At 35.6% G+C, this 64165-nt stretch overlaps 4 protein-coding genes across 4 annotated transcripts; 2 read left to right on the forward strand and 2 right to left on the reverse strand.

Moving 5' to 3' along the window:
- The first annotated feature begins 14803 nt into the window (after positions 1-14803).
- LOC138890311 (uncharacterized) lies at positions 14804-18106 on the forward strand. The gene is made up of 5 exons (XM_070173686.1): positions 14804-15747; positions 16365-16712; positions 16838-17261; positions 17391-17446; positions 17761-18106. Exons 1-5 carry the CDS (start codon positions 14804-14806, stop codon positions 18104-18106), a joined length of 2118 nt encoding a protein of 705 aa, XP_070029787.1.
- A 12028-nt stretch (positions 18107-30134) lies between these two features.
- LOC104211860 (1-aminocyclopropane-1-carboxylate synthase 3) lies at positions 30135-33081 on the reverse strand. Its single transcript, XM_009760998.2, has 4 exons — positions 32941-33081; positions 31953-32084; positions 31395-31555; positions 30135-31104 (listed from the first exon to the last, which is right to left on the reverse strand). Exons 1-4 carry the CDS (start codon positions 33079-33081, stop codon positions 30135-30137), a joined length of 1404 nt encoding a protein of 467 aa, XP_009759300.2.
- Positions 33082-38130: 5049 nt separating this feature from the next.
- LOC138890312 (uncharacterized) lies at positions 38131-38835 on the reverse strand. The gene has a single exon (XM_070173687.1). The coding sequence runs from the start codon at positions 38833-38835 to the stop codon at positions 38131-38133; it is 705 nt and encodes a 234-aa protein (XP_070029788.1).
- Positions 38836-51204: 12369 nt separating this feature from the next.
- LOC138890313 (uncharacterized) lies at positions 51205-51888 on the forward strand. Its single transcript, XM_070173688.1, has one exon. The coding sequence runs from the start codon at positions 51205-51207 to the stop codon at positions 51886-51888; it is 684 nt and encodes a 227-aa protein (XP_070029789.1).
- The last annotated feature ends 12277 nt before the right edge of the window (positions 51889-64165 follow it).

Consider the following 64165-nt stretch of genomic DNA (forward strand, 5'->3'; position numbering starts at 1 on the left):
AAAATCATCAATTTCATTCAATGACACAGGTAACCCACCAAACTTCTCTTCTTCGTCCCATATTACATTGAAATCACCTCCTACAAGCCATGGTGCTTCCATATCCCTTGCCATTGCATATAATGAATCCCATAATTCTATCCTCTCAATTGCATCACATTTTGTGTATATCAATGTTAGGACAAACTCCACATGCGATTCAGTATGAAACAATCTTAGTGTTAATTGTTGCACCATATTGTACATAACAGTTACCTCAAATACCTCATCTATAAGAGCCCAGATCTTGTTGGAAACATTTGAAATGGCCTGTGCAAGTCCTATCTTGTTTTTGTACCTTTCCAATTTTTTTGCTTGTTGCTTTGGCTCCATTAATCCTACAAAATCATAGTGATTTTGCCTATTCATTTTTGTCAAACTTTCAAAGGCCTGTTGTGTGTTGACTGACCTTATATTCCAAATGAGAGCATTCATCACTGATTGTTGGATTTAGTTAGCGTTCTCCTTGTGTGCACCCCAGCTTTTGGTGCTGCAAAATTATCTTTTTGTTGCTTCTTCTTTCCTTTTGCTGCTGATTTTGCCTTTTCCACTTGCGTAGGTGATAAGTCACCTTTCCTTGCAGCATTCATAAGGTGTTGGGTAGTTGATTCTTGATCCATGTCATATCCTGATTTACCAGGTTCTTCTCCTTCTTCATTGTCTTCCTTCCCTCCTGATGTAGCTCCAAATGCATTCTTTTTAGGGACCAAGGCTTTTCCTCTTTTTAACATCTACAACTGGTTTTTCTCCAATGTAACAGTAATATTTACTATTTCTGTTTTTTGTTTTGGTTGTTTCTCCTTCTCTGTTGTGTTGTGTCCTTGTGGGTCTTCTTGTGATTTCTGAAGTTGATCATCTTCTGTTCCTCTAGGATCATTTACCTCTGGGCCTCTTCCTTCATAGTTACTAATTTCTGTGACTTCTGCTGTCTTAAAATTATTGATGTGCTCAACATTTTCTGATCCTTCCTTTATTAAATAATTACCAGTTGTATTGTTGTCATTGGCATGGATCTCTCCGTTTACACTTTGCTTATCTTCTTCTTTGTCATTCTCATTTGGTTCCTCATCAGCTTGTGCTCCTAGTGGTACTTCGTTCTCCTCTGAATCGTATTCCCTTTGTGCCTCCCATAGCCTGCCTCCACATTCTTGCACTCTTTCTTTAAATGTAGACGATTTTTGACCTTTTGCTTGAGAATTTGGATTTTTATTAAGTACCTTGTTCACTAATGTATCTTGTGATGGGATTTTCTTGCATGGTTTATTGATCTTCACTATTCCTTCTCCTGTTTTATCCTTGAAGCTTATTTCTACCCATTGTGCGGTATCGTTTTTTGCTTTTGATGCCTCCTTTCCATTGACTAGACCATTAGGCGAACTAATCCCCGATGAGTTAAGATGAAAAGCTTGTGCTGCGGGATTTAACTTTCCCTCATTATTGACCATATTTTTTGGTTTTTGCTTTGTAAATGCTTGGTTATGAAGTGATGAACTATTTGTTGCTACATTAGCTGCCACCATTGCCAATTGATTAACAGGTTCTTCCTCTTCATCCATCCATTGTAATATTGCAAACTTGTTAGCTACTTGAACATGATCATAATCTTCATTGTCTACTGCCACCAAATCCTTACCACTGTTGTTATGTGCTTCTACTTGTCTCTCTACAGTGCTTGTACCCTCCTTGTTCTTATTGTTTTCAAACTTCTTAGCTGGTGTCATTTCCATTCCATTATTAGTGAGACTAGTATTTTGATTTACTACATTTCTAACTCTGTTGTCCTTCACTTCCTTCCATTGCTCTTTTGCTGTAACATTCACATTACCCACGACCTTTCCACTAGATAACATCATTATAGGCTGTGAGTTCCCTATGTCCTGTTTCTTAGTTGTATCTGCTTGGTTATCATTCTCCTTCTCCACATATAGTTCAGGGTGTATCCTCCAGCATTCAAATTGATCATGCCCTTGAAGTTTACAATGTCTGCAATATTTAGGCAGCATGTCATATTGAATTCTCACCCATTCAGTTCTTGTTGTTCCTTTAGCTTCGTTGACTATGTCCATCCTCACCTTTTTAGGCAGATCTGCAAGTAAGTCAACTAGAACCTTCACCCTAGCACAACTAGGTCTAGTTTTATTAATTGTTGCCATGTCTAGATGCATAGGTTTACCTACTGCTGAAGCTATAGAAAATAGACATTCCTTTACAAAAAAGGTTGGCAATAGACCTGGGAATGAAATCCAAGTCATTGCCTTGGGTGTTTCTTCATCTGCTCTAAACTTTGAGTCATAAATCAATGGCCTAAGTTAATATTGATAGCCATCCCTGTCCTTTATGTAATGAGTTTTTGATGAGAAATGAAGATAGTCCTGCCTTAATGTCATTCTAATTAAAATATGTCTATCCCTTAGAAAACCAATGTTACATTCACCTTTAATTCCGCATTAAATTGGTATTAACTTACACAATTGTTGAATTTCTGGGCTTCCATAAGAACATTTACCAACTATTGCATATTGTAATCCTTCGATGATATCCATCCTTTCTACTTCTGCTTCTGTGAAATGAATAACATGTTCTCCATTCAATGTTGTAGGTGGACGAATAGGAATTGGCTCAACTTCCTGTTGCTCCTGCATTGCAGCATTTAAAGTGCAAGGTTTCAGAAATTTGGAGTAATCCATCGGCTGTTTGTTGTTATTTGTGTTCCTTGATGTTTGTGCAAAGTATGGAGGAGGTTGTTTAGGCAGCGCAGCCTCCAAATGTGGCTGGCCACCTGCCTGTGTGTCCATTACAGTTGTAATTCTTTAGCACTTTACTTACATGACGCAACATCTTTGCAAGAAAACGATGCTACTGTAATTTGAACTAACTTCACTTTACTTACTGCGTATGGCTGTGAATCCAATTTCACAGTCCGAAATGAAGCTTAGAAATCAAACCAATCTTAGAAGGGAAGAGAACACTTTCACGTAATCAAAACAAGCTATTGTGCTCAACAGTAGCGCTAGAATTAGCTGAATTGCTAAAATTGAATGAAGAACACTGTTTGCTACAGTAACTCGTGAAAATGAAATTATGATCTACAAAAATTAACTATAGATCTGAAGTTAAAACCAAATGGGTATTATTCGTAAGGAAATTATGTATCTTTTAACACCAAGTTTGGTTAGTTCCACCACCGGATTCCGGAGTTATGACCGGAAAATAATGACGAAATTACTATTCCTTCTCTTCCTAGAGAGAAGGTAGAGAAAAATTTTTTGTGCCAGTAATGCTGCAAAGCTCGTCTTTCTCTTTTCATTGATATTCCATGATAGTATTTTAGTTTTATGTATTTACGTTATTTCTGGTAGTTAATTTCTCTTTGTTACCAACATATCATAATCCATTACTCAGATCGTTGAAATTTCCTACCGTACATGTGTTTTGTAAAAGATGTGCCTTTTATTTATAAACCGCTTTTATCATTATTATTTTTTTTTAGAAAAAAAACTTGCAACGTCATGAAAATGCGTCTCGAACCACGTCGGACTCAATGCACTCGTGGTTGTTAATACATTTTGACTCCGTTGAAATTTGGATTTGGGTCGCATCAATGTGCACCCGAGTTTAAGAGGGTAATTTATTAAGAACGCTCTTAAAGTGTCTAACGCGTTATTGTCTTTAGGGAAGGTCGTGAAATTCGCTAAACGGCTCATCCCGAGTTCTAAGAAATTAAGACAGTATTTATTGAGGGCCCCGCAATTTGTAGTTTTATTTGGCGAGGCTCGTCTTATTTATTTTAAAAGGGCAAACCTAAAAGAAACTATATCTTTCTATATTTGTTTGGTCTCTAAAAGATAAAAAGAAATCCTAATTAATTAATATTATAAAAATCGGGCTTCAAGCTCAAGTCCAGGTTCAAACAAAAGGGATCACCTTTTAGCTTGAACCCGCTGCTTAAATCAAAGCCCATAGCTAGCCATTTAATTACTAACGAAACCATCATCAATTCACTCTTGGGCCCAAAGGCCCAAACCATAATATGCACATCAACCACGAATTTTCAACAACATGGGTCAGGTTCGACATTAGCCCAAACCGGATTACCAACCTAGGGATTGAAGGATCGAATCCCCTGGCGTGGATAGGCCGTAGTTCAAATTTAAATTAATTAAGCAATTTGACAGCTAAACCTTAAATAGTTTCTAACTAATGAAATTTATGAAGCAAATTGAAATGAGTGGAGAATTTTGAAGCAGTTGTATCTAAATGGTTTTGATTTCTAACTAAGAGTACATTAGGATCAAATACAAATGACTGACTTCACGTGTGTTTCAATTATGAATTCAAACTTTATTATCTCAACAACATAAATCTAATCAAATTAGAAAATGACTACTAACAGAAGAGTTCATACGTTTGTAAGCTAATCAGTTAACAGTCCTTAAATATTACAGAATCGGAGCAGTCTCAGTTCGAGTCCAATAGCCCAATGTTTATCCAGTTCGCACATTGTAAAAAAACCAAATCAAATCGGCCCAATTTCGTTTAACACATAAACTGGAGACGAGTTTCACGATCTAATCAGCACAATCATAAACAGAAATTAAGCACGTAACAGAACTATTTAAACTACAATTCCGCAACAGAAACTTGGCTCATTTTATTTCGTGTTTCCTAGTAGGATGTGCTACATTGAGTCAAGCTTGAAATGTGTACTTGGATTCGAAAGTACAGTGAAGAATGAGAAATCAGCAGATGAAACAACTCGCAGCAACAACAGAAATTCAACAGGATTACAACCATCAGCAAATGGAGTGAGTTTTGACCCAAAATAGTTCCACAAAGACCAAAGATGATTTATAGGACTTAGCACACAATCAGATGACCAAAGCAGTGCAGTGAACCCACAATTTAACCCAAAACTAGTTCAAATGAGCTCAAATGACTTCCAAATGGACTCAGATTCAAATCAGACCAACACAGCACCCAAATCGATCCTAAATGCCTCCAATTGAAACCAAAACTTACTCGAACACCAACCAGAAACACCCTTGCAGTTCAATTACCAAAGATTAAGCTATGAAAATTCAATCAATTAGCTAACAGTTGTTATTCACCCAGAATCTTAATGAAACAGTAATATTTTTTGGGTTTTTTATTGTTTGTTTTTTTTTTTTTTTTGAATTTCAGATTTCTTCTTCAGATCTGGAAAAATGGAAAGAGTTTTTGGGGAGCTCAAAATGGCTGAGAAGAAGCCCCATCTCTAAGGCATGAGAATGCCAAATTTATAGGCAACCCAAGAGTGAATAATCAGATTTTTTGGTTTTTTCCTTTTAGATCTTCTTTATTTTCAGTTTAGTCCTCTTATTTCTAACTTGTTACTCAAGTAAGTACCTCTATTGTGATGAAATGTACACTAAAATCCTATTCTAGAAGTCCCTAGGGTGCTCTACCCATGCAATACTTATACTATCATTTTTTTACTTTGAAATTACTATTCTTATCAGAATTACCCTTTTTCATGCCTAAACTACCCCTGAAAGCTTCTCAAAATTACTGATTCTACCTAAATTTTCAACAGCTGTAACCAATCCTCTAAATTAATTCAAAACTAACTAAGACTGATTAATTAGAACTCAAAAATTAACTAATTGGACTAACCAATCCCAATTATTCAATCACACAAACTCAAGCAATTTAGAAAATCAGGAGACCAGGATCAATCAAAGCAAAGCTTAAGCTAATAATCGAAATTAAATGAAATTAAACTAACTTTTAACCAATAAGCTAACAATTGACCATTTGAACATCAAACTCAGAACTAAAAAGAAGTTGAAAATAACCTAAACATCTAGCTAACAATTAATGGACAAAATTGTATCGAATCCAAACTAATCAATTATGACGATTCTAAAATTAAAACTATGATTAACTAACAAATGACACATGCATCAAACTAAAACAAAACTAACAATGAGAAGATGTTTCACTGATTAAAACTGATGGAACAAGGAATCAAAAGAAAATTTAAACTATACTAATAAACAAAATAAAACATAAAATTAACAGAACACTTACTGTAGAACTTGCTCGACCCTAAATTATTCCCAAAATAGCCAAACTGCCTGAACCCTAGATCCGACAATTCCTGGGCTCTAATGAGATTCGAGAGACTCTGGCATGGAAATCGTCATGAGGGTGGTTAAGGTCTTGTGGGGTACACATTTGGAGCCATTTGGGCAAAGTGTCGTTTTGGGCCTGAACTTCAAACGATCATTCGAGCAGATGGGCCCCGATTCGAGGGAAATTGAGATGAGATACAGAGAGAGGACAACGGGAGGAACCTACGGTGTTGTTTTGGCGGTCATTGGCGTCAACGCCGCCGTGGGCGGCGGAGATGTCAGTCACAAGATCGATTATTCGAGGAGTTTGGGCGGGATACGAGTTATGAAAATAGGGGGCTTGGAAAGAGGGTCTCACGAGGAATCTAGGGTGTAAATTTGGGAGTGTTTGGAGCTTTACCGCCGTCGTGGGCGATTTCCGGCGGCTGTCGGTGGCGGTGTAACACTAGTCTCATTAGATCGTATTGAAGAAGGGGATACGAGGGTGGGGGGCATTCGGACATATAAGTATTAAAGGATGGGGACTTCCTGGCCGTTAGATCATGAGATCTCGACGGCTCAGATCTAACTATGGCCAAACGAAGTCGTTTCAGGGAGAAAGAGGACAGGTCGGGTGGGGCGGATTAGGGTGTGAGCCTGGCGAGGGTGAATTGGATTGGGCTGGGAAATTTATTTAAATGGCCCAATTCGTCCACTTATATGGACAGCCCCCATCCCTTTGTAGTTTGATTTTCTTTTCAATTTATTTTCCTTTTTCATTTTGCATTTATATATATATTTTTTGTTTTGTTAAAATGACAAATATATATATATATATATATTGTTAAAATGACAAATAGAAATCATAGACCAAATTAACACTAAAATTATTATTTAGTTTTCTAAAATCAACTAATTTCTATATTTAAACAAATTCCACAAATTAAAATAAAGGTGCACAAAGTCATTTTTTGTCATTTTCTTTATATGAAAACAATTCTAAACTACCAATTAACACTAAAAATATGAAATTAAATCCTACACAAACGCCACATGTATTTTTGTATTTTTTGTATGAGTTAAAAAGCACAAACAAAAATGCAACAATTACCAGAAATTTGACACAAAATTCACAAAATCCTGAAATGATAAGAAAATTTTTTTATTTGAATTTTGGGAATAATTTGCTTAGGGCAAAAATCACGTGCTCACACCAACCTCATAAGAAGTCAGTACGAAGCTCTCACTGGATTGTGTATGCACCAGAGGTGTAAGAATTATAATAGAACTTCAAGTTATGGATGTGAATTATACCTATGTGGAAGGGAGGTCATGAAAGAGATAGAAGATACGATACGAGATTTTAAGGTAAGTAAGGTAATGGTGAACAGCGTACGAGATACTCAAAGGTAGAATATATGAATAGTCCATACTTCGAATAAAAGGCTAGAAGTGCTGGGATTCAATATCCAGGAATGATAGCGGTATAGGCAGTGGCATATCTCATAGCCTATGGTTTCTAGGTATCGAGGAGGCTAATTAAGATAGTAAAGAAGCATTAGAGACGATGTGATGTCTCGCTTGAAGTCCCATAATGACATAAGGAAATCTATGATGCAAGTTGAAAGGTTGCAAATAATATAAACAGAGTTGTGTAGGTCGCAAGCCATTGTATGGTGAAGCGACAAGGTTTTAGAAGATAAGAGTAAGGATAAAAAGGATGAGTGAGAAGGTAACGAAAAGGGATAAGTCCTCAGGATTAAGCCCATGAAAACAAGAAGAGCAAATGGTTTCTCTAAATTATACAAAGCTCACTATAGCCTGAATGAACTCAAAGGAGTCTAAGACTAATAGCATTTAGAATACCACCCTGGTAATAGAATGAAGGTGTAATTGTGTTAGATAAAAGATGATGTTTGGGCCTTCGATTGAGTAATGATTCAACGAAGAAAAGAAACGAATCTTATGAATTGGACAGGATTAAAGTACCCACGCAAGGTGAATCGCATTGGGATGTTGTGAGGTACGGCTATGAAAGTAGGGTATCACCCCAGGTGGATCAATCTAATTATTTCAGACGTACCCCAATAAAACGTGAATCCTACCAGCAATATTACATAAAAGGTTAAGTTATCAGTGGTATATTATAGATCAATATTGAGGTGAATCAACAATGGATGGACATAAGTTACAAAGTATGAGATAAGATTAGGTCATTCTAAAGATGAACAATAATGAGGAATCATTAAAGGACTTAAATTTATACATATGTAAGGAGCAATTAGAGTAAGCTGGGATTTGGTAGCAGACCTCAACAATGATAAATTAAAGTAAGAGTTATGGCAGTAAATTCATACAGATGGTTAAACGGACCTATGCGATGAGATATAACAATATTCGTGAATTCAACCAAGTACCGAGCAAAGAAATTTAGTATACTCATAAATCCCCAAGGGGAAATCTTACCAAGCTCAACGTATGAAGCCTAGATATTGGGCACACTTACAAGATCAAAACTATACAAGCTGCATGATGAAAGGTAGCAACAGTTACAAGATTGGAAGGATTCCGGCTACAAATTGTGGTGTGAGAAGGAGGCCTAAGGGGGGATGCCCTAGACTTTGGACCTATTCACAAAACAATCGCCTAGATGGCAAGGGAAGTTCTAAAGTATTCGCAAGATATAAGTTAAGAAAATGATAAGAGCATTAGTCAACATTCGAGGACGAATGTTCCAAAGGGGGAATGATGTTACACCCTGCAATATTACGTCCTGCAGTATTATATTACGACAATGTTACCCTCTGCAGTAATATATTAAAATGATGTTACGTCCAGAAGTATTAAGTTATGATAGTGTTCTACCCACCAATATTACATTATGGTGATGTTACGCTTCGCAGTAATAAGTTACGACAATATTGCACAATGCAGTATTGTATGTTGAATTTGTCGTAAGGTAATTGGCATAAGTCCAAGGAAAAGATTATTTGGAGATTATAAAGATTGTAAGTGATGAATAAATTCATGAACGTGGGAGGGGAAGCAAGTCTAAGAGAATGAATTTCGTTGAAATTTGGTATTTTGGGATAAAATACGACTCAAGCTAAAATACTCGGTATTTATGGACTAGTACCATACAAGGTACCACATGACCATAATAGTAAGGCGTATAAGGTATGTGAGAAGTGAGTAATATTTTAAGCAAGTGGGAATAATTCTCAAATTTTTGAGTAATTGGTTAATTACCGGATAACGGGACATTACCCGATTAACTAATAAGTGGATAAAGTTTAATTAACTAACCACCACACCCACGTGGCATAAGGCCACTAATCAAAGAGAATGACTCATAACAATGGTACATAGGTGTTTACGCCAAGAAATAAATAAAGTTTAATTATCAAGATAAGACTTCAAAGTCTTATCTCCATTGTAGGAATCTGGACAACCTTGAAATATGATACAACAATTTGGTATCAGTCTATTTTAAAAAGCTACGAACACTAACAACTCCAACAAGACATCAAATGTTGGAATGAACAAAGCTAAGAATTAGATTACATCTCATTATATTTTTGGTATTAAAGCCAAAAGATGCTAGAAGCAAAAGGAAATTTTCGTTCTGATTTCAAAATCCAAGTATAAATTATGTTCAAGAATTTTGCAGAAGCAGATTCGTTCAAATAGTTCAAGAAACAGGTATGTTAAGGTGAAGCTCTTCCTTCATTTTACATGATCTCGTCATTACACAAGTTTGGTAACAAGCCATAAAGAAAAATTCATATTCCGGAATTTGCGTATATTTTGATGTCACACAAGTTACGCATATTTTTCTAGTTTTGTAAGTTACAATATTCTCCTTATCAGGACTTTATATCCAATTGAGTATTTCCCTCTTCCAGTCAAGAGTGTAGAGAGTTTATATATACAGTATTAAAAGTATTTTTATTACCATCGAGCTATAATCGATGGGCAGGCCCCTATTGGACAACCTCTAATTAGATGGTAAGTTATATAACGATTCTACTGTGGCCGAGCGCATATGAGCGAGCCCAGTTGGTCGAGATACAGAGCCTAGTATGGCCGAGCGCTTATGAGTGATCCTACTACGGCAGAGCAGATATATATGTATACCGAGCCTTATAGGGCCAGACAACGATTTTACTTACTATATTGAGAGAATTGAGTCAGTATCAGCAGGTAAGCATATCTTCAAATTATCTTTTACTTCCACCTACTTGCAGTTATTATATTATCAGTTCAGTTTCAGCTTTCAGTATATTGCCTTATATGCTCAGTACATTATTTCGTACTGATGTCCCTTTTTTGGGGGCGCTGCATTTCATGCATGCAGGTCAGACAGACAGACGAGTATGCCTCTTCAATAAGTGTTGCTCGAGTTCAGCTTGATCGGTAAGCTCCATGCCTTTCGGAGTTTTCGGGTCTCGAGCCTTATGTATATCTTGTATATATACGTATATATGTCATGAGTAGGTCGGAGAGCCATTCCGATCACAGTATATCCATTAGTAGAGGCTTGTAGACATATCTTGTCAGTTACTGCAGTATGTTGGGCTTTCAGGCCTTGTATGTATATTTGGTTGGTTTGTCAGCTGTAATAATATGACGGCCTTATCGGCCAAGTTTTATATTGATATTTAGTCAGCATTCGCTGTCATCTTACAATATGGCCTATGGCCAAAGGTATGACATCATATGTTCAGAGTCCCTTAGTTGCAAGTTGGCACGCAAGGATAGGTGAGGCACTAGGTGCCAGTGTCCCCCCCTCCAAGTTCGGGGCGTGACAGTTTGGAAATTACTCTTTATTCATTTCTTATCATGCAGTGGATGGTACACTAAATTTCTCCCTTCTATTCTCTCACAGAGTGTGAGGACATGCACGGCGGATGTTCTAGACCCGAGAAGGGCTGCTCCCCCCGTTACTAGAGGCCGAGGCAGAGGCTGGGGGAAGGAACCGGCTAGAGGAAGGGGACAAGGGCGTCCTAGAGCTGTTCTAGTAGCACCACCAGTAGATCCTGTGGGAGATTCTATTGTTGTGGAGCAGGGCAAGGTTCCCGTAGCTGAGCCTACCCTAGCGGACTTTATGACAGCACCGGGATTCTAGGAGGTCATGGGTTATATGCTATGATTCATGGACACCATGACTCAGGCTGGTTTATTTCCAGCAGATCCAGCTACATCACAGGCAGGAGGGGAGCACAGACCCCTACTGCTCAGGCTTATGGTCATGTAGCTGCAGTGTATCAAACTTCGGGTGCACTACTCGCGGATTGAGCTCAGCCAGTTGCTGTAGTGATACCCGAGCCTAGACCAGCTGCGGATGGTGACTCGCAGAAGCTGTTGGATAGATGGACTAGACTTCACCCTCCTGTCTTCGGGGGTGAGCGTCATGAGGATGCTCAGGACTTCATTGATAGGTGCAGGGACAAACTGCACAACATGAGGATATTGGAGTCGCATGGGGTTGACTTCACCACTTTTCAACTAGAGGGCAGGGCCCGTAGATGGTGGCAGTCCTATGTTTTTGGCAGGCCAGCAGGTTCTCCTCCCATCATTTGGAGTCAGTTCACATGGTTATTCCTGGACAGGTATATTCCACCCTCTGAGAGGGAAGAGCTACGGTATCAGTTCGAGCAGCTGGAGTAGGGTCAGATGTTAGTGACCGACTATGAGGCGAGGCTTTTTGAGTTATTGATCATAGGCTAAAAACTCGTGTTTTAGTCATTGTAACAACACTTTAATTATTGCATTTTACAAAGGTTTGAGCTTAAATGATAATGAATTATACTAAATTCATGCTTTATGCCTTGCAGGAAGCTAATCTGACTTAAGAACTAACTTTGGGATGAATTTGATTGATTTGGGGCTTTAAAGTCTGAGTAAAAGCTAAATAAATCAAGTCGAGATCGTGTTCGGGGGTCTCAAAGCAAGCCCGGATAACAAAACAAATGAAAAAATAAAGCAACACAAAATATTGCACTGCCGTGCCGCGGGGGCGCCGCGGTAGTGCAAATATTTTCGCTGCATTGTTTTGCTCCGTTAAAATGCATTCTGCCTCTGTCCAATCTATGTACGCATCGCACGAGGCGCACTGCGGGTGTGTAAAATCACAAAATTATTCTATTTTGGACTAAAAAGGGCATACTTGTCAAAACCCCTTCCTACACGATTAAAAAGGCAAATGTAGTGCCATTATGAGGGAGACCTGTTTTTGGAGAAGAAAAATAGGAAGGAGATTCATCTTGAAGAAGAGAATCAAGGAGGAACATCAACTTGGAGCAAGGATTAAAAGAGTTTTTCTAAACCTTCACCTAGTATTTACTCATATTATATTTAAGATTTTTATTGTTGATGTTTGTATAATTATGAGTGGCTACAAACCCAAATATTCTGGGGTTATGGTTGTTAGATGATTATGTTGTAACATTGCGTTGTATTATTATTTGTCTACTAGTTAAATTATAAATTGGTTATTTATGTATTTTGTGATGAACTAGATTGAATCGATAATTGTTTGAGTTTGCATCAGTCGTTAAGTTAATAACAAGTCCTCGTGGGAACGATACTCTACTTATTACTATATTACTTGAAAATCGCATACACTTGCGTGAGTGTTTTGGTCGCAACAAGTTTTTGGCACCGTTGTCGGGGACTTGGAAATTAGCTACTTGACTAAGTTAAGCTTTTATCATCTATTGGTTTAAGTATTAATTTTCAGTTTACTTTGTTTGTGTCACGCAGGCACTTCTCTTGAATGCGGAGGAGTAGAAGCACAAGCAATCTCTTCCCTCTTGATCCTGAAATTGAAAGAACACTTCATAGAGCGAGGAAGGAGTTGGAAGATATATACAAAATATAAAGAGAGTTGGACATTTTAGTTCAACCACAGCCAACAGTGATGGTAGGTAATGGAGGGCGTCCGGTGATAGAAGCTACAAGGCCAAATCTTGCTAATATGACCTAGGCTATTTTCAAGCCTGATATCACTAGTCAATTTGAGCTTAAACAGTACATGGTACAGCTGATTCAGTCCACTGGGCACTACGTATGTCTATCTCATGAAGACCCGCAGAGGCACATTCAGAATTTTTCGGAAATCACGGATACTTACAACTATCCAAATGCTTCCAAGGACTATGTCAGGCTAACCTTGTTTCTTTTTTCATTGTTAGGGGAAGCTAAAGAATGGTTGCAAAAGGAGCCTGCTAATTCAATCCATATTTGGGATGATTTAGCAAAGAAATTCTTAATCAAGTTTTTCCCCACTAAAAAGACAAAGTCTTTGCGGAGCCAGATTCTTGGGTTTCAACAACGGGATGGTGAGACTCTTCGCCAAGCTTTGGAAAGATACAAGAAACTACTCTAAGATTGTCCACATCATTGTCAAACTGATGAGGTATTGGGTCATACTTTTGTTGATGGATTAGATGAGACTTCAAAGATGAATCTTGATTCAGCTTGTGGAGGTAGTTGCATGGCGAGACCATATAATGAAATACAACTTCTACTAAACAACTTCACTGCTAATGATCATAATTGGCAAGGTGAGGGAGAACCAAGAAAAGCAATGAAACAGAAAGCAGCAGGGGTACTTGAACTGGATGATTTTTCAGCCATAAGAGCAGATATAGCAAAATTGGCAAATCAAATGAATAGAATGACAATGAACCAGACACAACAATTGCAACATGTTCAACAAATGTCGATTTGTTGTTAAATGTGTGGTGGCAATCATACAAGTGACATGTGCCCAACGAATCCTGAATCTATTTATTATGTGGGACAACAAAGCATATGTCCGATGAACCAACAGGCACAATATGGGAACACTTACAATGAAAATTGGAGAAATCATCCTAATTTCTCTTGGGGTGGAAATCTATCAAATCAGAATCAATATAGACCCCAAGGAAATTTTAATCAACCTCAAAGGCCACCCTAGCAGGTAGAAGAAAGTACAAATGATTTGTTGAAGAAATTGTTGCATGACAATCAACAACTCAGAACTGATTTCAGAAATCTGGAAAGGCAAATGGGGCAGCTAGCCACAAATCAAAACACTAGACCTGCAGGTGCTCTACCAAGTGATACAGAAAAAATCCGCAAGTTAGTGCCATTACACTTAGAACTGGAAGGGAATTAGAAGAAGTTCCAAAGAAGAGAAAAGACAAACCTATACCTGAGGGTGAATTGATTCCCAAAGCAACACAGGAAGCAAAGAAAGATGATACAGTTTTAGCACCTGTGAATGTTCCAAGGCCACCACCACCTTTTCCACAAAGATTGCAGAAAAAGAATGATGATCGCATGTTCAACAAATTTATCTCTATGTTGAGTCAGATTCAATTGAATATTCCGTTAGTAGATGCGATTCGTGATATTCCAAAGTATGCCAAGTACATAAAAGATATTGTGGCTAACAAGAGGAGATTGACTGAATTTGAAACAGTTGCACTTACTGAGGAGTGCACTTCAAGGGTCCAAAATAAGCTTCCTCAAAAGCTTAAGGATCCTGGCAGCTTTACTATCCCTGTGAGAATAGGCAATGTTGATGTAGGCCGTGCACTTTGTGATTTGGGAGCAAGCATAAATTTGATGCCATTGTCCTTGTACAAAAATTGCGTTTGGGAGCTCCAAAACCCACCACTATGATGTTGCAACTAGCAGATAGGTCCATAGCTTACCTGGAAGGGGTGATTGAAGATGTGCTGTTGAAAATTGGGAAATTCATTTTCCCGGCTGATTTCATTATCTTAGATTTTGAAGCAGATGAAAAAGTTCCAATTATATTGGGAAGACCTCTCTTGGCTACAGGTGATGCTATAATTAAAGTAAGAGAGGGAAAAATAATCATGAGAGTTGACAACGAGGAAGTTGCTTTTAATGTATACAAAGCAATTCAACTTCCTCGCCATTATGAAGAATTGTCTATGATATCTGTCATGGAGATGGATGACCAACTTATTGCCCCAAGTGTATATTTGAAGGATTCTTTAGAGAAAGCAATTGTGTTGTTCGAGAGTTTGGATATTAATGATGAGTTTGAAGAGATGAAGCATATTTTGAATGCATCATGTGAATATATGAAAGGTTTAAATCCCTTTGAACCTTTGAACAGACCAAATGGTCCTCCTCCGAAGCCATCAATTGAAGAAGCTCCAAAATTGGAACTAAAGCCTTTACCTTCTCAGCTTCATTATGCTTATTTGGGTAGTTCTGATACGTTACCTGTTATTATTTCTTTTGAATTGTCTGAATTGCAGGAGGAAAAATTGCTGAGAGTACTACGTGAGCATAAAATAGCAATTGGGTGGACAATGTCTGACATAAGAGGTATTAGTCCAGCTTTTTGCATGCATAAAATTCTCATGGAGGAAGGACACAAGCCGAGCATAGAACAACAATGCCGCCTAAATCCCAACATGAAAGAGGTGGTAAGAAAAGAAGTGATTAAATGGCTTGATACAGGTATTGTATTTCCAATCTCTGATAGCAAATGGGTAATTCCAGTCCAATGTATTCCAAAGAAAGGAGGAATGACCGTAGTGACAAATGAAAACAATGATCTGATTCACATTCAAACTGTTACTGGGTGGAGGATTTGTATAGATTATAGAAAATTGAATAATGCCACCTGAAAAGACCATTTTCCTCTCCCTTTTATTGACCAAATGCTTGATAGATTAGCTGGGCAAAAATACTACTATTTTTTGGATGGTTACTCGGTATATAATCAGATTGTTATAGCCCCAGAGGACCAACAGAAGACCAAATTTACATGTCCCTATGGGACATATGCATTTAAAAGAATGTCATTTGGTCTTTGCAATGCACCTGCGACTTTTCAAAGGTGTATGATGGCTATTTTTACTGATATGGTTGAAAGATTTGTGGAAGTATTTATGGATGATTTTTCTGTATTTGGATGTTCTTTTGATGAATGTTTAATGAATCTTGACAAGGTACTAGGTGCGAAGAAACAAATTTGGTACTAAATTGGGAAAAATGTCATTTCATGGTAAGAGAAGGCATAGTCCTAGGGCATAAAGTGTCCAAGAATGGATTGCAGGTGGACAAGGCAAAGGTGGAAGCAATTGAAAAATTACCTCCACCGACATCAGTTAGAGGCATTCGCAGTTTCTTGGGCCATGCAGGTTTTTATCATCGTTTCATTAAAGATTTTTCAAAAATTTCGTCTCCTTTGTGCAGGCTTCTTAAGAAAGATACATCCTTCAAGTTTGATGATGCTTGTCTGAAAGGATTTGATGAGATGAAAAGAAGATTAGTTACTGCACCAATTATCATTGCTCCAGATTGGAAACTTCCATTTGAGTTGATGTGTGATGCAAGTGATATAGCCGTTGGAGCTGTTTTGGGGAAGCGGAAGGAGAAAATCTTTTACTCCATTCATTATGCGAGAAGAACTCTTAATCCAGCTCAAATGAATTACACTATTAGTGAAAAAGAGTTGCTCGCAGTAGTATGGACATTTGATAAGTTCAGGTCTTATCTAGTGGGAACCAAAGTCATAGTTTACACAGATCACTCAGCTATCAGGTATTTATTTGCAAAGAAAGATGCCAAGCCAAGGTTAATCTGATGGGTTCTTCTTTTGCAGGAATTTGATTTGAGATTCGAGATCGAAAAGGGACAGAGAATCAGGTTGCAGATCACTTATCCAGGCTGGAAAATCGAGGTCATGTCACTGAAGGAGAATCAACCAAAGAAACATTTCCTGACGAACATTTGCTAGCCATCACTTCAGATGAAACCCCGTGGTATACTGATTATGTGAATTTTATTGCAAGTGGGGTGACTCCACCAGAATTCACAGCTGATCATAGAAGAAGATTCTTACATGACGTGAGGTTCTACATGTGGGACGAGCCTTTTCTATACAAGCAATGCGCAGATCAATTGGTAAGAAGGTGTGTCCCTGAGGAGGAGATGAATGCAATATTACATGACTGTCATTCTTCTCTGTATGGAGGTCATCATGGTGGAGACAAAACTGTACAAAAGGTTTTGCAATCAGGTTTTTACTGGCCAAAATTGTTTAAAGATGCACATGTTTTTGTTAAAATTGTGACAGGTGTCAAAGAACAGGTACAATCACGAAGAGGAACGAAATGCCTTTGCAAAATATTTTGGTAGTAGAGCTCTTTGATGTCTGGGGAATTGATTTCATGGGACCATTTTCATATTCTAATGGGCACAGATACATTTTGGTTGCAGTTGATTATGTGTCTAAGTGGGTGTAGGCCATTTCTCTTCCTATTAATGATGCAAAGGTAGTGGTAAGCTTTGTAAAGAAGCACATTTACACACGCTTTGGAACTCCAAGGGTGTTGATAAGTGATGGAGGAACACACTTTTGCAATAAATTGTTGAAAAATGTTCTAGCAAAATATGGGGTAAGACACAAGGTTGCTACTGCATACCACCCTCAAACGAGTGGTCAAGTTGAAGTGTCAAACAGGGAGGTAAAACAGATTTTGGAGAAAACAGTGAGTGCAAAGAGGAAAGATTGGTCCGGTAAGTTAGAATATGCATTGTGGGCTTACCAAACTGCATACAAGACTCCAATAGGTACTTTTCCGTACAGGTTGGTTTATGGAAAGGCATGTCATTTACCCGTTGATCTAGAACACAAAGCTTATTGGGCAATCAAAAAGCTAAATATGGATATGGACTTAGCCGGTGAAAAAAGACTGTTACAACTCAATGAACTTGATGAGTTTCGGTTGCATGCTTATGAAAATGCCAAGTTATATAAAGAAAAGACCAAGAGGTGGCATGACAAACACATCCAACATCGTAAGTTTGAGCCGGGTCAAGAAGTTCTCTTGTTTAGTTCAAGGCTAAAGTTTTTTCCTGGAAAGCTAAAGTCTCGTTGGGCAGGCCCTTTCGTTGTGGTAAATGTGACTCCTCATGGAACAGTTGAATTGTAGGACATAAATTCAAGTGGTACATTATTGGTGAATGGGCAGCGAGTAAAACACTATTGGGGTGGTGATATTAAACGTCACAAGACCTCGATAGATTTGGTTGATGCATAATGACGTGTTGAGTCGTGTCGCGACGTTAAATTAGGCGCTTGTTGGGAGGCAACCCAATGACTAACATCACTAACGTTTAATTGTAGTTTAGAATTATTAGATTTTATATGTATAATATTTTTAGTCAGGTGCAAGCATGAATTTGGTATAAAATCAGTATACAATGATGTAGGGGTGAATGGTGAGCTAAACAATCAAAATATATGCTAACTCTGTGAAAACTTGGCCTACCGCATCACATGGGGCATCGTGCCACAGACCGCGCCAGGAAAAATTGCACAGATGAGGCAAAATACAAAATTTTCGGAGTAGCTAAAAAAATGGCCTACCGCGCCGTGGGGTGCGCCGCGTAGGGCGCCGCACCAAGCTAATTTTATAAAAAAAAAATTCTTAAATCCGAAACCCCCACCCTCTATTTCATTATTTCACTCCCCAAACTTTCTTCTTCTCTATCACCAAACTCAAGCACCCCAACCAAACAATTTCATTCAAGGATTCATCCACAAATCCTTCTCCTTCTTTCAAGGTAAGTATTCTCTTCTCTCTTTTCCTTCAAACTAGTAGTATTTCATTTTGTATTTCTTTCTTATTTTCAAGTATATTTGTATAAACCCTAGCAAGAATTGTGTTCATAATCTTCTTTTAGTTTCTTTTGTTAATATTGTTAAAAATAGTATTAGAAACTTAGCTTGTATATTCTTTTTGGGGTTATGGAGGATTTGAAGGTGTGTTGAGGTGAAATGAGTTGAGTTTCTTGTTGAAGATTGTTAAGGAGTGTACTAATCCAAAAATGCATTAAAAAAAGTGAAAAATTGTGTATTGAATATTATTGTGAAAATGTGGTGATGTTATAGCTGTGATGAGAGGCATATTGGTGTTGTTGATATGGTGATTAGGCCTCTTTTGAAGTTGAAATTTTAACAAAAAAAAGACATGCTTACAATGTGTTTGCTAAAATGTCTAAGTGACATAAAAGTGAGTAATGTTGGAAATTGAGAAACAAATTGCATTGTGAGATGTTATTCTTGATAACAACTATAACATTAGGCCAAGCCGTGATTTTTTCGCTTTCTTTATGTAAAAATGAGATGTAAGATTCGTGCTAATGTGCCTATGTAGTATATTTTGTATATAAATTTTGAATTTTGTAAAATAGACAAATTTCTTTTTATGTTTATGTTTAATATCAATTTAGCTTGTAAAATCTAGCTTAGTTTTTTATTTTTATTTTATTTTTAATTGTTGCAAGTCTCTTTAATAATTCGGGTAGGCCAATAAGCATTATATCATTTTAATTGATGAACAGAGTAGTCTGAATCCCTGTTATACATCCTAAGTGTCAACATGATATAACATAAGTGTGGGGTATTTACTCCACTTGCTCTTAAAATAATTTTGTGTATCTTTAACTAATATATCATTTTGTGTAGGTAAAATGTCTCGGCGCCCAAACAAAAGATCAAACGCTGGCCTAACTGAGGCTGCATCTACTAGCCGACGTGGAGGTAGAAGGGCACCACCTCCGGCACCAGTGGAGGAGGAAGAGGAACATTTTGACCCTGATGCAGATGAGGTGCCAGAGTGTAAATATGGCATCAGGGCTATTCCATCCCATACAATACAATGGTTCCAATCTTTCGTCCATGTTGTGCCACCAACCCCAGAAGTTGCCATAGATGAAGCAAAGCTTGCCCGTAAGTATAATGCCATATATACTAACATTCGAGCTTTAGGTTTTGAAGGGTTGTTTCGCCAAGGTGATAGTGTGAACATCAACTTGGTAAAAGAATTTTATGCCAATTGGCAATCGGGCGGTGATTTAGATACCAGATATCAAGTCAGGGTCAGAAATAGAGTGATCCCATTTTCGTCAAAGGTCATAAATCAAATAATGGGTTTCACTGAACATTCACATAAGTTGTTCCAGACGTTCGTGCGTAGACCAGATTACCCAGACATCCGCAGACAGCTATGTGGTGAAGATTCCTATGTCATGTGGACTAGAGATACAAATGAGTGTCACAAGGAAATGAAAAAAGGAACATTCCAGCAGCCTGCACCAGTTATTTTGAAGATAATAAATGCCAAAATCATGCCAACACAAAGTGATACAGACGTATCAAAACTAAAGGTTTGCTTGATTTATGCATTTTTAACAAGAATGCAGGTGGATCTTGGGAAAATCATGCTGGAACACATGTCAAAGGTGAGACCTTTTCGAGGACGCCGCCTACACTATCCGAGTATGATTACTCGGTTATTGCGGACGCACTTTATTGAAGAAGAGTATCACTATGATCGGCAGATAGAAGTAACATATCCTATCAGGGCACTTGATGTCACGACTGTGATAGATCCGCCTACAGCTGCACTTAACCCCGATCAAAGGATTGTCCGAGTGGAAGAGACTTTGCAGATATTATTTGCTGACCTGCGCCTTCGCGCTTCTAGAGGGGAAGTGAACTTGGAAGAGTTGCAACAAAATCACCCTTTATCTTCTTTCACACAACAGTGGTTAGGAATGGCTCAGCATGGACAAATCCCACCGGATGAAGATGTGAACTCTATTCCCTCAGATGACGAAGAATATTTGTGCACTTTTGAGGATGACGATGCTTAGGCTAATGGCCTCAGGGAGCCTTTTCTGATCTACTTTTGATCTTTTCGCATTAGGTACAATGAATTTTTTAAGTGTGGGGTGGTTGTCCCCTATTGTAATGTACTTACTTTTATATTTTTTGTATTTTGTTTGATTGAGTTTAGTTATTTAGTTTGATTTTGTTTAGTTTGTTAAAATTGATTTTAGTTTGTTTTGTTAGAATATAGTGCTGATAGATAGTAAGTAATCCTAATTTCAGTATAGATCCCTCCTAGATCTTCTTATTGAAAAAAAATCTCAAGTCGAAAAAAAAATCCATCAGAAAAATTCGAAATTATTGAGTTTGCAATTTTGTTTTATTTTCAGTTTAGTGTATGCTAGTTTTTGTTTAAATTAAAACTTTCCCCTTGGTTTTTCTTTACACCACGGTTCTTTCCCAAGGGTGTATTTGAACCGGGTATAGTTTAATTTTTTTTTATTTCAATTGAATAAAAAGTTCCTAACTTACAAAGTTGATCTCCTCAAATGCACATGCATTAGAAGTTATATGTACCTTATTTATGATGTTCAAATCTCAGTTCTTGATTCTAAAGTAAGTGCATTAAATTGTGTATTTATAACTATGCTTAACTGCTTTGACTAGAGAGTCAAGAAAGATCCAAGCTTGAATGAGTTGTGTGTCAATGTGTGAGTGAGGTTGTTGAAATATTCTGTGCGTAACAGTTGATATCTAGAACTTGCCCTCAAGTGTTTTGCAAAGCGAAATAGTAGCATTATTCAGTTTAGGAGATGATATAGGCATTTTCTTTGTTGAACCAGTTTGATAATTATCTCTACCTAATTGTATATATCTTAGTCAAACCTTTTGAGTTGTTAATCCTATTTCTTTGGCATCCGCATTATAAACCTTACCTATTTATGTAAATATATCAGTTGTTTGAACCTCTATCTCTTATGAGCACTTGGTCTTGTTTTAATATTGGTAAAGTTGAGAAGAGATTTGTTGGTTTATTGAAGGAGTTTTATTTTAAAAAAAAAGAGTGAAGAATAATTCATATATGTGTATATATGTATATATATATAGGGGTGAAGTTTCAGTAGTAACATTCCCTAACTTATGGTGCTTAAAGAAAAAAGGATTTGTTGTTAGTATGAAAAATCTCAAAAAGGTTGGAGATGGTTTAACATGAGAGTAATGCTGAAATTGTGAAATGAAATGGTGTTTAGATGAAGTGCTCAAAGAGATGTATCTACTACATTCTATATTTATCACACCCTTCCTCAGCCTGCATTACAACTAATTAAAGTCCTATTTGATCCTTGGTTGAATAAGCTCAATTAGTAGAGTATTACACTAGGGGCAAGCATATGGTATGTCATCTATTGCACATGAATTTCAATTCTGAGAGTGAGTTAATTCTTCCTATTTTGAGTTCCTAAATATTTGTGAATACTATGTTGAGAGGAACTAGTTTATATTAGTTGTGGGAGGGCACATGATTTGTGAAAGCAAGGAAACGTTTTGACCTTTGTGTTAGAGTAAGTGAGCAAGTTATGAAAATGTGTGGCACTTGTGAGTCGTGTCTTGAGGATTGAACTATTATGAATTGGTACTTAAGTGTTGGCATGTGTTGTTAGAGAAATTGTTTGATAAAAAAGGTCGTCCTTATTTGAAATGTATGTTAATTGCTCGAGGACGAGCAATGGTCTAAGTGTGGGGTGTTGATCATAGGCTAAAAACTCATGTTTTAGTCATTGTAACAACACTTTAATTATTGCATTTTACAAAGGTTTGAGCTTAAATGATAATGAATTGTACTAAATTCATGCTTTATGCCTTGCAGGAAGCAAATCCGACTTAAGAACTAACTTTGGAATGAATTTGATTGATTTGGGGCTTTGAAGTCTGAGTAAAAGCTAAATAAATCAAGTCGGGATCGTGTTCGGGAGTCACAAAGCAATCCCGGATAGCAAAACAAATGAAAAAATGAAGCAGCACAAAATATTGCACTGTCGCGCCGCGGGGGGCGCCGCAGCAGTGCAAATATTTTCGCTGCATTGTTTTGCTCCGTTAAAATGCATTCTGCCTCTGTCCAATCCATGTACGCGTCGCACAGGGCGTCGCGGGGCGCGCCACGGGTGTGTAAAAATCACAAAATTATTCTATTTTGGACTAAAAAGGGCATACTTGTCAAAACCCCTTCCTACACGATTAAAAAGGCAAAAGCAGTGCCATTATGAGGGAGACCTGTTTTTGGAGAAGAAAAAGAGGAAGGAGATTCATCTTGAAGAAAAGAATCAAGGAGGAACATCAACTTGGAGCAAGGATTAAAAGAGTTTTTCTAAACCTTCTCCTAGTATTTACTCATATTATGTTTAAGATTTTTATTGTTGATGTTTGTATAATTATGAGTGGCTAAAACCCCAAATTTTCTGGGGTTATGGGTGTTAGATGATTATGTTATTTGAAGCTTAGATTGATGATCTTGAATTTATCGTTAAGGGTTGTTTATTTGATTCTGCTGTTAATTATTTTACTGCATAGCTAACAGTGAAATACTATTTACGAATCTTGAGTTAAACTTGAAACAGGAAATTCTTGATTGCATATAGAATCAAATAGAGCAAGATCTGGATCCTGGGCATCGGGTGAAAGATTCGCGACTAAGATAGAACTATACTTAATTGTTTTGTTTGGTTGAGAAATAGGATTTGTAAATGCATTTGAGTTAATATTAATACCATAGAAATATAGGCATTAATTTAACTTGAATAGGTGCATAAGAAATCGACAGATTTTTATGGGTATTATTAACCCTATAATCAATAACCCAGATAATTCAATAAATCATTTTTAAGCTAAAAACGTATTATGATCTCTAGCAAGCCCATAACCCCGGGATATCTCCTTTATTAATTATTAAAAGAAAAATTTATAAGTGGCGTAGTAACTTTGCGTTGTATTATTGTTTGTCTACTAGTTAAATTGTAAATTGGTTATTTATGTATTTTGTGATGAATTAGCTTGAATCGATAATTGTTTGAGTTTGCATCAGTCGTTAAGTTAATAACAAATCCTAGGAAGGAGAAGCACTGGGCTGTGAATGTCGAGCAGCTACATAGTAAACTCCGAACAGTCTGCTGGAAGCAATCAACCCTCGCTAGCAGGACCCAAGGCTCTTGAATCTGCACACAGGGTATAGGAAGTAATGTGAGTACGCCAACTCAGTGAGTAATAAAAGTAAAAACAGCTGAGAGACAAGAAAGCACGTAAAACACGGCAAAATGCTACAAAGAGGCAGTATATAAATCAACCAAGGCAATAATCAGTAAAGGCTCGTAGAAAACACCTTAGTTCAGTATAAACATCTTTAAAACATCTTTTAATAGTTAAACGAGTGAATAAAAAGCAGTGAGAAAAGATAGACACATAAAATCAGCCCCTCGGGCAAAATACCAACAGAATCAGCCCCTCGGGCTATCTCACCATCACTCGTATCAGCCCCTCGGGCAATAACATGGAACAGCATCAGCCCCTCGGGCTAAATCACATCATACATTAGGTACCTGTGCTCACTAGGGGTGTACAAACTCCGGGATGGGCCCCTTACGGCCCAAGCGCAATAACAAGTCATCTCGTGGCATAATCAAATAAACTCTCAGACTCATATCAAGCCACCTTGTGGCATACAACTCATGCCCCCGGCCTCATAAAAATCATCAATCAATATCAACATGTTGCAGCGCGTAGCCCGATCCTATATTAACCTTGTAACACAAGCCCTCGACCCTACTCAGTCAGAAATCTCTAAAAGTCACTCGTGCACAGTAAAATATGATGTTCAGCCCAAAATATCATTTAAAATGTCAACATAGAGTAAACATGGAAGAGTTATGAAAATAGTAGAAAATGGCGTGACTGAGTACAAGTATAAAGTCAAAACAATGAGGAATAGTAGTAAAAATCCCCTAAGGGTCCCAAACAGTTGGCACGAGGCCCAAATTTGGTATTCAGCCCAAAACATGATGATAGCAAATAGTTTTCAATCAAATACGCGACTTAACAGTCATACATGACGAACTAAATCACAATCCCCAATGGTGCATGACCCACGCTCGTCATCTAGCGTGTATGTCACCTCAAAGTAGCACTACGATATGAAATTCGGGGTTTGATACCCTCAAGACAATATTTACAATCATTACTCACCTCTATCCGGCCCAAACTCTAGTCTGCGATGGCCTTGCCTCTCGAATCGGCCTCCGGATGCTCCAAATCAAGCCAAAATCAGAACACACCCATCAAAATATGCTAGGGAAACAAAGCCCACTCTAAAGAAATCAAATTACAACCCAAATCCCGAAATTAACCAAACCCGACCCCCGGGCCCACGTCTCAGAATCTGATAAAAATTACATTAATAAACTCTTTATCTTCCCACGAGTTCATCCATATCAAAAGTACCAAAATCCAACCACAAAGGACCCCTCAAATCCTTAATCAAAGGTCTCCAATCTCAAGCCCTAGTTTCTTCAATATTTACCCACAAATTTACATAAATTTCAAGCCTAATCCATGAAATAACATCATAGGGATGACTTTTAAGGTCAAAAATCTTACCTCAATGAAGTTCCCTCTGATTCCCTCTTCAAAATCTCCCAAAAAGCTCCAAAGTCGATTTAAAATGGTGAAGAAAGGCTGAAAATCACGAAGGATGAAATATATACCTTCTGACCCAGGGATTCAGCTTCTGCGGTCTAATCAACCGCATCTGCGGTTTTCACTTAAGAGCCTAATTCTACATCCGTGAAAAAATGCCTGCATTTGCGCTATCGCAGGTGCGCTCCAGTGATCGCTTCTGCGGTTCCAGCTGACTTACCCCTTGGCCGCATCTGCGGCTCCATCCCCGTTTTTGCGAGCCCACACCTGCGGTCCCCTAACTGCAGGTGCGGTTATGACAGCAGTAGAAAATCTTTAGCTGCCAAAACCCAACTCAAAACCTTCTGCCAACTATCCAAAATCACCCCGAGGCCCCCGGGACCTAAACCAAAAGCACCAACAAGTCATATACCACCATCCAAACTTATATCAATCTTCAAAACACCTCAAACAACATCGAATCAACCAAAACGTATCGGACTCAAGCCTAAGGTTCCGAAAATCTTCCGAATTCCGCCTTTTGATCAAAAAGTCTATCAAACCACGTCCGAATGACCTAAATTTTTGCACACACATCCCAAATAACACAACAGACCTACTGCAACTCCCGGAATTCCATTCCGACCCCTATATCAAAATCTCACCTATCAATCGGAAAATGCCAAAATTCTAATTTCGCCAATTCAAGCCTAAACCTACTACGGACCTCCAAAACATTTTCCGATCACACTCCTAAGTCCCAAATCACCTCCCGATGCTATCGGAACCGTCGGAGCTCACATCCGAGCCCTTTGTTACATAAGTCAATATCCGGTTGACTTTTCCAATTTAAGCTTACTCAAAAGAGACTAAGTATCTCAAACCTTACCCAAACCTCTCTGAACCCAAGCCAACCAACCCGATAACACATAATACAGCTGAACAAGGTAATAAGAAGCAGAAATGGGGAAAACGGAGCGGTAACACATGAAACGACCGACCGGGTCGTTACAGCCTGGGGTTTATTTGGACCTTAATGGTCCGGAATTAATCCTAATTTTGTGCCAAATTTAAAAATAGAAAATTAAGGGAAAAATAATTTAATAAATCAATTAAATAAATTATAAAAAATGCCCTTTATGCAAAGTAATATTTTAAAATAATATTTTGACCCTGAATAAAATGACAAATACAAAACAATTGTAAAATACAGGCTATTATTGCAAGATTGTGCAAATAGCCCTAAAAAAACTAGTGTAATTATAAAAATGAGGTAAAAATATTTGAAACATATATTATAGATGCAAATAATAATTTTAGGTAATTGAGTCATCCAAAAAAATAATTTGAAGGAAGAATTAATAATTATTCAAATAATTTAAATGTAGGAAAATCAATTTAAAAGCTCCAAAAATTATGAAAAATTATAGAAATGCTTGTATAGATTTGTAAACTAAATAATTATGCAAAATGATGTTTTGAAAGTATATATATATATATATATATATATATATATATATATATATATATATATATATATATATATATATATATATATATATACAAAATTGGGTATCAACAACTGGTCCAAAGCTTCCAAAGGTAACATCGAGGAAGCTTTCTACATCAATGTAGAACCTAGAATTAGCAGCCTTGGTAGAAGTTGATCTGGAGTTGGTTTTCTTTGAAGCCATTTCGATGTTCTTGAACTTTGGTGATTGAAAAGTTGAGATGAGAGGTATAGATTGTCCTACTGGGCATGCCAGAATTTATAGACAATAAATTAGCATCGAGAAAATAAAATCAAGACCAAAATATTACAACAATCATAGTATTTTATTTCAAATAATATGAGTGTACAATCTCTATGAATCCTTTGATTTTTCTGTTCAACAGTAAATAAATTCAAGGGCCTTCGAGGAAAGAATTATGATAAGAACAAACTCTTTCCGGCAAATAAAATTAAAGGGTGACAAGGCCGCATTTGATTGGCCCGAACATGTCATTCACATACGTGACGCGGTTTCATTGACCTTTTAATTTGACTTGGCATGCCTTGTCATTTTGACATGTGGCATGATCGTATTGGCTCTTCCGTTTGACTTGGGGGGCTACGTCATTTGGCACGTGGCACCAAACTGGGCCTTTAGGAAGATGATATCTTGGGCTTAACGAAGTGGGCTCATCACTTTAGCCCAATTAAATGGACTAAGACTTATTTATTTAAGGAAATTTTACCTTCTATAGCAAAGGTATACACCCTATTAATTATAAACCGAAATTATTTTAAAATATCATTTTCTATAGCTACCTTTTATATTTTATAAAAAATAGGTATTTATGGTATATACTACCATTGAGGCATGGAATACGTTATTTATGTTTTTCCTTTTTCTTTCTTTCAATTAACACACGATTCTCTCTCAGAATTTTTCTTCTTTCTCTCTCTCTCTCCCTTCTCTCTCTCTCTCTCTCTCTTCGAGCAAAATACGTGCTTCTAATCGTGAATTCTCTGGCCCAATCCTCTAGGGTACTGTAATTGAAAATACTTCTAAACTATTGGGAGAAAAGGGGAAAAGACGAATCTTCTCTTCAAAATCAGATTCCTCCATAGCAAGGAAAGGCTCGTCGCTTTGAGGCTAGAGCCACTGCGCGAGGAGCAAAAACAATGTCGGAATAATCCGAGTAGAGCATGGGTACTGTAACATGAACGACGGATACTGTATTCTGTACGGATCCGAAAAACTTTCTTCTCTTCTTGGTTGGAAAATGCCACATCCGACGAACTTTCTTTTCTTCTTTGCTATTTAGTCATATATAATGATACAAATATATTATATTCTGTAAAAATTCACTCAAACACATTATATTTTTATAAAAATACATTTTTTTCCTATATTTCAAAGGTCTGTATTTTTTAATACAGCTGAATACACCTGTATTCACGCATACTGCACATATAATATGCATGAATACAAGATATAAATATTGAAATATACTAAATACAAACATTTAAATAGAACAGAATATAAATAGTAAATATATTTAATTTTAAAATATATTGAAATACAGTAAAATACACTAAATACAAATAGAAATACAATGAATACAACCAATGAAATATACTGAATACAGCAGTAATAACATGTACTAGAAATAACTAAAATACTATTAATACAAATACATTTGAATACACTGAATACAAAATAGCGAATACAGTAAATACAAACACTGAAACTAATGCATGGAACAGTAAAAAACAAATATTGAAACACACTAAATATAAAAGTTAAATACAACAGTTATATACAACTGAAAAATCATTCTAATTAATTGGGTTGATAATGAGGCATGTTAGAATTGATTTTGTTGAGTTATATATGGAGTGTATCATGCTAATTGATATTATTTCCGTTATTAAACAGCTGGACATACTTACTTTTAAGGTGATTGTCGTTACTGTATTCATGGATACATGGCGCGAATACATGTGAATACATGCGCGTGCAGCTGGACTGCCCTGATTTTACGCGATTTTTGCTACTGTATTCATGAATATAGCAGTGCGGATACACTACCGTAACAATTGAATAGTAGCTATATGAAGTAACTATGTATACGGTAGCTATAGGAAGTTAATAGTCACTAAACATTAGTGGTTTCTGAAAATTCCTCTTTATTTAATCCATATATGTTGGACTTATATAATTAATCCAATTATATTAGCCTAATAAATTTATTTGAACTAATATATCTTGAATTTAAAATATAGTCCAAATTACCACCAAAGGATGTGGTGCAGTGGATGGGGCTGCTTCTCCCTTAACTAGAGGTCTCGAGTTCGAGCCCTGAGTATGGAAAAATTCTTAGTAGGGAGCGCTACCCCCCGAATGGGGCCTTACCCTGCGCAAATCCGGATATAGTCGGCTCCAATATGGATACCGAACACCAGATGGGAAACAAAAAAAAATATAGTTCAAATTATTTTACGGAATTAATTCCAATAAAATTATATGCCTACCACTACTTTTAAAATAAGTGCGTAGTTAGTTGAATAACAATATGCTACATACAATGTTTAGTTAATTTCTACAACAAATTAACTTTGTGTCTACTAACATAATGATTACTCATAAAGTAAGTGATAGTTTATATCTAAGATATTTGTCTTGCATTCTTTTACTTGAATGCAAACCGGAGAAGAATAAATATTTTTCCTCCTTATAGTTATATCAATGTCTCAATCTCAACAACTCTCTGATTTGTTCCTCTTTTTCTAGTAGGCTCGGAAATGTCCGAGATAATCAAACGAGTTTTTCTTACACCGCAATCTTTTTATACGTCCTTTTGAATATTTGAATTGTTTATTATTGTAATTTATAATACTTTTTTATGCAGTTTTCAAAAATATAAATTTTATTTTAAAAAACATAAAGAAACTATATCTAAATTTATAATCAAAATTAAAAAGTTCGAAGACAATATATTATTATAGTATTTGAAAACGGACATAAAACATGAAAGCTACCAAGTGAGCTGACCATCTCTGAAACATCACCATATATAAATCTACAGAACAATAATAAGAAAGAACTCTACAGAAGAGTATATATGCTCCCTAGCTATACTACAACTCTCAAATTACCAAATACTAGAATAATAGAGCATATTTAATACATCCTTCAACGATATGTTTTTCCTTCACCTGAAGATAACTTAACAACCCAGTTCGCAAGTGTCCTCCTCCTTGAGCTAGACGCCGACGCCGCCGCGATCAGCTGTCGCCGTTGAAGATTCATAGAACTGACAAAATCATTAATCCTCTGCATCGCGAGATCAAGAGTTTCTTCGGCAATATTTGCAAAACAAATTCTAAACCAACCAGGTTCACTACAGTGACAAGAAGATCCAGGAGACACATTTAAACCAACATCACTTAGTAGTATTTTTCTCCACAGTTCCATTTCTGCTTCAAATGTGTTTGAATTTAGCAAATGCCTCATGTCCACAAAACAAAATAATCCAGCATTACTTTTCAAACACTCAATCCCACTATTCTCTAACCCGGAAACAAGCATTTCCCTCCTCTTTTTCAATCCTTTCTTGTTTTCTTTAATGTAACGTTTTATAAATTTTTTATCTCCAAGAATTTTAGATAGTAGATACTGAGTTTGAGATGAAATGAGTCCAAAACTTGACATTTTTGTAGCAGCAGCTATAAGAGTTTCATTGTTTGAATAAATCATCCCAATTCTGAAACCTGGTAGACCTAGATCTTTTGATAGACTTGACACAATGTGAACTTGACTCCACATTTTGGATTTTTCATGTTTTCTGTCAATTAAAGCTTCCATTATGCTTATGAATTTTGGCGAATCGAAAACTGTTCCAGCGTATATTTCGTCGCTAACTATATGAATATTTTTGGCCATGGCAAAGGTGATAAGATTGTTTAATTCGTCTCGTGACATGGTTGTCCCTAGTGGATTTGAAGGATTTGTGATAAATACACCCTTGACTCTTAAATTAAGTCGTTGGGCTTCTTCATATGCATCTTCAAGGGCAGACTCAGTTATTCTGAAGTTATTTGAACTGTAGCAGTGTATGGGTACAATTTCAGCCCCTGTTCTCCATTTTAGATCTCTATCAAACCTGTCATCATATATAGCAAAGAGAAATGCAAATCAGAATAATGGTTTAATATAGAATTTGTAAAGAGTCATTAGTTTTAAGTTTTATTTACATCATCTGATCATTTAAAAGATACTGTAGTTAATTTCTATGACTACGGAATAATAATAATTCATTGATAGATAATATAATCTTGGATAAATGGTGAAAAACTTATTATAACATGTTAAATTACACTGATGGTTAAATTAGTTGTTTATTAATTTATTTCAAACTAATGGATTAATTAGTACTAATTAATTTCATGTTACCCTGGATAATAAGGAGTTGGAAGAAGGAGAGCTTCTCCAGGTTCAGCTAAGCAAAATATGAGGGTTTCGTTTGCTGAAGTTGAACCAGCTGTGAGTACTAGCTTCTCTGGATCAAATTTTACTTTCCTTCTTCTGATCTCACCCATGAATGACACTAGTACCTGAAAAATGTAGTAGCTTATTAAGATAAGTATTTTTCTCATTTTACACTGCAGGAAATTTATAGACCATTAATTTATATATAGAGTACTAATCCGGAGCACGTGAAAATAACTTCAGATTACGTAAAATAGTAAAGACAATATCCTGACTCTTAAAACGTCCAAGCGTAATTTAAAAAGAGAGTATTTATAGTCAGACTTCTCTATAACAATAATCCTTTATAACAGTGTTTCTCCTATAACAGCCAAATTTCTTTAGAACTAGTTTCTCATGTTATGTTATTATTATATGTTATCTATATATAACATCACTTCACTATAGCAACCAAAAAATATCGGAATAAATGCGGTGTTATAGAGAAGTTTCATGACCGTATAATAAAAGGAAGAAAATTACGTTCTTGAAAGCCTGCAATCCATGATAATCTTGGAAAAGAGCCAAGTCTCTGAACATAGATCCTCCATTTTCTCTAAACTGGATTACATCTTGGTTTCTTGTGAGCCATGATTCAAGAAGATCGAATGAGAGCTGTGTTTGATTAGGGGAAAAAAGGAAAAATATGAGGTTACGTATGAGAGATTCAAAAGATATATACTCACGTTTCCTAATTGAAAATAAAACTATAAACAACAAAAAGGTTATGCATGTTATTCCAGACATGAGGTCCGCCTACTGTTTCAATCGAACACTTTTTTGTTGGTATTTGTCAATGCCACATGAAGCAAAAGCCAGCCTTTTAAAACAAGCGTCAAGAGATATAGGATATTAGCAAAAGTAGCACATTATTCCTTAACTTTATCTTTTGGGGCGATCATACAAAATTTGTCATGATACTAAAGTAACTAATCTATATAGAATATTGTACGCCATTGTAAATATTTCAATCATCGAACAATTACTCTACAATTATTCATGCATTTGTATTCTCGATCACCACCATTTTTGTGTGTAGAATAATATCTCTTTATGAAGGAAATTAGAAATTACATGACCGCACGTGTGAGATTTTCAACTCATACATCTCAAGGTCATAGATAAATCTAAGGATCCTTTTTTATTTTTTATCTTGATATATTTGTCAAATAAAGTAAAAATCTATCCAAAGGTCCCAAATTAGACCAATGGAATTCTGCATGCTATATTTAAAACTAATAAATAAGGGCTTCTAAATTAATCTCATCTTTTAAGAATTTTCATTTTTTTGTTGATTAATAATGTTATCATTAAATAAAATCCACTTTATAGCAATATCACATATACATTTCAACCTTGAATTTTTAATTAAGAAAAATATTAGAAAGTAAAAAAAAAAAAAAAAAGTAGAGTTTAGTGTATGTAGATAATAAGGATATATATGTCGTATATACTAAATTAATGTACGTACCTGATTCTCAGCAAGACCCATCTGAATAATACCAGAAGGATTTTGAATGGGATGATAAGGGTTCTTCTCATATTCTTGCCATCCTATGAAATAGGAAGAGTCTTGCCCGTGTGATTTGCACATAGCCATTTTGGACAACATGTTCAAGTGGCAATCCCTCCTATCACTATCCATATAACAATAAATGCCTAAGTAAGTTAATTTAGAGGAATTTTGTTGTTATATATGAGTGGAAGATGAAGGGAGATCTAGAGAGAGAAGAAGCTACTTTGAGTAGGTATTGCAATGTCGATCTCATATATTTATAAGCCTAAGTTTGCAAATGGAAAAAATATCCCGACAGTAGTCTTCTATTGGTGGATGGTTCTCATTATTACTTTGACTAACGTGATCAATTCCTTTTTACTTTTTCTTTCTTAGCTCCCATACAAAACTTCTACTGTTTTCAGTCTCTATGAATAAAAAATGAATTTGTTAATCAAAATTTAGTTTCACCACTCAACCGACTTTTCCTACATTAAATACAACTTCCTAGCTTGCTTTCTATTTTAAGTTTGAGCTTCTCCCATTATTGTTTTAACTTTTATGTGTGTATGAATACGTATATATACACGCACATGAAATCAAGGATTTAATTGAAATACACGCATATATATAAAGTTTTACATTGATAGTGAAATCTCACATGTTGTAGCAGACTATCTATCTTATTTTTGTATTTTCCTGATAATTACTAGATCTATCTATTATGAATAATTACTTACAATTATCTATTAACTAGGTGATCTGATAGTATGAAATTAAATTTAAATTATTAGCATGTATATAAAAATTAAACTCTAAATTCTCAATTGTTTCACATAATGCCATATTCATATATATTCTCTTCTTGTATTCAGACAACATATTTCGAGGTGGTGTTACTATATGTATTCAATAACGCTTTTATTAGTATACAACTGTCTACTGGTTTGGATTACCATCTTCTATCAAAATATGATCACGTACGTCAGGTGTATATGAGTGTCAATTGAAATACCAAGGTTTATAACGAGCAAAAATAAAGGAGAAGTTCTTTTCATTGCAACACCTTTTACGGTAACATTTATTCAAGGAAAGCTAAGAAAAACCAAAGAAATAAAATTTATTTCCCTTTGTCAGGGTTCTTTAGCGACCAATTAGCCCCACCATGTCTTCTTTCCCAAATAGTGCTCCCCGAAATAAAGAATTTCTATGTTACCATGGTCCCTATGTTACAATTATGCAATCTACTTTACACTGAAATTCTTCTAAACAAACAAAAATGTGGAAAATGTAGGAAGCTTTAGGGTGTGTTTGGCATAAAGGCAAATATTTTTTAATTTTCTCATATTTATTGGTTTAAATATAAAGGAAAATATTTTCAAAAGAAAAATATTCTCCTTTTTTGGTATAAAGGAAAATATTTCCAAAACTCTTTTTTAACCTCCACCATCCTATTCCCCAACCACACCCCACACCCACGCTCACCCCACCCTCCAGGCTCCAACTCCCTATCCCCACACCACGGCCCGTAGACCCTGACCTACCATCCTTCCCGTCATTCGTCTCGCCTAGTATTTTCCTAAATTATATATTTTTCAAAAAATATTTTCTGCTACCTAATAAGTAAGAAAATCACTTATTTTTTCAGAAATATATTTTCGATGGTACCAAACACACCCTTGATTCCTTGTCTATTTACTAGGTCGATTATAGTACAAGATAGGAGGACTGAGGTCAAATCTTTTTAAGCGCATTATTTACCTTCGTATAGTGCAGACCAAACACAAAAGCCAGTGTTGATGAAGTATATGAAATTAGTAACGCTCTTTTTAAAAGGAAAACTTTTCTACATTCTCTACTTTTCATTGAACCAGCAGGCAGGCACTTCTTTTGTATGTCCAATCCAACGGTCCAACTTTTAATCGTGTCTCACTTGTCTATTGTTTTGATACTCGAAAAAATGAGACCTTTCACGTTGTCACGTCCTTAGTTGTTAACTAAGTACACGTGCGACACTTGATAACTCGCTCACGATCTTGCACAACTTGCTCACGTTCTTGTTATGCCAAGTCAGCTATACTAGATTCAAGATCGCTAAGAGAATGGAAGAAAGAGCACAGGAGAATTGTTAAACGAAGCTTTGTATTAGAGAGAACTTGAATTATTTGCTTGGTGAATTACAAATGAGTGCCTTTATATACTAGTCTCCTAGGGGCTAGTGTGTAAATATTAATTATTATACAAGTCCTTGATATTTACAAGATAAGGGCTTTCTCTTGAATTCTCTACAAGCCTAGAAGATTCCAAGGACTTTCTTAGCAAATCCATAAGGATCTAGGTTCTTCCTAAGGAAACGTCCATACATCTCTAGAATCTTCTCACAAATGCTAGCCTTCTTCTTATGTAAGCTTCCACATGGCATTAATATATGCCAAATGGCGCTCATGTGGCATGATGACATGGCGGGTCATCACACTCTCCCCCACCCAATATTGCGACGACCACGGGGCAATGCTGCTGCATAAACTCTCGGATCTTATCTTTGAATTGCCATAAGTCTTCATATCGTTCCCACGTAGCCTCCTCCGGTGATTGCCCTTTCCAATGGATGAGGAACATAACAGTGGCTTTTTGCCCTTGTTTTCGCCTAGCCTGGTAATCTATGATAGCCTCAATCTCCTGATCATGCGAGGCGGTGATAGTCATTGGCGCTCGACTTGATTGGCCCCTACTCGGATCATCCTTATATTCATGATATGGCTTAAGCATGTTGGCATAGAAGACAGGGTAGATCTTAAGATACGATGGCATGTCAAGCTTGTATGAGATCTTTCCTACCTTGGCGACGATCTTAAATGGCCTCTCATACTTGCGAATCAGATTCTGATGCATGCCACATAGTGCCTTGAACTGTCTTAGGTTAAACTTTACCATGACCATGTCCCCAACTCTATAGTATGTGGGACGCCGCTTACAGTCCGCAAACTTCTTCATCTTCTTAACTGCCTTATCCAAGTAGGACTTAGTAGTATCGAGCTGCTCCTCCCATACTTTGGCCATATGATAAGCCCCCAAACTCTTTCCCTCGAAGGCGGCTGGTAATGAATGTGGAGTTTGTGGTTGGCTTGTGGTTAGCTCAAATGGTTTCCACTCAGTAGACTCACTCCGCTGCAAGTTATAAGAGAATTGGGCGATGTCTAGGAGCTTTGCGCAATCTTTCTGATGCGCGCTTACATAATGCCTCAAGTAGCATTCTAGTAAAACATTAACCCGTTCCGTTTGTCCATCCGTCTGTGGGTGGAAACTAGTAGAAAAGTGCAGTTCCATGCCAAGTATGTCGAACAACTCTCTCTAAAAGTTCCCAGTAAAGTGGGGGTCTCGATCACTGATGATATGCCTTGGTAAGCCCCAACACTTTACCACGTTCTTAAAGAATAGCTTGGCGGCTTCCTTAGCTGTGCAACCCGGTGAGGCGGGCATGAAGATGGCATATTTAGAAAATCTATCCACAACCACCATAATAGTACCATAACCATCAGACTTCGGTAGGCAAGTGATAAAGTCCATAGTCACGCTCTCCCATGGACGCTCTGCAACTGGTAGTGGCTCCAAAAGTCCTCCGGGTTGTTGTTGTTCAACCTTGTCCTGTTGCCAGACAAGACAAGTCTGCACATAGCACTCTATGTCATCTTGTATGCATGGCCAATAGTAGACTGACTCAACCAAGGCCCTAGTATGACGTTGACCTGGATGACCAGCCTACATTGTGTCATGACTCTCCCTTATGATCCATCGTCTAATGTCTCCAAACTTAGGAACATAGACCCGCCGACCTATGGTAAGTAGTAGGCCGCCTTTTATCCAAAACCGTCTTGTCTTGCCTTTGTTAGCTAACTCGATAAGTTGTCCGACTGCTAGATCATGCTGCATGCCTTCTTTTATAGCCTACCGAATGTCCTATCTCGCTGAAGTGATTGCAGCAAGCTCGGCTTTCCGGCTCAAGGCATCGGCTACAACATTACCTTTTCCCAGCTTATACTCCAGCGCATAATCAAACTCGGCTAAGAAATCCTGCCACCTAGCCTGCTTTGGTGTGATCTTCTTCTATGTCTGAAAGTAGCTAGTAGCCACATTATCAGTCTTGACCACGAACCTCGACCCGAGCAAATAATGTCTCCATGTACGAGGGCAATGCATAATGGCAGTCATTTCCTTCTCTTGCACTGTGTACCACCGCTCCATCTCATTTAACTTGAGGCTCTCAAATGTTGTGGGATGCTTATCCTGCATCAGGACACCCCCAATGGCGAAGTCTGAGGCATCTGTGTGCACCTCAAATGTCTTGGCAAAGTCAGGTAATGCCAAGACTGGCTCCTTTGTTACAGCTGCCTTAAGGCATTCAAACGCTTTTTGACAATGCTCCATCCAAACCCATGGCTTGTTCTTCTTTAGCAACTCAGTCAATGGTGCGGCCTTTGCTGAGTATCCACTGATGAACCGACGATAGTAGTTAACAAGGCCAAGGAAGGATCTCAACTCAGTTACCTTAATGGGTGCCTCCCACTCCTGGATAGTATGTACCTTAGCCTCGTCCATGCGTAGCTCGCCATTGCTAATGACATGGCCCAAGAAGTGCACCTTTGATTGTGCAAACTCGCACTTCTCTCTCTTGATGTATAGCTCGTTCTCCCGCAAGACTTGGAAAACCTTCCTTAAGTGTTCCATGTGTTCCTCCAAGGTGTTGATGTAGATGACTATGTCATCTAGGTAGACTACCACGAACTGATCAAGTTAGGGATGAAAAATCTTATTCTTAAGGGTGCAAAATGTGGCCGGTGCATTGGTTAAGCCGAAGGGCATCACCAACTACTCAAAGGCTCCATATCTCGTCACATATGTTGTCTTTGGCTCATCTTCTTCCGCAATGCGAACCTGGTAGTAGCCCTTTCGAAGATCCACCTTGGTAAAGTACTTGGCTTGCCCAAGTCTATCGAACAAATCAGCAATGAGCGGGATCGGGTAATTATCCTTTACTGTAACCTTATTAAGTGCTCGGGAGTCTATGCACAAGTGCAGTGATCCATTCTTCTTCTTCTGGAACAATACTGGTGCGCCGAAAGGTGCCTTTGATGGGTGAATGTGACCAACATCCAGCAACTCTTTCAATTATTTCTTGAGCTCCTCCAGCTCGGGCGGTACCATACGACATGGGCCAAATGCGGGTGGCTTAGTCCCTGGCTCCAACTCATTCTTGTGATCCACCTCTCGCCTAGGCGGCAAGTGCTTAGGTAACTCCTCGGGCATGACATATTTGTTCTCCTCAAGCAACTTCTCTATGCAAGGCGGCATTGTCTTTTGAAAATTCTTGTATTCCTCTAGACTTGCAATGGTTGCCACGAACATCAGCTCCCCCATCTTGATCCCTTTGACAACCTGCATAGCTGAGAGTTGTGCTTGGATCTGTCCGTATGGCATAGTCACTGTAGGTACCATGCAAGCTCCTTCTCGCTCTATAACCAAGAGACGTTGGAGGTAGGGGTCGATTAAAGTATGACAATGTCTAAAGAATTCTTGCCCCAGTATGATGTCAAAGATATCCATCGCGGTTACGGTAAAGCTTTTCATACCTTTACAAGTTCCTAATTTGACACCAACTCCATTAGCTACCCCATGAGCATTCTGTATCTCGGTATTCACGGTCTTGACGCGAGAGTTGGTTAGAGAAAGCTTCAATTCTAGTCTCTTTGCGGCAGCCTCAATCACGAAATTATGATTTTCTCCAGTATCCACCATTGCACGAGCGGGCTTGTTATTGATGGTGATATCCACGTACTGATTGCCATTCTCGATAGGTTGGATAGTTTGCTTCATGACAGCACTACATAATCTGATCATACTCAACTGTGCGGTTCCCAGACTCTCTCCTTGTGGTTGTTCCTCACGTTCCATGGCACTGAGGCTCTTGAGGTCAGGACAATTCCTGAAGCCATGTAGCCCTCCGCATATATAGCATCCCGTCTTCTCAACCTGTGCCTTATTCTCGGTGTAGCCCTGACGGCCACTCGACTTTTTGAAATCTTGAGTTTTGGAGTATCGTTGTTGTATCTCCTAGCCTTTGCCACGGTCTCCCCCTCCTTGACATTGTTAACCTTTGACTCTTTGTCATTGCCTTTGTCGTGCTTGTCATACCTGAAATCTATCAATGATTCGGCCTCCACTATGGCTTGGTCTATATCAGTGACTTGTCGGCATTGCAACTCCTGCTTAGCCCAATTTTGCAACCCGTCCATGAAATGTAACAACGAGTCATCATTGATCGGGTTGGGGTTTTGAAGCATAAAGGTAGTGAACTCCTTGACATAGTTACGTATGCTCCCTGTTTGCTTTAATTCCCTAAGCTTGCGCCTTGCCTCATACAAGACATTGTTTGGAAAGAACTGTCGGTTGAACTCCGCTTTGAACTGATCCCATGTGCTAATAGTACATAGACCTTTATCCACGTCGGCCATCTTCCTTCTCCACCATAGCATGGCAGTCTCTGAGAGGTACAATACCGTAGTGTTGATCTTAGCCTCGTCGTCCCTCACTTTGCCGTGCCTGAAGTAGTTCTCCAAGTGCCAAAAGGAAGTTTTCCACTTGTGCATCACGAACACCTTTGAACACTGGGGGTTTGGGAGCCTCGATCTTGGCCTCCCTCGTCACCACAACATTGTTGGCTACCTCGGTCACGCCAGCATTGACATGTTCTTCGAGTGACTCTATCTTTGCCTTCATAGCATCGATAGTACTCAAAGCCTCCATGAGTCTGCACTATAAGGCGGTGATGGTTTGCCTTAGTTCCATCTCAGTCTGTGTACGTCCCTATAAGTCATTTCGGATACTCTCAATCTCTTCAAGAGTGTTCCCCTCAAGAACGTTAAGGGTGTCTTCCACCTTCCCCAAGTGTTGGCCAAAGATCTCCACGGTGTCCATCCCCGCGTTCATCTTCATCACCCACTCTTTACCGAGCGAGACGTCCTCTGGAAGGACCTCCATTTCATCCTCGCTCGTCTCAGTGGCAGATGGTTCTTGGGATGTAAGCCCTTCGTTTGACACAACCTCAGGTGGCATCTCCTGGCTCTTGTTGGTGGCATTCCTCTTTTTGCTACGGCCGCTCTTGCCAGCAGCATCCTGGATGACGTTGGCTTGGGTGTTGGCAACGTTAATTTCTCCATCGTTCGCCATTCCCTTAGTTGAAACCTTCGCTCTGATACCACGTTGTCACGTCCTTAGTTGTTAACTAAGTACACGTGCGGCACTTGACAACTCGCTCACGATCTTGCACAACTTACTCACGTTCTTGCTATGCCAAGTCAGTCTTACTACACTCAAGATCGCTAAGAGAATGGAAGAAAGAGTACAAGAGAATTGTTAAAAAAAGCTTTGTATTAAAGAGAACTTGAATTATTTGCTTGGTGAATTACAAATGAGTGACCCCCTTTATATACTAGTCTCCTAGGGGCTAGTGTGTAAATATTAATTAATACAAGTCCTTGATATTTACAAGATAAGGGTTTTCTCTAGAATTCTCTACAAGCCTAAAAGATTCCAAGGACTTTTTTAGCAAATCCATAAGGATCTAGGTTCTTCCTAAGGAAATGTCCATACCTCTGTAGAATCTTCTCACAAATGCTAGCCTTCTTCTTATGTAAGCCTCCACATAACATTAATATATGCCAAATGGTACCTATGTGGCATGATAACAAGGCGGGTCATCACACTTCACCAAAATAAATTCTTCTTTCTCAAGTCCTTAGCCTATTGTTACCAATTAAAATAATTTTATCTTCAAACACCTTCCTATTGGGCTTATACTTGAAGTTTTTAATTGGTGATAATATGATATCTTAGTTTGGAATCATAAATATATGATCTATTGGGGCATATACTATTAACCATGCATTTGGATATAGTATATTCTAATAATTGTCATGGTTAAAAGTCTAAGTGGGAGATTGTTGGGATATATACTATTAACTATGGGTTTGGTTTAGATATAGTATTTATTATGAAATAATTATTTATTCAGTTTTAATAAAGTTTTAAATAGATCATATATTAGTCTGTGTCTTTTATTTATATAGTAGATGATTTAGTGTGTAAAGTTTAGCTTATACACGAAAGATTAAATCATCGGTTCTTATAAGTATAAAGTTTGAGTTCACAATCTAATGATGGAATTGGACAAACCATCAGGAATGATTGTAGCACAAGATTAAATATAATTTATCTTGATTATGGGAATGGTTTAATTCTAACTTCTTGCGCTAGTATATTTTGTATGTATTGAACGGACCAAGTAGAGATAAGTATTTTATACTGACTTAATAAAATAAACTCTCTAGCCATTAAATGTACTTATACTCTTAATCTTGATATAATTATTGTTAGCTGTTACATTATTATTATTTTGATTATTAAAAGGCGAGATTCTTTCGTGAGTCAATATGCCTGGTAAATTAGATAATAATAATGTACATTGGCGAAATAATAGTTAGTTGATGGAATCCATATCTCGGTTTAGAGATTGATGATACACATTTATGAAAGCTTATAAATTTTGTATCCAACACATGAAATAAGTTAAGCGAAAGTCTAAAGGAAATAATCAATAAATTAAATCGTCAGTAATTTAATTTAGTTGATTAGTATCTAAATCTTAACATGTGGAGTTAAATAAGATTTAATGGATGAATTTCGAAATTGAATAAGGAGTGTAATTACGGATTTTTAGTGGAATAATTCGTAATTAATTATGATGGATATTGATTTCGAAAATTATAAATTAATTCCATAATTGGAAGCCTTGTTAATTAAATTATGTGGTCCCTACTGTGCCTAAATAATAGAAAATAAAGGATTCCTTTTTCTGGTGGAAAAGAAAACCCAATAGGTTTTGAAAAGGGTTTTTAACCCTTAAAATTTGTGCTATAAATACTTAAGGTTTTCCACCTAGGGGGAGTACTAGAGAGTAACCGAATTTTTCAGCCTTTTTCCTAGAAAATTTCGCCCACACGAAATTACTATTTTCGGATATTATTTGGGTAACACAGCAGAAGACCGTGGAACGTTCGGAGATCGTGATCGTGCGGGTGGTGGAGATTTCAACGAGACGATGTGAAACTGAAGGCTCGCATGACTAAAGAGCCATGTTCACGCTTCAAGAGCTAATCCGTGAAATCCTATTTGTACTAGTTGTCTAGATTATATGTGATTTTGATATTGAAATTGCTTCCGCTGCTTATAATAATCTATCATAATCAGCACGTGGCTAACACGGTTTATATTAAATTTACATCGATCTAGAAAGCAGGAGCCAAATACAACACGGTCAATTTTTTATTATGTGTTTGTTTTCTATTTTTCAATGAGTATAACTTTTATATGTTAATAGTATATTGTCATTATATGGTTAACTAAAAAATAACTATTGAAAATATTGTGTTCGTATCCTGAAAAATACGATAAGTAACATGTTACAGTGTGTTAAATTAAATAGGGATAATACCTCGGACCTCCCTCCTCTGACAAAAGTTTTAGCCTAAATATTAATAGAGCTCTAGACATGTCTTTTTTACAATTTTAGTCCGATAAAAGATGATCGGAAAAATTGATGAATTAAAAAAGTAATAAAATATTTTATTTTAAAAGATTCACGTGGACAAAAAGTTCACATGACAGGGCATGGCTCTATATACCTTCATCAGGTAAGTTTGGTCAGATAAGATTGATCAGAAGGATCGAAGTTACCAAATAATCAAGTATAAAGAATAAATGAGAGAAAAAAATAGCTCAGATATGTATGGAATAAGCCAAATTTAAAGGTTGCGAGGTACATTTGTCTATGTATATCAATTAAATCATTTTCTAAAATAATTGTATCTCAAGCAGTACCAAACACCTAGGACCCACATGTCATTTTCTCTGTAGAAGTCTTTTAAAGAACATATAACATTTTTCTGAGTTTGGAATACAATTTAATGCGTACAACTTCTTCCTATAGAAATTGAGCGTAAGATGCAAATTTCATACCAATCTCACCTTATTCATTATTTCATCCTCAGTATTCATAAATCATAAACCCGTTATATTCTCACCTTAAAAAACAATTTAGTTTCGGAGAAAAATTTTAATTCCATCATAACAGATTTTCATTGTAACTTAGGAAAGTAATAAGAAGATATGACTAAAATAGGCAAATTATATACTTTACTCATCGATCTTGTACTCAAATCCCTCTTACACACCTATTAAATACGGAAATAATATTACACACCAAAACTTTTAAAAGTGTGTCAATTACACACCGCTTCAGTGTTTGACCTGATATGCTTAAATATTGTTATTACACGCGCCAATCAACATCTGACATGTGTTATAAATCGGAAAAAAAAAAGAAGAAGAAAAACTTTCGCCGATGCTTTGGCTACCCTGAAATCAATGTTGCACCATCCGGACAAAGCTTATGTCGATCCTTTGCATATTCAAGTTCGAGATCAGCATGCTTACTGTAACATGAGGGGAAAAAATCTCTGCCCCCCACCCCACCCCCTCTCCTCATCTTTCCTAAGAAAAAAATACAGAAAAGAAAACCCCTCCTCATCTTCCCAACCCCACCATCTTCTCCACCACCACAATACTACCACCAACCCTTCCACCACAAGCACCTTCTTCCCTAACTACAGATTCAACTCTTTGACAATTTTTAAAAAATTTTAACAATATTCATCACAAATCCTTATACAAATTTCAAATTCAAGTTCAAACCGAAAGCTTCAAACTTGTTAATGGTGTTTTTTTAATTTTATCAAAATTAATCACCAAATTTTCAGCATATTTTTAGTAAATTTTTACTCAACAATAATCACGAATTCAAACTAATTTTCTAGGTCATGGAACACCAAAATCAACAAGCTCCGATTAAATTTCAAGCTTTTTCGAAATGTCAATAATGATGATTTTTACAAGACCCAATTGCTCCTCTTTTCTTCTTCATTTTCTTTTTCTTCTTACTTTTTAGTCATGGGGGTTGGAAAGGCGAAATATGAGGGAGTAGACAAAATTAGGACGGGGTTAGGGAAGAAGACGAAATGGGAGGGGGAGGGAGGGGGGGGAGGAAACGCTCAGGTTTGGGATTGGGGAAGAAGACATGGGTTATATTTTTTCCTTTAATTTAAAAAGGAAATAGTTAAAAAAAGGAAAAAATTAAAAAATTTAATTTCAGATGAATTTTTTAGTTTTCACGCGCCTCTTTTATGTGTAATACACGCGTGTGATACATGACAAAAGAAGTGTGTAATTGACACAGTTTTAAAAGATTTGATGTGTAATAATATTCCTGTATTTAACAAGTGTGTAAGAGGGATTTGAGTACAAGGTCAATGGGTAAAGTATGTATTTTGCCGACTAAAATACTATGTTCAACGGTATATTTGTTCATCAACAGTGCTTCTGGAAGTTCTAAAGTGAAAATTGTTAGGGTTTAAGTTCTATGTATTGACATTATATATATTTTACGGTTATATCACCTTAAAAGGTAACGAATGTATTTTTATTTCGTAATTTTAATTGGCAACGTACGATAAATAGCAAATAACATACTATAACACGTTAAATTACATTTATAGTGTAAAAAATTATTACATTGTTAGTATACAATAACAACAACAATAAACTTAGTATAATCTCACAAGTGAGATCAGAGAGGATAGTGTATACCTGGGCGTATGTAGCATATTGATGACGGGTTCAACTAAACTCATAACTTTCAATGCGGAGCATAAATTTATGTGCAAAATGTACTAAAATTGCAACAAATAGTAGATTTGAACCCATAGCTTTAAAAATATAATAAGTTCAATGCTAAAAATCTTAAAGGCTAAATCCATAGAGTTTAAATCATAAATCCGCCTCTGAGTGTATACGCAGACCTTGTCACTACCTTGTAAAGGTAGAGAAATTGTTTCCGATACCCTCGACTCAAAGAAAGAAGAAAAAGAACCAGTAGGAACAATCAATAACAATAACAAAATAATAAGATTACCGGAGGGAAAGAGGGAACAGTAATATAAATGTTATTGTATATATAGCTTAAATCAAAATTATAATGCTTTTGTCGAGTGACGTGTCCTGCTCCCATGGATGCTCCAATGGTGGTCCATATAAGCAAAACCTGTTTTGGCTCAATGGGGGGAGAGGGCCTTTCTCTGAAACAGAACTGTGTCACTTTCCCTGTTGGCCCCATTTTTTCAGCTAACTTATTATTCTTTCATGGATTTAAACCCTTTATTTCACCAAAACACACCAGAAAATGTTACCCAAACAAGGAACGACAACTATTCAACAATGAATTCTGGCCTCTTTTTCCTCTTATCCTCAGTGCTCTGATAAACTGATCAGTTTTTAAAGTCTCTGTGACAAGACTTCAGCTCGATAATTTGATACCACGCAGTGGCCGGTGCTGGATAATATACCAAAATTATCCACCGTTTGACACTTGGAACTAAGGAAACAAGTCATGTTTCAACAATATTGGCAAATTCTTGACGTTCAGTTTTTGGGGTATTAAAAAACAACTAGTATTAGCATTTGTGCGGATGCGCGGACACTAATCATGTCAAATATTTGAGTTATTTGAATTATACGTAAATAATCTTAAATTTTAAACATTCTCGATAAATATAGATAATCATTGAATATTAATTAAGAAACATTACATGAAAAAAAATAATCATTGCTCAAATCTCCTAGTTATAATTATACTTTTCTTTTTTTGGTAGAATTCTCGCTGGTGTCATTGGATCCTAAAAAATAGTCAGGAAGCAAAATAATAACTCATATTTATGGCAAATCAGCTAAAGGTTGAGACTATGAAGGTCTCTTTGGATACGACTTGACTCTTTTACTACTACTTGAACTCTTATTTGGTGTGTTGATATCTTTCAAAAAATATTTCTATTTTAAAGTTTCAGTTTCTAAAACTTTATTTACAATAATAATTATTTTTATAATAATGTAAGTGAAAATATTATCCTTAATTCAAAACTCATTTTAGTCGACTATATAAAAAATTTAAAAAATTCTTTAGCCAGTGAATTTTTTTTACAGTATGACTCCATCTTTATTTTTGATATTAACCATGTTAGATATCTGAGTTATTTGAATTATATGTAAATAACATTAAAATTTAAACTGTCCAGATAATTATAGTTAATCTTTATATATTAATTAATGATAGCAATTGTACGACCAAGATTTTGTTATATGTTTGATGTCCATTTATATAAATTGACTCTTCAAACAAACATTTTTCAAAAAGGAAAAAATAACTTTTTTTTGAATATTGACAAATTTTTGTGATGTTTCGTTCTCTAGCATGTATATGTACTTCATTAAATATGTAAATAAACTTTCATTCGTTTTTTAAACTCTTTTTTGTTATCTGGATAAACATAGATGTGTCATATATATTACATTTATTTTTAAAAAAAAATTGCTTTATTCAAATTTAGATATAGTGTTTTAAATAACTATATTTTAGGGTTTTAAATGTGAAAGAATTTTATAGTTATATGCTGTAGTTTTTTTTTCTTTTTTTGCCTGAGGCAAAGTAGTATTTAAATAATTAGAAAAGATAACAAAAGTTCCTAACATGATTGCATATGATTATTAACCGAATTAAGTATGATAACATGATATCAAAAGATAATTTTTTTAAATTTTAATTCAAATTTTAAAAGTTTATGTATAAATTCAAAATTATTCTTTAATTCAAAACTAACATTTTCTCAAATCTTGTAGTAATATTTTATTTTTGCACCATTCTCATTGGTTTCATTAGATCCTAAAAATAGCCATAAAGAGAAATAATAACTCGTATTTATGGCAAAGCATAAATGTTGGTACAATATGAACGATTCTTTGGTTACGACGTGATTCTATTACTATGACTTGAACTCTTATTTGGTATGTTGTTATCTTTTAAAAAAATATTTCAATTTTAAAATTTTAATTTCTAAAACTTTATATATATATATATATATATATATATATATATATATATATATATATATATATATATAATGATTATATTAATAATAATGCAAGTGAAGATATTATCCTTAATTTAAAATTTACTATAATCGGCTATCTAAAAATTTAAATGATTCTTTAGCTGGTGAAACTTTATTTGAATATGACTCCATTTTGAGTTTGTCGATATCTCTAGCCACAGATTTTAAATTTTGAATACCCTATATATACAGTTTTTTTTGTTCATTAAATGTTGAATTAGTTGATTGTTATTATATAACATTGCATATATTGTCTTAAAATTGCCAAGTAATTTTTTCTCGACGCTATACTTGGCTTAACTTCAATGGAAACTACTCAAATTGCATTTAAATTCAAATTCGAATATCATAGAAGTTTGTTAGTAATAGTGATTTTTTAAAAATGACACACAATGTAAATTATTATAATCTATGTATTTTAGTTAAAAAAATATTTGAAGTCGATGAGATTAGTTTCCAAATTTCTTATACTCAACAAAGATGAAATAGAAAAAGAAATGCGTTGTCATCTCTTATTTCTGATTTTTAGATTTTTCATATATATTTTTCTATATTTATTTTATTTTATCTTATTCTTTATTTTGTTACAATAAATAATTTAATCGTTATAAAAGGATGAGTTTTAACTGAAATAGTCTACATAAGAACTTTATTTATATTTTTAGTTTTTGGTTGAAATTCTTTCATATTTTTCTTTTGGCTTTATCTAATCAACCTAAATAGGTACTCACCCAACCGCTTAAATTAAAATATTGAATGATGCGTAATTTATATATAATTCATATATAATATGTGTATAATCATGTGTGTCGGCATATTATCTATTTATATTAGCTATAAAAAATAAATAATTAATCTGGCCGGATATTTATATAAATATTCCATATGATTTCGGTTTCTTGATTTTATCCATGATATGAATTTTATTATAATAATTTTAAAAACTCTCTACTAAAATTCAAAAATATCTTATCTTTTTATTTTTAAAATTAAATTGTATTTTAAAAATAATTCTCATTTCGAAATAATTTGTTTATATTTTTTTTAAAAAAAATCATGTCATACCAATTTTTTAAATATACTTTTTGTCACACTTGAAAATCGCTATAGAAACTATTCAATTAGAAACCAATATCCCTCTTGTTGAATTCGAGAAATAAAAAACCTTTCACATAATATACTGATTCAAAACTAATATTCTTCAACGAAAAAATATTTTACCCTTGCGATGTTGGCTTGCTTATAACCTTCAATTTCTAGAAGGTGCTAAATTGAAATTAATGATAGTAATCGTATAGCCAAAGTTTTCTTATTTGTTTGATGTCTATTTATACAAATCGATTCTTCAAATAAATATTCTTCAAAAACAAAGAAAGAAATAACTATTTTTGAATATAGATGGATTTTTGTGATGTTTCTTTCTTCAGCATGTAGGTTTACTTCATTATATATGTAAGTAAATTTTTATTCGATTTTTAAACTCTTTTTTGTTATTTGGATAAATATAGATGTGTGCGCCTTTTTAGTATCTCTTAATCTTTTAGCTAATATATTACATTTATTTTAAAAGAAATTCGTTTTATTCCATCTAGCTATAATATTTTAAAGTACTATAGTTATATGATTTTAAATGTGGAAGGATTTTATAGTTATACGTAGTAGTTTTTTTTCTTTTTTGCCAGAGACGAAGTAGTATTTAAAAAAATTCCTAACATGATTGTATATGATCATTAACCTAATTAAGTATAATAACATGATAACAAAAGAAATTTTTTCAAATTTAAAAACTTTATCTATAAAGCCAAAATTATACTTTAATTGATGTTCAATTTTTTATATGTATATGTGTGTGCATGTATGTGTGTGTGTATATATATATATATATATATATATATATATATATGTATGTATGTATGTATGTATGTATGTATGTATGTATGTTTTTCTATTTGCTTAACATAGTAAAATATAGAATAAAGTTCTCATATACTATTGGCATTTATTAGCTTGCTACTTGGCTTAACCATAATGCTAATTATATATGGTAACTTTATTCCTTTAATATATATATATATATATATATATATATATATATATATATATATATATATATATATATATATATAGATTAATTTACTGTCATTTTTGGAAACAATGATTAAAATAAGTTTTCAGAATTATAGTATATATATATATATATATATATATAGATAGATAGATAGATAGATAGATTAATTTACTGTCATTTTTGGAAACAATGATAGATTAATTCCTAACATGATTGTATATGATCATTAACCTAATTAAGTATAATAACATGATAACAAAAGAAATTTTTTCAAATTTAAAAACTTTATCTATAAAGCCAAAATTATACTTTAATTGATGTTCAATTTTTTATATGTATATGTGTGTGCATGTATGTGTGTGTGTATATATATATATATATATATATATATATATATATATATATATATATATATATATATATATATATATATATATGTATGTATGTATGTATGTATGTTTTTCTATTTGCTTAACATAGTAAAATATAGAATAAAGTTCTCATATACTATTGGCATTTATTAGCTTGCTACTTGGCTTAACCATAATGCTAATTATATATGGTAAAGAATTCCTTTATATATATATATATATATATATATATATATATATATATATATATATATATATAGATAGATTAATTTACTGTCATTTTTGGAAACAATGATTAAAATAAGTTTTCAGAATTATAGTAACGCGCGCGGGATAGAAAAATGAGATAAAAGAGACTTTGATAGAAAAGCAGAGAACTCACAAGTCGCTGTCTTTTAAAGTTTCTACAGTTGAACAACAAGTTTCTATTGTCTTTTCCTTGCTCACATACAATATGATAATGAAAAGGAGAATTTCTACTTTCAACAAATGAAGAAAATGAATAACCAACGGCCAGCATTTTCCTCTCCTTCCCATCTTTGAACAAATCAAGTTTAATACTAACACGATATTTCAAGTCATTTATAACTACGCATATTCATCAATGTCTATATTATTGTTCAATGCCGTATATATATATTTATTTAGGAATATGGTTAACACTTAACAACATATATGCCCTAGTTTATATACTATCTTTGTTACTATATGCTTTAATGTTTAATTCAGGGAATTAGTACTTAAATGATCGACCCAATTAACACACTCCTCTAGAAGTATAAAGGCAGTCCGGTGCATAAGGTATTCCGTATTCATGTAAGATTTGGAGAAAGATCGCACCCCTAGGGATGTAATGTAAATAGTCCACCTTAATGTAAGTATGTGTGGTTGCTTCTACTAATCAAACCCGTGATCTATAGATCACACGGAGACAACAAAATACCAATAAAAGTGTTGGGAATAAATGTTGTAGGGAGGAGATCATGTGGCAATTGTGAATGCAAAGACTAAGAATAGTCATGTGAGAGCGTCGTTTTAGGGTTCTTCAATGCACCCTTAAAACCATCATTCTAAGATCTTTGGGTCCTTAGAGGCACTTCATTTGGTAACATGTAACGTGATGCCCACGTTACACCATAACTCATTGTTCACCCCAGCCCTTAGGACAAAACCCACAAGAACATTTTATTCGTTTACTAAACAACTCCCTCCCCCAGCGCCCCCTCCCCCCAAAAAAATCCCAGCCAAAGGAAAAAATATTTTTGGACAGTTGTAAAGAATTTTTACACTATTAGGTTGTAGAGATATAAAGTCTAGTTGAGGGTGTTTGTACAATATGCTATTTAACATGTACATTTCTAGAATAGTCTATTAGTTAGTAGTTTTGTATATATCAAAAACACACTCTTGTACAGAGCAGTTATGTAAGAAAGAAAAGAAATATAATTTTTTCTCTCTCTTTGATCCTCTATGTTACTCTCTGTATTTCATCCCTTCTCACTAGATCTTGCCTCCATATCCATGGCAGATCTAGCTTGATTTTGACATGGTATCAGAGCAGGTCGAATACGATCTGTAATCTCAAGCTGCTGGTCGTTCTCTTCTTCTCAATTTCTCCAAATCAAGTTCTCTCTTCTTCGATCTTTTTTCTCTAGCCCTAATTTCTGAGTATTGACATTTTGTTGCGATGATGGGTGATTCTTCACAAACTGGAGTCGGAACTTCACATGCAAACAGTCAATTGCTCGATTGCAACGATCCGTTGTTCGTTCATCCCTCAAACACGCCGGGGATTGCGCTGGTTCCTCAACTGTTGGTCGGAACAGAGAATTACTCGGAATGGAATCGCTCTATGAAAATGTCACTTTTAGTGAAGAACAAAATAGATTTCATTGATGGAACCTGTACTAGGGAGAAATATGAAGCATATCCGTTCAAGTTGCACCAGTGGGATCGATGTAATGCCATTGTACAGTCATGGATCATGAGTTTAGTGGCTCAAAAGCTTAGGAAACGTATTGTTTACTCCTCAAATGCACACAAGGTTTGGGAAGCCTTTAAAGAAAGGTTTGACAAAGTGCATGCAACTAAGGTGTATCACATGAACAGAGAAATTGGAAGTCTGGCCCAAGGAATATCGAGTATCTCAATCTATTACTCAAGGTTAAATGATCTATGGATTGAGTTTGAGTCAATTATACCGTTTCGTGGGTGTGATTGTGTAAAATCTAGAGAATTTGTTGTTTTTCTACGCCAACAAAAATTGATGAAGTTTCTGATGGGGTTGAATGATACATATGCGCCACAAAGGAGCCAAATCCTGATGATGAATCCTACGCCCACAATTGATCAGGCTTATTCAATGTTGATCTAGGAAGAAAGTCAGAGATTGAGTGGGAACTTGGGAACGCAAACTAGAATCCTAGGGAGTGCACCTATGGATGGAGAATCCAGTGCTATGATATCGATCAATGCCTCCAATACAAGGCCTAGGAGGAATGGGAACGTACAGTGTGACTATTGTCATATGAAAGGTCACACAAAAGAGAATTGCTACAAGCTGATTGGTTATCCAACGGGGCCTAAGTTTAATAACAATAGTAGGAGAAGAGGAGGCTACAATGGTGCTCCAGCAATGGCACACAATGCAAATGTGAAGGCACAAGAGGAGATGTATACTGCTGGGACAAAAGGCATGGGACAAACAGGAGGTTTAACATCTGCACCTATCTTTATCCATGATCAATATCAACAGATAATTATGTTGCTGGACAAGAACAAAAGATCAGTTGTAATAGAGATGGCAAATATGGCAGAGTCGACTGCAAATGAGACAACTAATATGGTAGGTAAATCCATTACTAACTATGGTTGTTGGATAATTTATTCTGGAGCCTCAAATCATATGGCTTCCTCTTTGCATATGTTTTTCCCAATCACAATCCATACCCTCTAATTCTATTTCCAATTCTGTACACTTACCTAATGGAGATAGTACTAAAATCATCATTCAGGGTCTTGTTCCTTGCCCAATTCACAAGTTCAAGACAATGTATTATATGTTCCACAATTCAAATATAATTTGTTGTCTGTCTCCAAGTACACTAAGGATTTAAAGTGTTTAGTAGCTTTTTATCCTGATTTCTGTCTGTTTCAGGACCTCTTTAGTGGCAAGGTGAAGAGGATTGGTAGTGAAAAAAATGGGTTGTACATTCTCAATCCTTACACACTTGTTGTAACTCCTATCTCCAAGTGTTTGTCTTCCTCTCTTCAGAATAACTCAAATGTTTTGTGGCATCAAAGGTTTGGTCATGCACCACGGAATATTTTACTAAAAATTCCTGCAATTAGAAATCATTTGTCAAAATCTATTGATTATAATTGTCCAATTTGTCCTTTAGCTAAGCAAACTATATTACCATTTCCTATTAGTACTTCTAAGTCTACTTCTGCATTTGAGTTGGTACATATGGATGTTTGGGGTCCATATAGAGTTTGTACTCATTGTGGCTTTAGATATTTTATTACTCTAGAATGACTTGGACCTTCTTGTTAAGAGTCAAAAGTAATGTCTTTGTTGTTCTAAATGATTTCCTTCAATTGATTGAAAACCAATTTTCCTCCAAAGTTAAAATCTTTCGATCAGACAATGGTTATGAATTCTTTAATACACTTGTTCCACTCTTTTCAAATCCAAAGGGATTATACATAAAAGTAGTTGTATACACACCCCCAACAGAATGAGGTAGTGGAAAGGAAACATAGACACCTTCTTGAAGTTAGTAGAGCTTTAAGATTTCAAGCCCACATTTCTTTAAAATACTAGGGTGAGTGTATTCTAGCAGCAACCTATATCATTAACAAACTGCCAGTAGTGTTTTGAATGGAAAGACTCTTTATGAGTTGTTCCATGGTCATCCTCCTAACCTGCATCATATGAGAACTTTAGGATGTTTGTGTTATGCCACAAGATCCAATTACTGTGATAAATTTTCTGCCAAGTCTTGGCCTGCTATCTTCATGGGATACTCTTTACATTGAAAAGGTTACAGGCTTTATGACATTGAATCTGGGAAATTTTTTGTCAATAGAGATGTTGTGTTCAAAGAACATATTTTTCCCTTCAAATTCCCCAGATCTCATTTCCTCCCTTCCAAAGTATCTCCTCCTTCTCCTTTCCATCCCGAACCTTCTCTCAACCCCATACTTATTCCTTCCCTTTATTCAGTTTCTTCCATTAAGTCTTCACCTTCACCTATCTCCCCTGCTCTATCATTACCTACTATCTTACCTGACAATATGCCAACCTCTCCTACCCCTTCTCCTACCTCTACTACTCCTGTTACTACCACTCCTGACCAACCTAGAAGATCAGGAAGGGTCACCAGATCTTCTATCTGGTTGACTGATTATGTACATCCTCCCTTACCCACTAATTCTTCTTCCTCTTTCTATCCCATTCAACAATTTGTTTCTTATTCTCACCTACCCTCACCTTTAGGTCATTCTTTGCTTCTTTTTCTTCTGATATCGAACCCTCCTCTTTCTCTCAAGCTAGTAAGGATGCTAGGTGGGCCAAAGCCATGCAATTGGAAATTGTGGCTCTTGAGCAAAATCACAAATGGGAAGTAGTCGATATGCCTTCTGGTAAAATTCCCATTGGGTGCAAATGGATGTACAAAATTAAATATAATGTAGATGGTTCAGTAGAAAGGTTCAAAGCCAGACTAGTTGCTAAGGGCTACACTGTGATGATCCAAAAGGGTCATCACTTGTTTTAAAAATAAATTTTGCATTTCGAGGCCTTAAAAACCTCTTTCTGTCTCACCTCGATTTGCGTGCATAGTCCAAGCGCATAGCCGGAAAGCTATTTTGTAAAAATCTATGAAAATGATGAATTTTGCCTTTAAAATGGGTTTGAGTTGACTTCGGTCAATATTTTGGGTAAACGGACCCGGATCCATAATTTGACGGTCCCGGAGGGTCCATAGGAAAATATGGGACTTGGGCGTATGCCCAAAATTGAATTCCGAGGTCCCAAGCCCGAGAAATGAATTTTTGAAAAAATTTATTTTGTTGAATTAATTATGAGGTAAAGAAAAGAATTTATGTTTAAAACCATTGGTATCGGGCCCGAATTTTGGTTCCGAAGCCCGGTACAGGTCTTATAGGTGATTTAAGATGAGTCTGTGAAATTTGGTAAGAAACGGACTTAAAATGACGTGAATCGGACCATATTTGAGAAAATTGGAAAATTTGAAGTTCTTAAAAAATTTCATGATTTTGATGCTAAATTCATAGTTGTTGATGTTATTTTAGTAATTTGAATGCACGAGCGAGTCCGTATGATGTTTTTAGGTTGGTGTGCATGTTTGGTTTGGAGCCCCGAGGGCTCGGGTGAGTTTTGGATAGGCCACGGGGTGGATTTTGGACTTGAGAAATTGCAGGCTTCAGCTGTTTCAGTGCAGGCCTGCAGGTTTCGCATTTGCGAAGCCTGGCTCACAAATGCAAAGGCTATGTCAGTAATGCAAAAATAGCCCAGGCCAGCCTACCTCGCAAATGCGAGGAATTTATCGCAAATGCGATGTTTCCCCTTTTGAGCCAGTCGACGTAAATGCGACACATTGTTCGCAAAAGCGACTTCACAAATGCGAGCTTAGCAGAAGTCTGGATTCACAATTGTGAACCCTGGTCGCAATTGCGACACTTGCAACCTGTAAATTCATAACTTAGACGCATTTCAACCATTTTTCACACTCTTTCAAAACCAAAACACTCTAGGGCGAATTTTCAAAGACAACTTCTTCTCCAAATCGATTGTAAGTGATTTCTAACTAGTTTTCTTCAATCTTTAACATCTTTTCACATGATTTCAACTGAAAATCAATGATTTTCATGGGGGAAATTGGCTATTTTGGGTAGAACCTAGGTTTTTCAAAAATTGGGGATTTGGACCTCGATTTGAGGTCCGATTTCAAAACAAATTACATATTTGGATTCATGGGGGAATGAGTAATCGTTTTTTGGTTCGAACCTCGGGCTTTGACCATGTGGACCCCGGGGCGATTTTTGACTATTTGGGTAAAACTTTGGAAAACTTATTTTCATGCATTAGCATTGATTCATTTAGCGTTTATTGATGTAATTAAGTAACTTGTGGCTAGATACGAGCGAATTGATGGTGAAATCAAGAGGTAAAGCTGTAATACTCTATACCTAAGTTGGGATATTTAAGTCATTAGCCTAATAAGTAATAAAAAGGAGAAAAAAACAAAAGAATTACATGGGCCAAGGCCCACCTTATTAAGGCATTACAGGGAGTTAGGGATTGGGAGAACCAACTTCAAACTTAAAGAAACAAAAGAGAGTAGTTACTGGAACAAAATTAGACGCCAACAAAATTGACAAGCAAGAGTGAAGAAAATATTATCTTTTGGATGTAAGATTTACAATTCGAAGGAAGGAGAATTGAATGTATATAGCAGCTTTCAGTGAAAGTATCCTTCGATGCAAAGAGGTCAAGTTTCCCTGTCTTTGATTCTTCTTTAATTTTTCGGTGGATTTCTTTAATCTCGATTTATGTGTTTATGAGATTCCATTGGGCATTAGAAATTTAAATTCCAAAAAAAAAGACATTATGGACAGTAATAAACTTATATACAAGGTTAAGAAAATTGAATAGTACAGTGAATAAATGATATGATTGCCTACTATTTAGAAGATTTTGGACTAGTTTAAATTAACCGTAGCATGACTACAGATTGTGAGAATTAAAGATATGATCCCGAGGGTTTGGTATTTGTATATTAGTTATGTATTAGATGAAACAAGAAAATTAACATGAGATTGATATGTTGTGATTATAGATTGTACGAAGATAGTCGTATGGACTGCTCGAGGTGACATGATTGGTATTTCGGCACGAGTATTGTGAGTAGTAATCTTACCACAATTTGTGTTTTCATAACCTGCATGATTTATATATGATTTTAAAAATAAATGTACTACCGATGCTTTGAAATTGCATGTGGGACAAGTCCGTTTACTTGATATGGTACCGAACAATTAGATGTTTACCGATTAATCTAAATGTTTTCACCATTACTAGATTTGTTTTACTGTTATTTGAGATGTTACAGTTATTTGAAGTATTCTTACTATTACTAGACATGTTTTACTATTACTAAAGATATGATTACCATTACCGAAATTGGATTACATGATTTGATAAAAATTTAAAATGCCCTGTACTGTTTTGAAAATGCTTCCATGTGAAGATTTACTGTTTACAAAGAAAAGTATGAATGAGAGGAGACTTTAAAGGATCCCATAGCTAACGACGGGTTTGCTAGACCTGGTGCACCTTGTATTTATAGATTACCGATTACAGTTATAGCCCTCGCTAGTGGGAAGGTAGAACTAGCATACAGTTACAGTTTTCCCTAGACTAGGGACCTACAATTATATTTGACTCCTTTTATGAAGGGGTCCATACAGTGATACAAATTACATGATCCTTCCTTGAAAACCTCCCAAACATAAAGATTTGATATGACACAGTGCTTACCGAGTCTATTACTGAATTGTTAAATTGATTTCTATTACTGAAAACACATGATGAGACTGATTATTATTACTATTTTTTTAAAGGGCATTTTACTTTTATGATAGTTCCTAATTATTATTATACAGGCATGTTTTCTGACTTGCCCCCAATTAAAAACTGTTGTGGTTAAGTGTTATTACTCACTGAGTTAGCGACTCACTCCCCGCTATTTTTTTTCCAGAGACAACAGTTGAAAGGCGAGGATTTCGTTAGTCAGACGCACAAGTTGATAGTTTCTGGTGAGCCCCGCATTTGTTCGCATGGGCGGAGGTTTTATTTATTGTTATGGTCTTTTCTTTGAACTCTTAGAGTCGCTCCATAGTCAAAATTTTTTAGTGTCTTGAGTATTCTTCGTTATTATAGATTATGTTGAGTATCGCTCATTCTTATCAAATTTGAAGATAAAGTAGTATTTCTAGTTGTTGATGGGTGGACTATTAAAGGTAGATATTTATTTTGGTTAATTGTTAAGGTCATTGTCATTTGAATTGCTATTAGGATGTTTGGTTGCTGATTTGAGACAGGAAAAATTTTGGGATAGTCCAAAAACAGAGGAAACTTTGTCTGATTTTCCATAAAACACCGATGAGGCTTACTTGGGGGTTTTTGCTCCTAGGTGTCGGTCATGATCCTAAATTGGGTCGTGACAAAGTTGGTATCAGAACTTAGGTTATTCTTGTGACTAATTGAGCACACGTTGGTAGTAGAATCTCAATTATGGTTATGTAGCCCGCGGCCATTCCCATAATCGTGATTCTGCGAGGGCGTGATAGGATGTATCTTGTCTTTCTTTCTTATTCCTCTATACGTGTGTGGCGATTAGGGTCAAATAACTGAATCTGTCATCGTTAACTTTTTCCTGAGTAATCACCCGATAATAGAATTTGGCTGAAGGTTCAATGACATCAAATGTTGCCACTAGATAAGCAACTGTCTCCTGACAATGAAAAGTGACGTAAGTAGTAGACAAGGCCAATGAAAGGCCTGTTTTTCCATAATGAGAGTCTTACCACTAAGATGTATAACAGAGTCTATTCTTAAAATTAGTGCAAGTTCACCACTATAGCACCATGAGAGTGACATTACAAAAGTACTTACCTTCGTGCAAGATAAATTGAGGTCTCGGTGAATATATTGGATAGACAAGAGAAGAATTGGCAACAACAAAGGGCTTTAGAAGCCTCATGCATTTAGACTAAGTTGGAAACTAAGATGTTTCTGCAATAGAGTTCCTAAAATTGAAGCCACTACCTTTTTCGGTTAATATAGAGGATCCTCAGAGGTTCTTGACGAAATATTTAAAGCATTATGAGCTCTATAATGTTCCAGCGAGAGGCCTATTGATCTAGAACTTTTCGATTGGAGTACATGACGAATATATGTAATGTAATCATATTGTTGGGGACGCGGTTAAGAGTGATACAAATTACTTAGAGATAAGTTTAGTAAACTTTTATTTTATGAATCGCGTCCTTCTCGATAGTCGAAAGCGCAAACCTGATATGTACTTAAGAAATTAATTCAGACGACGAATGTACTGACATGTGACCCCAGGATTTATCAACTGGCTAGGACATGACGCCTTAGGTTTAAAGGCTTGTCTAATTGTTGGTTAACCATTTAAACAACGCAATAATCTCATATATGAAGACTTAAACCTATTCTGTAGCAGTTGCACTTACCAGAAAGATTGAAAAGTTGGACATAATAGGCATGCAAGAACTCACATAAGAAGATCGAGATTAAAATATCTTTTAGTATAATATGAGGCGAAGATTTAAAAATCAAGAACGTTTTGGGATATTAAGCGATCCTTTCGGGTTGCCACTTCTGTGAAAAATCTGTAGTAGTTAGACATGTGTTTAAAACTTTTAAGATTCAAGTTAAGAGAAGGAAACCCTAGCAAATCAAGTTGCACTTGATATGGTTGACTCTAACATACAAATGGATATAGATTAACTATCTTCTTTCCACGCTACCCTCAATTATTACGGAAAGACTATTAGGTTGGTGGACTTTAAAAGTCTAGTTTTGTCCAAAAAAAGGAATTATAGATTTTAGAGATGAGCAAATCACATATTTTAAAGACTTAACGGTTATAGAAGAAAGATTGTTTGGGTCTCATAGATACGGTAAGGGAAACAAGAGAAGAAACACTTAGTTTGAGAAAAAAAAGGAGTATCGTAATGAGAGATTCTCTAATGTATTCCTAACGATTTACTAGGACTACCTCCAATATGAGAAATAGATTGAACTGACACCTGACACGCAAACTGTATCATATGGCACCAACAGAGTTGAGAGAGCTAATTAAATAATTGAGAGACCTACTGAATACGAATTTTATCATATCGAGTGTTGCACTATGGGGTACACCAATATTTTTTTGAAAAAAAGGGGGATAAATTCTTAAGAATGTGCATCAACTACAGATAATTAAATAAGATAAAAATATACATACACAATAAATACCCATTATCTTGTAAAGATAACTTGTTTGATTAGTTATGAGGAGCCATTGATCTTTAGTCTGGCTATTATCAGCTTAGAATAAGAAAGGAAGATATTTTAATGTTTGCCTTTAGTACTCGGTACAAACATTATGAGTTACTTGTGATGTCCTTTAGACTGGCCAATGCTCTAACTACATTCATGCATATAATGGATATGGTGTTCGAAGTTGTTTTTGAAAAAAAAATTCATAGTTTTTACTTATTACATTTTTGTATATTCTCTTAGCCAAGAAGATCACGAGAATAACTTGAAAAAAAATGTTAAAAAAATGCAGCAGGAAAATTAACTTTTTGTTGAGTTCTTCAATTGTGAGTCTTAGCTAGACTAGGTGGTATTCTTAGGGCACATGGTATCTAAGAATGAAAAGATGGTAGATTATGAGAAGATAAAAGCAGTTCATAAATGACCGAGATTCATTTCTCCTACAGAGATTGATTTTTTTTTTTGGCTTGACAAGCTACTATAGGCATTTGTGTAGGATTTCTTTAGAATAGCACCACCATTCACCAAGTTAACATAGAAATTCGCTACATTTCAGTGGATGGAGGAATGTACAACGAGACTCAAGAAGCCTGAGGAATATTTGACAATCACACCATTATTAGCCTTATTCCAATAGATTCTAGAGAATTCACGATGTTCTGTGATGCTACGATAGTAGGATTAGGATATTTTTCATGTAGACTGGTCGGGTAATAGCTTATGCTCCAAGAAAAATTGAAGAAGCTCAAGTTGTATTATGACCCTCATGATTTGGAGATGATCATAATGATATTGTTTTTTAATTTAGATACACTATTTATTGGAAGAAACCTATGAGATTTATAACTAGCACAAGAGCCTGAAGTACATTTAAAACCAACAGAGATATAAATATTTGCCAATGCTGATGGAAGGAACTGCTGAAGTTATAACTGTACTATTTTGTATTGTTCGGGAAAGATAAATATTATAAGTTAGGCAAAAAAAATGAACCAAACCATGGGTAATTTGGGCATATAGCTCCTGTAAAGGTACTTCTGGACAAATATATGCATAGACTAGAGAGTACACGTATTAGATTTGATGTGAAAAAAAATATTAAGGACATTATTGGCTATTGGTCAAGCCTAATGTAGAGTGCATAAAGGCTAGTCAATACGAGGATGAGCGATTGTTCAAGTACCAAAATTAGTTCCTAGTTGGTAAAAGCAAGAAGATATTGTTAATAGTGATAGTATTCTTCGACTAGGTAATCTATTAGGTGTAGCGATCATATATGGGTTGAGACAGGCTATTCATAATAGAGCTCAAAACTCTAGATACACTGCCATATCTCAGGTCCATAAGGTGCACCATGACTAGAAAAAGAAAATTTTGGAGTGGTTGGAAAAGAAAGAAGAAGAAAAATTTGTTAAGTTGGTTTCTAACTATTTGACATGTTATCATGTTAAGGCAAGCACATGCGACTCACAGGTCTGCTACAACAACTCAAGATCTGAAGTGGAAATGCAATAGAATTACAATATATTATATGGCTAAATTATCCAAACCAGTAGAGGTATGATTATATGTGAAAAAGTTATAAATTGGCTCACAAAGTAAGCACGTTTCTTGCTAGTCAAAACTCTTATAGTAAAATAAAACATGCACAGATATACATGAATGAAAAAACTATCTGACTCGATAGAGCTCTATTGTCTATCATCTCTGATAGAAGATCACAATGCACTTTACAATTTGAAAAACCTTTTCAAGAGACGTTGGGTACATGAATAGATCTTAGTACTGATTTTTATCGCAGATAAATGCAAAGTCCAAATATACTATACAGATCTTGGTGGATATGTTCAGAGATTGCATTATTGAGTTTGGAGGTTGTTGAGATGCCTATCTATCTTTAGTTGAATACTATAATAACTTTCAGTCTAGCATCCTTATGGCACCATATGAAGCATTGTATGGTAAGAGATGTTCTCTAATCGGATAGTTTGAAGCTGGTGAGACTAACTTATAGGGACATGGCCTAGTACAAGAAGCTATTGACAAGGTCAAGTTGATCATGCGAAAATTGCTCACAACGAAAAGCAGACAAAAGTTTTAGCTGGAAAAAGGGAAAAAAAGAATTAAAGTTTTTAGTTGGAGATCGATTTTTACCACGTATCTCTCCCATGAAAACCGTAGTGTGGTTTGACAAAAAAAGGAAAATTAATTCCTATATCTATAAGACCGTACAAGATACTTGATCGAGTGGGAGCTGTGAAATATCGTTTGGCACTTTCTCATGAGCTGTGTTTTATTCATCCAATATTTCATATCTCTATGCTAATAAAATGTATAACAGACTCTTCTCAGGTACTTGAAGCTCCGACTATACAACTAAATAAGAAGTTGCCTTACAAAGAGGATTCGTTAGCTATTGTTGGCAAACAAGTAAGAAAATTATGGTAAAAACAAATTATGTCCGTAAAAGTCTCGTGGAGAAACCATACCATTGAGGATGCTAAGTAGGAAGTAGAAGAAGAAATGCGAGCTAAATATCCTCACTTTTGTTTGACTACAAGTAAGCAATTAATTTAAATTCAGAGACCGAATTTTATAAGGTGGGGAGAATGTAATACTCTATCCGTAAGTTGGGATATTTAAGTCATTAGCCTAATAAGTAAATAAAAAGGAGAAAAAAAAAGCAAAAGAATTACATGGGCCAAGGACTACCATATTAAAGCATTACGGGGAGTTAGGGATTGGCAGAACCAACTTCAAACTTAAAAAAAAAAAAAGAGAGTAGTTACTGGAACAAAATTAGACGGCAACCAAATTGACAAGCAAGAGTGAAGAAAATATTATCTTTTTGGTTGTAAGATTTACAATTAGAAGGAAGGAGAATTGAACCTATATAGCAGCTTTCAGTAAAAGTATCCTTCGATGCAAAGAGGTTAAGTTTCCCTTTCTTTGATTCTTCTTTGATTTTCCTGTGGATTTCTTTAATCTCAATTTATGTGTTTATGAGATTCCATTGGGCATTAGAAATTTAAATTCCAAAAAAAAAGAAGACATTATGGACAGTAATAAACTTATATACAAGGTTAAGAAAATTGAATAGTACAGTGAATAAGTGATATGATTGCCTGTTATTTAGAAGATTTTGGACTAGTTTAAATTAACTGTAGCATGAGTACAGATTGTGAGAATTAAAGATATGATCCCGAAGGTTGGGTATTTCTATATTAGTTATGTATTAGACGAAACAAGAAAATTAACATGAGATCGATATGTTGTGATTATAGATTGTATGAAGATAGTCGTATGGACTGCTCGAGGTGACATGTTTGGTATTTCGGCACGAGTATTGTGAGTAGTAATCTTACCACAATTTGTGTTTTTATAACCTGCATGGTTTATATATGATTTTAAAAATAAATGTATTACCGATTCTTTGAAATTGCATGTGGGACAAGTCCTTTTACTTGATATGGTACCGAACAATTTACTTGAGATGTTTACCGATTAATTTAAATATTTTCACCATTACTAGATATGTTTTACAGTTATTTGAGATGTTACAGTTATTTGAAGTATTTTCACTATTACTAGACATGTTTTACTATTACTAAAGATATGATTACCATTACCGAAATTGGATTACATGATTTGATAAAAATTTAAAATGCCATGTACTGTTTTGAAAATGCTTCCATGTGAAGATTTACTGTTTATAAAGAAAAGTATGAATGAGAGGAGACTTTAAAGGATCCCGTAACTAACGGCGGGTTCGTTAGACCTGGTGTACCTTGTATTTACAGATTACCGATTACAGTTATAGCCCTCGCTAGTAGGAAGGTAGAACTAGCATACAGTTACAGTTTTCCCTCGAGTAGGGACCTACAGTTATATTTGACTCCTTTTACGAAGGGGTCCATACAGTGATACAGATTACATGATCCTTCCTTGGAAACCTCCCAAACATAAAGGTTTGATATGACATAGTGCTTACCGAGTCTATTATTGAATTGTTAAATTGATTTCTATTACAGAAAACACATGATGAGACTGATTATTATTACTGTTTTTTTTTTAAAGGGCATTTTATTTTTATGATAGTTTCTAATTATTACTATACAGGCATGTTTTCTGACTTGTACCCAATTAAAAACAGTTGTAGTTAAGTGTTATTACTCACTGAGCTAGCGACTCACTCCCTGCTATTTTTTTTCCCATAGACAACAGTTGAAGGGCGAGGATTTCATTAGTCAAACGCACAAGTTAATAGTTTCTCGTGAGCCCCGCATTTGTTCGCGTGGGCCGAGATTTTTTTTATTATTATGGTCTTTTCTTTGAACTTTTAGAGTCACTCTATAGTCAAAAAAATTTAGTGTCTTGAGTATTCTTCGTTATTATAGATTATATTGAGTATCGCTCATTTTTATCAAATTTGAAGATAAAGGTTGAGTATTTCTAGTTGTTGATGGGTGGACTATTAAAGGTAGATATTTATTTTGGTAATTGTTAAGGTCATTGTCATTTGAATTGCTATTAGGATGTTTGGTTGCTA

The sequence above is a fragment of the Nicotiana sylvestris genome, chromosome 4 (genome assembly GCF_000393655.2).
Source record: "Nicotiana sylvestris chromosome 4, ASM39365v2, whole genome shotgun sequence".
NCBI lineage: Eukaryota > Viridiplantae > Streptophyta > Magnoliopsida > Solanales > Solanaceae > Nicotiana > Nicotiana sylvestris.

Excerpts from the sequence above, each read along its gene's own strand:
- LOC138890312 (XM_070173687.1), bottom strand. The coding sequence starts at position 38,835 with ATGAAGCAAACTATCCAACCTATCGAGAATGGCAATCAGTACGTGGAT.
- LOC138890313 (XM_070173688.1), top strand. The coding sequence starts at position 51,205 with ATGGGTGATTCTTCACAAACTGGAGTCGGAACTTCACATGCAAACAGT.
- LOC138890311 (XM_070173686.1), top strand. The coding sequence starts at position 14,804 with ATGATGTTGCAACTAGCAGATAGGTCCATAGCTTACCTGGAAGGGGTG. Across the intron at positions 16,713-16,837 it reads ACAGATCACTCAGCTATCAG|GCTGGAAAATCGAGGTCATG; the intron begins GTATTTATTTGC and ends TCACTTATCCAG. Across the intron at positions 17,447-17,760 it reads TTCCTATTAATGATGCAAAG|GTTGGTTTATGGAAAGGCAT; the intron begins GTAGTGGTAAGC and ends TTTTCCGTACAG.
- LOC104211860 (XM_009760998.2), bottom strand. The coding sequence starts at position 33,081 with ATGTTGTCCAAAATGGCTATGTGCAAATCACACGGGCAAGACTCTTCC. Across the intron at positions 32,085-32,940 it reads TGGGTCTTGCTGAGAATCAG|CTCTCATTCGATCTTCTTGA; the intron begins GTACGTACATTA and ends AATCAAACACAG. Across the intron at positions 31,105-31,394 it reads CCAACTCCTTATTATCCAGG|GTTTGATAGAGATCTAAAAT; the intron begins GTAACATGAAAT and ends ATATGATGACAG.